General features: G+C 45.9%; 1 long non-coding RNA gene across 1 annotated transcript; it reads left to right on the top strand.

The window, feature by feature from the left end:
• Positions 1-18,243: 18,243 nt before the first annotated feature.
• Positions 18,244-69,982, top strand: LOC144782805 (uncharacterized). The gene is made up of 3 exons (XR_013601269.1): positions 18,244-18,406; positions 67,181-67,324; positions 69,128-69,982. It is a non-coding gene; the product is annotated as an uncharacterized LOC144782805 (long non-coding RNA).
• The last annotated feature ends 2,107 nt before the right edge of the window (positions 69,983-72,089 follow it).

The raw sequence follows: 72,089 nt of genomic DNA, 5'->3' as shown, positions 1-72,089 counted from the left end.
GAAACAATCATTTAAAATGTTAAGTGCAGATTTATGATGGCCGTGTGCCTCTTTTGCGCCGCTGTTTCGTCACTTTTGTGACGCAGCAGCAGTGTAAAAGATGCACCATGTTGCAAGATAGGCCTCAGTTCATCTCCAGCAAGATACCGTCAGTTTAAAATATATATAATTAGGACTGTGTAGGGGGCATGCAGAAGCTAAGGCTTCAGTAAGTGTCAAAGTTGCTGCATGCAGTGCTGCACTTCTGGGTACTGTTTCATATGCTGGACTACATCTGCACAATGAGATACCTAAGCAAAGGAAACACAAGTGATGTGATTGTGAAATGAGCAAAAGAAATTGCACGTTTTTCAATTACATCACCTGTGTTTCCTAACATTACACATCACATTGTGCAGATCAAGTTTAGGCCTGTCCAGGGAAACAGAGGAGGTCTGGCCTTTGTTCAAGAGTGCAGTGGACATGACTCACTTCATTGGTAGGCCTGCAAACGTATTATCTCCTCTGTACTCTTCAACAACTCTAAATTTCATCTGCAACCCTGAGTAGGCCTCACCTCAAACAAACCTCTGGATAGGACACACCTTATTGGCATCCTGAAACAATCATTTAAAATGTTAGGGACAGTTTTATGATGGCTGTGCACCTCTTTTGCGCTGCCATTGCATCACTGTTGTGAGACAGCAGCAGTGCAAAAGATGCACCATGTTGCAAGATAGGCCTCACTTCATCTGCATCAAGATACTGTTAGTTTAAAATGTATATTTTTAGGACTGTGTAGGGGCATGGAGAAGCAGAGGCTTCTGTAAGTGTCAAAGTTGTTGAAAAACTGTTTGTCCTTCAATCTTTTCCCTTGTCTTTTCTAATTTTTAAATACATGTTTTAATATTTTTCAAATGTTTGTTCTCTCTTTCACAGATTGAAAGTATAAAAATAACAAGTGACTAAGTTAACGACAATTATAAGGTAAATGTTTTGTACTCTTTTCGTTACATTTCTATCACATTTAACTTCTATTAGTTTCACTACTTCATTTCTTTAACCCTCACTTTCCTGCCTTTGCTACTTCCCTCATTCCTTTCTCTATTACTTACTTACTCTACTGCTTCCACTATTTTTCTCAGTCCCTCTCTTCTCATACTTCCTCACTCTTGTTCACTCACTCTGTCTCTATTACTCTCACTGTTTCTGACTGATCACTCTTTCACTACTTGTTCATTATGCTTTCTCTCTGTAGTTCAAGCACAGTAAGGGGCATATTATCAACACAGGCAATAAAATTATCGGTGCTTTTATCGGCAGAAAACTGCCGCAAAAGTGGCTTTAGCAGCAGTTTTCTTCCGGAAAAGCAGCTTTAGCAGCAGTTTTCTGCCAATAAAAGCAGTAATTATCGGCAGAAAACTGCCGCAAAAGCGTCTTTAGCGTCACATTTCTGCTGATAAAAGCAGCAAAATTTTTATCGCCTATGTTGATAATATGCCCCTATGTTATTTACATTTCTTTGCTGTTTCAATCATTCCTTTTCTGTTACTTCTTCTTTTCTGCATTGTGCTTTTTCTCTCTGTTATTCCAATGTTTTAATCTTAATTTGATCATTCAGTCACATTCTCTAAGAAACTCTTGTTTGTTATTCTTCTACTCTCCTTTTTTTTTCTCACTTCCTTATCTATTTTGTTTTTCACAATTATACCCTCTTAAATCTTTTCTTCAGTAAATAGATCTATTAAACAGTATCTCTAGTTTACTCCCTATAGCTGTCTTTCTTTTAACATAACTGTCTGTTTCCTTCCCTTATACTTACTATTCTTTTTTTTTTTCTTTCTTTTTGGTTCGCTCCCGGTTCGCGTACCGGAGAGCGAACCGGGAAGCGAACCAAAAGAAATAGAGGTTGGCAGAGTTCCAAATATTCTACCAATTTTTTTATAACGGGGAGGTAGTTCTGAAAAGAACTTTTTTTTAAATTGTTTTTGTTGTTTTATATTTTTTTTATTATTTTTCTGAACATTTTTTTACTTTTTTTGTATTTTCTGAACGGTTTTATATATTTTTTGGGTTTTTTTGGGGGGGGGAACAAAAACGATTCATTGTAAAGGGCTCAACAGGAGCAACAAAAAAAAAAGAATTTATTCTCTGGGGCGTTTCGGACAAACATGATTGTCGATAGCTCTGTTGATAAGATTGATGCTACTTTCTCTGTAGCAAATGAACTGATTACAACGCACGCACACTTGTTTCACTTCCCCGAACCTCATCTGTATATTTGGGACCATCTCCCTCGCCTCTGGTCCCATCACTTCCTGTACAACTGATCTTCTGGCCATAGAAGGGGGATTATCTTGCTGGTCACGTAACTGCGCAGCACTGTAGTTGATAGGATGCCACCTATCCATATGGCGATGCATAGTATAATTGCCGTAACTGTACTTCTTGTCTGTCCCTCTGGACAAATCCTTCTTACATATCAGGCAAGTTACGTACCGTGCATTGACTTTTTTTTGGCCCCGGGGATATTTAAAAAATTGCCAAATAAAGTTTTCTTTTAGATGAGACCTCCTGGGCTCCTCACGCAAAAACTGCCTCTCTTCCTGCTCTTCCTCCTCTGCCTCTTCTTCCTCCTCTTGCTGAATGATAACTTCGATACAGAAAAGGGGGTGGTGATGAACAGAGTGTCTGAATTAAGCAGACCACTCTTACCCAGTCCAAAGATCAGGGCTTGATCCATCACCGTTATTTATCTCACTGCCCCATCCCAGCTCAGAACCTGGCTATATGCAAATTAGTCTGTCCCTGGCCCAGTGCATCATGGGAACAGGGCAGACCAAACTACCAAGCCAATTCTTCACCAGAAAGGAGACAAGCTACCGGGGACCGGTTTCTGGCATTTCAGCCTCTTCGGCCCGGCTTGCTTGAATCCTGATGGAGCAGTGAGAAAGGGACTCATGTCTGAGTATACCCTGCCACACCTATAGTGGCCAAAAACGATACAGAAAAGGGGGTGGTGATGAACAGAGTGTCTGAATTAAGCAGACCACTCTTACCCAGTCCAAAGATCAGGGCTTGATCCATCACCGTTATTTATCTCACTGCCCCATCCCAGCTCAGAACCTGGCTATATGCAAATTAGTCTGTCCCTGGCCCAGTGCATCATGGGAACAGGGCAGACCAAACTACCAAGCCAATTCTTCACCAGAAAGGAGACAAGCTACCGGGGACCGGTTTCTGGCATTTCAGCCTCTTCGGCCCGGCTTGCTTGAATCCTGATGGAGCAGTGAGAAAGGGACTCATGTCTGAGTATACCCTGCCACACCTATAGTGGCCAAAAACGATACAGAAAAGGGGGTGGTGATGAACAGAGTGTCTGAATTAAGCAGACCACTCTTACCCAGTCCAAAGATCAGGGCTTGATCCATCACCGTTATTTATCTCACTGCCCCATCCCAGCTCAGAACCTGGCTATATGCAAATTAGTCTGTCCCTGGCCCAGTGCATCATGGGAACAGGGCAGACCAAACTACCAAGCCAATTCTTCACCAGAAAGGAGACAAGCTACCGGGGACCGGTTTCTGGCATTTCAGCCTCTTCGGCCCGGCTTGCTTGAATCCTGATGGAGCAGTGAGAAAGGGACTCATGTCTGAGTATACCCTGCCACACCTATAGTGGCCAAAAACGATACAGAAAAGGGGGTGGTGATGAACAGAGTGTCTGAATTAAGCAGACCACTCTTACCCAGTCCAAAGATCAGGGCTTGATCCATCACCGTTATTTATCTCACTGCCCCATCCCAGCTCAGAACCTGGCTATATGCAAATTAGTCTGTCCCTGGCCCAGTGCATCATGGGAACAGGGCAGACCAAACTACCAAGCCAATTCTTCACCAGAAAGGAGACAAGCTACCGGGGACCGGTTTCTGGCATTTCAGCCTCTTCGGCCCGGCTTGCTTGAATCCTGATGGAGCAGTGAGAAAGGGACTCATGTCTGAGTATACCCTGCCACACCTATAGTGGCCAAAAACGATACAGAAAAGGGGGTGGTGATGAACAGAGTGTCTGAATTAAGCAGACCACTCTTACCCAGTCCAAAGATCAGGGCTTGATCCATCACCGTTATTTATCTCACTGCCCCATCCCAGCTCAGAACCTGGCTATATGCAAATTAGTCTGTCCCTGGCCCAGTGCATCATGGGAACAGGGCAGACCAAACTACCAAGCCAATTCTTCACCAGAAAGGAGACAAGCTACCGGGGACCAGTTTCTGGCATTTCAGCCTCTTCGGCCCGGCTTGCTTGAATCCTGATGGAGCAGTGAGAAAGGGACTCATGTCTGAGTATACCCTGCCACACCTATAGTGGCCAAAAACGATACAGAAAAGGGGGTGGTGATGAACAGAGTGTCTGAATTAAGCAGACCACTCTTACCCAGTCCAAAGATCAGGGCTTGATCCATCACCGTTATTTATCTCACTGCCCCATCCCAGCTCAGAACCTGGCTATATGCAAATTAGTCTGTCCCTGGCCCAGTGCATCATGGGAACAGGGCAGACCAAACTACCAAGCCAATTCTTCACCAGAAAGGAGACAAGCTACCGGGGACCGGTTTCTGGCATTTCAGCCTCTTCGGCCCGGCTTGCTTGAATCCTGATGGAGCAGTGAGAAAGGGACTCATGTCTGAGTATACCCTGCCACACCTATAGTGGCCAAAAACGATACAGAAAAGGGGGTGGTGATGAACAGAGTGTCTGAATTAAGCAGACCACTCTTACCCAGTCCAAAGATCAGGGCTTGATCCATCACCGTTATTTATCTCACTGCCCCATCCCAGCTCAGAACCTGGCTATATGCAAATTAGTCTGTCCCTGGCCCAGTGCATCATGGGAACAGGGCAGACCAAACTACCAAGCCAATTCTTCACCAGAAAGGAGACAAGCTACCGGGGACCGGTTTCTGGCATTTCAGCCTCTTCGGCCCGGCTTGCTTGAATCCTGATGGAGCAGTGAGAAAGGGACTCATGTCTGAGTATACCCTGCCACACCTATAGTGGCCAAAAACGATACAGAAAAGGGGGTGGTGATGAACAGAGTGTCTGAATTAAGCAGACCACTCTTACCCAGTCCAAAGATCAGGGCTTGATCCATCACCGTTATTTATCTCACTGCCCCATCCCAGCTCAGAACCTGGCTATATGCAAATTAGTCTGTCCCTGGCCCAGTGCATCATGGGAACAGGGCAGACCAAACTACCAAGCCAATTCTTCACCAGAAAGGAGGCAAGCTACCGGGGACCGGTTTCTGGCATTTCAGCCTCTTCGGCCCAGCTTGCTTGAATCCTGATGGAGCAGTGAGAAAGGGACTCATGTCTGAGTATACCCTGCCACACCTATAGTGGCCAAAAACGATACAGAAAAGGGGGTGGTGATGAACAGAGTGTCTGAATTAAGCAGACCACTCTTACCCAGTCCAAAGATCAGGGCTTGATCCATCACCGTTATTTATCTCACTGCCCCATCCCAGCTCAGAACCTGGCTATATGCAAATTAGTCTGTCCCTGGCCCAGTGCATCATGGGAACAGGGCAGACCAAACTACCAAGCCAATTCTTCACCAGAAAGGAGACAAGCTACCGGGGACCGGTTTCTGGCATTTCAGCCTCTTCGGCCCGGCTTGCTTGAATCCTGATGGAGCAGTGAGAAAGGGACTCATGTCTGAGTATACCCTGCCACACCTATAGTGGCCAAAAACGATACAGAAAAGGGGGTGGTGATGAACAGAGTGTCTGAATTAAGCAGACCACTCTTACTCAGTCCAAAGATCAGGGCTTGATCCATCACCGTTATTTATCTCACTGCCCCATCCCAGCTCAGAACCTGGCTATATGCAAATTAGTCTGTCCCTGGCCCAGTGCATCATGGGAACAGGGCAGACCAAACTACCAAGCCAATTCTTCACCAGAAAGGAGACAAGCTACCGGGGACCGGTTTCTGGCATTTCAGCCTCTACGGCCCGGCTTGCTTGAATCCTGATGGAGCAGTGAGAAAGGGACTCATGTCTGAGTATACCCTGCCACACCTATAGTGGCCAAAAACGATACAGAAAAGGGGGTGGTGATGAACAGAGTGTCTGAATTAAGCAGACCACTCTTACCCAGTCCAAAGATCAGGGCTTGATCCATCACCGTTATTTATCTCACTGCCCCATCCCAGCTCAGAACCTGGCTATATGCAAATTAGTCTGTCCCTGGCCCAGTGCATCATGGGAACAGGGCAGACCAAACTACCAAGCCAATTCTTCACCAGAAAGGAGACAAGCTACCGGGGACCGGTTTCTGGCATTTCAGCCTCTTCGGCCCGGCTTGCTTGAATCCTGATGGAGCAGTGAGAAAGGGACTCATGTCTGAGTATACCCTGCCACACCTATAGTGGCCAAAAACGATACAGAAAAGGGGGTGGTGATGAACTTCAGCAGGTGGTCCTCTCTTCCTTGGAGGTGGTGGAGGTGGTGGGGAAGCACCAATTGAAGCTATTACTAAAGCCATTGCTCACTGATCACAAAGGGTCTTTCTCTCACAAAGATGAAAGTCAGAGTGAGGAAAGAAGGAGGGGTTTTCATCATTTGGGAAAAACAATAGTTCTAAACCAATGAAAAGTGTTACTTTTATGTCACATGACCTAGTCTTACATCATTAGGAAACCAAAAGTGAAATGAACCAATGAAAAGTGTTATTAACAAGTCACATGACCTGTTGTGTTTACGTTACGCGCTCCGCGTCCCGGATCGCTTCCGGGGAGCTGCGCTTCGCGCCTCGCTTCGCGTACCGGTTCACTTCCGGGTACGCTAACGCGGCACGTCATATGACATATCACGCGACAACGCGATACGTCACGCTGACGCGACGCGTCACGATGTTGTTTTCTAACGCGGCAGTTGCGGAAACGGAACGTTTACCGGTTCGCAGACCAGGTCGCGGCACCAAATTGAGCTAACGGGAAGCTAACCGGTTCGCGGACCGGGAGCGAAACAAAAAAAATAATAAAAAAATAAATAAATTGTATTAAAAACATGTAAAATATATTTTTCGATTTAAAGAAGAATACATTTTAAAGCTTTTGATATTTGCTATTAAAAAACCATTGAAATTCACTGAAAAAACCATAGGTTATAGACCATATATAGTTAGGAATTAGCATTTACAAAACCTTATTTTACTCACACAAAACCATTGAAATTCCATATATAGTTAGTTGTACTAACTATATATCGCGCACCCGCAATCCACTGCTGATCATGTCACATATTACATCATTCATGACATGGTCAGTGACATCACTGATGACATCACTGATGACATCTCAAATGACATCACTGATGACATCACTGATGACATCTCAAATGACATCACTGATGACATCTCAAATGACATCACTGATGACATCACTGATGACAACATCCAGTGACTGTATGTTTCTGTAAAGTTAAAATATGTCTTACATATTGAAGAATGAGTGGATGTATAAGTGTCTGGATGAAGGATTTAGTAGGTGCATGACTGACTGTATGAGTGAGTGATTAAATGTGTCTTACTGAGTGCATGGGTTAGTGACTAAACTGTCTTAATTTGTGCATCATTATGTCTGTTGTTCTGTAAACTGCTGCATGTGTTGATCAGTAGCTATATGAGTAACTATATGGGTTATTGATTGGTTGCCCAAGTATTTGTATGGGAGACTGAGTGTGTTTGTGGGTGGCTGGGAGGTGTATGACTCTGTGCATAGATGTGTGAGCAGTTGATTCACTAGATGTATGGGTTCAAAAGTGCATGTGGAAACAGCTGTATGGGCGGTTGACTGTGTGCATGAGTGCATTGGTGAGTGAATGGATATCTCAGTGCTACATGTCAAAGTAAGTACATATGTAAAACACAGTACATGTGAGAATTGACATATATAAATAACTGTGCATAAGAGCCAGTGAATGTGTGAGTGGCTGTATGAATCATTGTGAACTTGTATCAGGGATTGTATAAGAGAGTAAATATGTGTTAGTATATGTTTGAATAGGTAAGGTGTGTATAACTGTATAGTTGAGGAAATGGAGGTGTGATTGATTCTTTGCATGACTGACTAGGTGTGTGAGTAACTCCATGGATGAGTGACAGTCTGTGAGTGTCTGTTTACACTGAGTGTATCTAAGTTTTTATTAGAGTCTGAAGAGATTCATCGTATTATCACATGAATAATGTCATCAGTGATCTCATCAGTGATGTCTTTTGAGATGTGATCAGTGATGTCATCAGTGATGTCATCGGTGATGTCATTTGAGATGCCATCAATGATGTCATCAGTGATGTCATCAGTGATATCATCAATGATGTCATTTGAGATGTCATCAGTGATGTCATCAGTGATGTCATTTGAGATGTCATCAGTGATGTCATCAGTGATGTCATTTGAGATGTCATCAGTGATGTCATTTGAGATGTAGCATAGAGGGTTTATGTGCTTGCTGCAAAGGACATTGTGTTACATACAGATCACAGATTTGTATTTTATGTTTATAGACAAGTTGGCACTGTTTTTGACACTGAGATCATTTTGTTCCTTTCATTTAAAACTTTCAATCCTTTTATTATAGCACAGTGATCTATTTCCTGGCATGACGGAGCTGCATACAAATGGTAAGTCATGGGTTTAGGTATTTATTCTTTTTTTCTGAATCTGTAGTTATTCCAAGATTGCAAAGAAGGGTTCCTATGGGAAATAATCACGTTTTGTGAGTATAGACAACCACAATCTCTGCGTTATGTTTTATCTCCTGACACTGTGTTTCACCTTACAATTTACTCTTAATATATAATGTCTACAAGTATTGAAAATTTGTGATTGCTATACCTTGTAACTCTTATTGTCTTATGTAACATTTCTTATACATTGATTTACACACTTGCATGATCTATTGTCTCCCTGTGTGTGATGTAAAGCGCTGTGACACTCTGCACTGGAATGAGTAGCACTATAAAAGAGCTAAATGAAAAAGTCAATGTCACTTAAATCATAATTTGTGTAATTAATCATAAACACAGAAAAATGTTGCAATCTTACATATAGTGCCTGCCTTAAATTCAATGCATTTTGAAATCTCAAGCCAGAGCAGTTCCTGGAGCAGAGGAGAGACAGGGGCATGTCTAGGTAGCCGAAAAAGTTACTGGGTGGCCGCATTCGGAATGATCTGGAGGCCTCTAATTGAGGTCTTGTCCGTGCCTAGGTACAGCCTCATTGCCATAGTCTAGTCTGAACATGATCAAAGGCTGAATTACCGTTCTCTGCGTCTCTTAGGGGATAATCCAGAGCATCTTTTCCAGCCATTTTAGGACTGAAAAACAGACAGCAGTAACCCTAGACACCTGTGGCTTCAAGGAAAATTTGTCATCAATGATAAAACCAAGATTATTGACCTCAGTAGCCAGAGAGGCTAGGGGTTTCAGGGAAGTCCACTCAGTGGCTTTATCCCCAGAGATCAGGATTGGTGCCCAGGACCAGGACCTCTGTTTTATTGCCGATGAGTTTAACTGCACTTTTATTCACCCATAAAGAAATATTGCTCAGGCTTAAGGGAAGCAATGATGGGTCCTGTTGTTGGACAGCTGGTAACAAAAAGATGATCTTAGTGTCCTCAGCATATGAAAAAAGGATGAGCCCACAGTTCTCAATCACAACAGCTAAAGGATGAACATAGAAGTTAAAGAGCAGGGTCTCAAAATAGATCCTTGAGGGACTCCAGAGGCCAGTGCAAGTGACTTCGATCTTGCATCGGCCAAAGAGACATGGAATGTGCGGTCCTTTAAGAAAGGAGATAACCCATTTCAAAGCCAAGCCTTCAATACCCAAGTACTAAAGCCTGCCAGTCAAAATAGAGTAAGACACTGTGTCAAACGCAGCACTCACGTCAAGCAGAATGAGAGCGGCCATGCCTCCGGAGTCAAGATGCTGTTTAAGACATTCAGTAACCCCAAGAAGAGAGGACTCAGTGCTGTGCATCACCCTAAAACCAGACTGTGAAAGATGGAGAAGCAGTAGGTTCTCAATGAACGTGAAAAGTTGTGAATTAAAATGCTTTTCCAAAATGTTGGAAAAGACAGGAAGTAGGGAAAAAGGACAAAAGCTTAACCAACAGGAAGGGTCCAAGTCAACTTTTTTTAGAAGGGGGATAACCAGAACATGCTTCCAGTTCTGGAGTACAATACCAGCACTCTAAGAGGTATTAAGAAGCTTTGGTATGACAGTTAAAACAGAATCTTCTAATAGTTTGACTTTGGCAGGAGGAGTGGGTCCGACGGAGAGCCAGACATGGTGGATTCTTTAGTAATATAAGGTCCAGAAAGGGCCATGCCCTAACCCCGAAGGACTCCTCCAGCTCATTCACTGGAACAGTGACTGCCACATCAATTTCCATCGGGCTAGCAAAATGCATGTAACTCTCTGCCTTTACAGCATCAGCTGCTAATTGGTGGTGAATCTTGTCCACCTTTTCTAAATAAGAAAAATGGCTAACTCTTCACACTGGTTTTGTGAAAGAGAAGGGGAAGGCAAGATGTTACTTTCACCACTTTAAAGAGAGTCTTTTAACTGTGTTGGGAGCTTACAATCTTCTATGTGAAGTACTTTGCATGCACTGCATGTGAGGTGAACATCAGTAGTCAAATGGCTGACATATGAGTATGGACAAACAACACTGGTGCCTCTTGTTCAGAGTTAGAGGAACAGGGCCTCATGGTAGCTGCAGTCATTTCAATCTCTTTTACCCCACACCTACCCAATGGCTAACTGCATTTGCAGTGAACATCAGTAGTCACATGACTGACAAGTGAGTAGAGGCAAACAACACTGGTGCCTCTTGTTCAGAGTTATAGGTACAGGGCCTCCTGGTAGATATAGTCATTTCAATCTCTCCTACCCCTCACTTGACCAATGGAAAACTGCATGTGAGGTGCACATCAGTAGTCAAATGGCTGACAAGAAAGTATGGGCAAACAGAATTAGTACATCTTGTCAAATGTGCAAACAAGAGGTGCTCATGGTAGTTGTAGTAGTTTCAATTTCGACTTGCCACCACTAGCAAAACTGGTTTGTGTTACATAGCTGTTTGCAACATGCAGTTGTGCTGGGCCATACTATTGGACATTTTCACTTATTATGGGCCCTCCCCCAACAAATACATTGTTGACAACTATTAATATATATACAAATAATGTGTGGTAAAGGCATACGTTGTAAAGGCATATATGTTCCAAAACAATGCGGTGTAAAAAATGCATGGTAACGGCATGCAGAGTATTTTCCTGCGTTGTTCTGACATACAACCACATTCTACTCTACATCTGCATAAAGGACCACAAGGAAATGTCTCCATTAACCATTTGTGCATGGTATTATAGCTATGTGATTGTTCCTCAAGCGTTTTCATCAACAAATCTGTGATAACATGAATCCTCATCAAGAGATGACGACGAGACTACAAAGAGGTGAATCTCCAGCTAACAGGGATACCTCAGCTTTAGTTTATGAAGTATCCCCAGGAGGAATTTGTCCTCAGGGACCCCATCCAGCAGGGCCTGGCCTCTTGATGCTGAGTGCTCTGGAGCCCACCCAATGCACCCAGTCTGCAGCACTGGGAACCATAGGGGGATCCCTAATGTCCCCACGGTCCCTGCTTGCTCCCTGCCTCCAGCAGGAGCCTGCATTGCTCCCACATGCGTGGAGCAGCAAAAAACATTGCTCTCTACATGTGGAACAATTTTTTCATCTGTTTTGCTGCCCACTTGATAGCAGGCAGGAAAACAGATGAAAAGTCCACTCCCAGCATGCAGCAGCAGTTTTCCTGCTTCTGCCCTTTGGGAGTAGACTCATAGTTTGCTCTCACTTGGCAGGTGCTGTCAAAGCTGTCACCAAGCAAAAGTAAACTGCTAGTCCCCAAGGTTGAGCACCTCAGGACATAGGAAACTGGCCCTGGTGATCCCTAGGGCCATTAATAGCTCCAGGAGGGGGCCATGCGACCCCCTCCTTTTGTGTGCATAGGGCCAGCCCCGTGGAGGTGGTCCCTGTGGCAGTTCTAAATGTAGGAGGGGGTCTGCACAATCCCTATATTTTTAATGCTTACATGCCCCAGGGAGGTGGTGGTCCTGGGCCGTTAAAGCCCAAAATAGAGGGGTGGCATGGCCCCATCCCATTAGTTTGCCCAGGACCTGGCCAAACCGGAGGCTGAAATGCAATGGGGATGGGGCACATTTAAAAAACAATGCCCTTTGGCCCATGCAGGGTCCCTTGGGGACCTCAGCACCAGGCCTAGGGTGTAAGGGAATTCCTACCCTGCCAATTTCTCTTTTTTTTTTTTTACATTTTTGTTTGGGACTCGGCTAAGACTTGGCTAAGACCAAGACCCTATAGGCCCTATAAACACTATAAATTGGTCAAGTAAACAGTCAATTACACTGCTACTAAATCCTCCATCCAAATATTTATTTTTATATATCCACTCATTCTTCAATGCAAATTGCTATATATATAATGCATATTTAAATAATGAAGCAAACCACATTCACTGGATGATGTCATCAGTGATGTCATCAGTGATGTCATTTGAGATGTCATCAGTGATGTCACTGACCATTTGCAGAGAGGTGTAAAAAGGGGCGTGGCCTCAGAACACCTCTCTGCAACACAGCCCCCTAGTGCATACTGGAGGTTCCTGGTGGGCTAGTTGGCCTCCAGGGGACCTCAGGATTGTAGAGGAATTAATTCCCCATTTTCAAACGCGCCACAGGGCGGGTTTGCACATGTCACCTCAGGCCCGCCCCCTTCCTTTACCATTGAGCAAACGTGCCCTGTGGTGCGTTTTAAGTTGAGGAATTAATTCCTCTTCAATCTTGAGGGTCCCTGGGGGCCAACTATCCCACCAGGTACCTCCAGTATGTCCCAGGGAGCAGTGTTGTAGAGAGGTGTTCAGAGGCCACGCCCCTTTTTACACCTCTCTGCAATGCAGCTCTGTGGTGCTTACTGGAGGTACCTGGTGGGCTAGTTGGAACCTAGGGACCCTCAGGATTCAAGGGGACTTAATCTCCCAAATTAAAACGGACTAAAGGCGTGTTTACACAGGGGCGAAGGGAGGGGACGGGGCCTGAGGTGACGTGCAAACACGCCCTGTGGCATGTTTTAATTTGGGGAAATTATTCCTCTTCAATCCTGAGGGCCCCTGTGGGCTAACTAGCCCACCAGGTGCTTCCAGTAAGTGCCACTGCGCTTAATTGCAGAGAGGTGGCCCAGGCCGTCCCCCTTTTTACACCCCTCTGCACTGCAAATCTGTTGCGCTTACTGGAGGTACCTAGTGGGCTACTTGGACCCCATGGGACCCTAAGGATTCAAGGGGATTTAATGTCCCAAATTTAAACGGACACAGGGCGCGTTTAGACAGTGGTGAAGGGAGGGGATGGTGTAGGAAAGTGGTTCTATATATAGTGGACCAAAGTAAAATCAGCCAAACTACGAATTCCAATTTACTCACCTGTTATCAGGAGAGACTTCGGTGCTGCATCTTTGAGCCCAGTACTGATCCTGAAAAGTAATTCTAACCATACTTACCAGTAACTTGAATTTCCTTCCATAGGATATCATTGCCTGCTTTTTGCTGCAAAAGTTTCTAAGTGTCAATTTTTTAAACTTACAAATATTCCTCTAAAATCAGCTGAACTACGAATTCAGATTTACTCACCTGTTATCAGGAGAGACATCAGTGCTGCATCTTTGAGCCCAGTACTGATCCTGAAAAGTAATTTTAACCATACTTATCAGTAACTTGAATTTCCTTTCATAGGCTAACATTGACTGGTTTCGCTTGGAAATTCTTGGAAAGTGTGGAATTTTGGAACTTTAAAATATTCACCTAAAATCATGTGAACAACAAATACCGATTACCTCACCTGTTATCAGGAGAGAACCCAGTGCTGCATCTTTTTGCCCAGCACTGACCCTGAAAAGTAATTGTAACCATACTTACCAGTAACTTGTATTTCCTTCCATAGGAATCCATTGTCTGATTTTCACCAGAAGTTTCTAAGTGTCTATTTTCACAAACTAAAAATATTCCTTAAAAATTGCCTGTATGATGTAAATGCATTCTTTCAACTGTTTACAGGAGATGCACCAGTGCTGGATCCAGGATCCACCACTGAATAAGAAAAAGTAACGATAACACTATTTACCTGCTAAGTGAATTTTCTCTCATAGGATTACATTGGTGATTCTATGTGAAAAAAATGTAAGCGTCAACCTTTAAAATACAATAATATTCCTTAAAAATCACTACTGTAACCAAAACGCTACACTCAACTGTTTACAGGAGATGTCCGAGGACTGAAGCTAGGATCCAGTCCTGTTGTAAGAAAAGTAATCCATAAAATAACTAATTGCATTTAACTAGAAATTCACATTGAGCTCAATGTTGCATTGTGTTTGAAATTGTGTTGCCCAATGCAACAACTGTAACTACTGTACTTAAAAGTCTATTGCCTATTTGCAAAGTATTTAAACTAAAATAATTCATTCTGAGAAAGTATATTTTGTACTGTATTGTATAATGTAATTATAATGTAATTTAAAAAATGAAATATCTAAAAATAAATAGTTTTAAAAAATGTAGTAAATCAGTATCAAAAAATTAAATGTAACAATTAATACATTTAAAAATTGTCATTCACAACACCTTTGAAATTTACTGAAACATAGGTTTCAGACATGTTATAGTTAGGATTTAGCATTTAAAAAACCTTTGAAATTCACTGAAAAAACCATAGGTTTCAGGCCTGATATAGTTAGGAATTAGCATTTAAAAAACCTTTGAAATTCACCGAAAAAACCATAGGTTTTAGGGGTGTTATAGTTCCCTGGACCTTTCACTCGTGCAAAACCATTGAAATTCCTCAGATATAGTTAGTTGTACTAACTATAACTTGTTCGCCCGCAATCCACTGCTGATGATGTCACATATTACATCATTCATGACATGGTCAGTGACCTCACTGATGACATCACTGATGACATCTCAAATGACTGCTGCAGTCCATGCAGGTACTGGGGTGCATGCACACAGGGGGGCCAACATGTCCTTCTCTGCATGCATCCCCAGACCCAGAGGCAACAGGGGGTCCTGTAGGGCCCCCTTTGATTCCATTCCGCTACGGTTTTCATTGGAGGTGGAACCGCCATGAAAATCGTGACAGAGTGGAAACTTGTGTATGCTGGGTGGGACCGCAGCAGTCCTGCCAAGCATATTGCGGCCTCAAGACTGCCCCGCCACCACCTGGGATCTCATGATCCCTGGTGGTTGTGGGGGTGCCAGGGCAGCCCGACCGCCCTAGTTGTAATAGGGCTTTAAAAGACTACCCCGCCCCCGCGAATCAGGGGGTCCATGTACCATCAGACTCGTAATTAGCCCCTATGCCTCTTAGTATTGTTTTTGTGCAGCAAACTGCCCCTTCTTGCACAAAACAGTTCTGCCCATAACATAGGCACCCTTTCATTATGGTGCAAGGGTGCCTGCATTGGTGCTAGGCAGCACACAGTGCACCAGCACAAGGAAAGAGCAGAAACGCTCCATATTTTTGTAAATATGGAGTAGTTCTACTCTTTCTCTTTCACGCAAATCAGTGCAGCAACTTTTCTTGCTGCCCTGTTTTATATGGAAAATTTGTAACATGAGTAATTATGCCCACCACCTATATGTATTTATTGTTGACTTAGCTACACATCCAAACCATACATTTACTCATGTAGACACGCACGCTCCTTCATTGATCCATCCACCCACACAGTTATCCATCTATTGGCACCCTAAAGCCAATACCCATCCTAAACGCTAAAATTACCCTTGCCACCCCAAAACCCATACCCACCATGAACCCTAAAATTACCCTTGTCACCACGAAACCCATACCCACCCTGAATCCTAAAATATCCCATGGCACCCCAAAGCCCATACCCACCCTGAATCCTAATATTACCCTTGGCACACCAAAACCCATGCCCACTCTAAACCCTCAATTTCCCCTTGTCATCCCAAAACCCAAAACCCCAATCCACCCTGAACCCTAAAATTACCCTTGTCACCCCAAAACTCAAATCCACGCTGAACCCTAAAATTACCCTCCACACCCCAAAACCCATACCCACATTGAAACCTAAAATTACCATTGTCTCCCCAAAGCCCAAATTCACCCAGAACCCTAAAATTATCCTTGGCGTCCCAAAACCATACCCACTCTGAACCCTAAAATTACCCCTACACTGCAGAACCCACACCCACAATGAACCCTACAATTACCACCACACTCCAAAACCCAAACCCACCCTTAACCCATATTCTTACCTTATACTTACATGTAAAAAACATATGCCTTTACCATTCATGCCTTTACAACGAAATTGGGGGCACATTATCAAGGGCGACGTTAAAATTATCGCCGGCTTAGCGGCAGGAAACTGCCGCTAAAGCGGCGATAATGGGCTTGATAATATGCCCCAGAGAATTCCAATAGAAGCCCATGTTCACATCACAACATGGACTCCAATTGGAATTCTCAAGAGCATATTATCAAGCCCATTATAGCAGCGTTAGCGGCAGTATTCTGCCGCTAAACGGGCGATAATTTTTAACGCAGTTCTTGATAATATGCCCCTTAGTTGTAAAGAAGTGTGGTAAAGGCATATGCGTTGTAATGCCATGCGTTGTAATGTGTGCATTGTTGCCTTTTGGTCTGCATGCAAAGGCTGCCTGTTTTGGTTTGTGTGTCTTTGCATGTATGTGTGCGTGTGTGTGTGTGCACGCATAAATAAGTTGTTTTGTATGGTAGTATGCATGCATCTGATGTATATATCTGTGTATGAATCTCTAAGTTTATTATTGCTTTATTCAAACGATGTGCAAACGCCAACGCTGTTGGATATTTCGCTTCTTGTTCTAGTCGGAAATCTCATTAAAAGGAACATTCAATGGAAATACTGTCCCTAAATGGTCTCTCTTGTTTCAAATTTTGTAAAGCTGTATGTGGCTTTCACTCAAGGATGCGCTTTTGTTAGCGATGTAGAACTAACGTAAAATAATATGTTCTAAAATGTTCCACTCTAATGAATAGATTATTTGAAAAGTTAATAACTGTGTTTGTAAACGCAGAAGGAATGTAAAAAAAAAGACAGAGGAGGCTCTAATGTCAGTAATGAATCCACTTTTTTCAACGCAATGAGAGAACGTATCAGCATCATTCTCTTTGATAAACCAGATTGAAAATAACAATGTGACTTATTAAGATATAAACAGGTATGACCACAGTGCTTCAGCGCCACCTTTTGTAAGTGTTTGGAAAATGCATCACTCTCTCGCATTTGTAAGATTGTAAGAATGATGTGTCAGATTGCGAAGGATGTACAAAGACACAGAAAGGCTACTGGGAGAGAATTATTTAATTGAAACAGTACTTAATAAATATTGGCAGTTCACGTATATTTACCCTACACAAAGTCATATTTCAGACACAATGGGGCAAATTTACAACAAAGTAACGCAGCACGGTGCAGCAAGTAATTTTGCTGCACCATGCTGTGTTAGTTTGGAAAGCACAGAGATGCGACATATTTACAAGAAACCCCCAACCGAACAACCAGCCAACCAATAGGCCTGGAGGACAAAGGACATCACCCAGGAACTACCTCAAATGAGTCCCAACACCAGCTGCAGAAGGTCCAAGACAAAGCCCCATGCCAGCCCCAGAGCAATTGGGGATGCAGACGCCAATGGCCGCAGAGCCCCAGGTCAAAAATGGGCAAGAAAACAAGCACCATGCCAGGACCCCAAAGGACAGGGGAGACAAGCAGGAGCCAGGGACTCCATTGCCCACTATATCTCACAGTCCTGGTTTCACAGTAGCAAATAGCAAAAAGGAAATGGAAACCGCTACGTGGTACGCACCCCTGGGGCGGCAGACTCCTGACTCCAGCCCAGGCATGCACCAAATCTCAGAGCGCCTTGGCATAAGTCACCTTCCCACCGGCAGCCAGGCAGACCAGGGGCACCATCAGCACAGCTCCCACGCCACCAACCAGCCTCCATAGTGCACCCTCCAACCAACCCAGCCATCAGGAAGATGCTCCCCCACAACCCGGAAGTGTCCGAGAGGGACTGCGCACCAGCCGCAAAGGGCCAGCCGGCAACATCCAGGACTGCAAGCTCAGCAGGCGGAGAGGCACACCAGAAAACTCATGTCCAGACAACCCAGCAGCCAGACGGAGTCTCCAAAGATCGCTACTCACTCCAGAAGGAGCAGCACCCAGCACCTTGTCCCATTCGTGTCGGCAAAAGAACATGCAGAATGCTGGGTAAGTACTGGCTTTGTACTGCAAGTGGGAGGGGGTGGGGTGAGGGCCCCAACATTTCTCTGTTCTTTTGTCTGTCAGGGAGATGGTTATCTCCATAAGTAATGAATGGGACAAGGACAACGGACCTGGGGCTAATGCCATTTACCGGTTTCGGCTCTTTCACTTTGGTCACCTAGATCTCCACTGTCTAACAGAATCTGAGGGCACTGAGAGCTATGTCTGCCTTTTTCGAAGACTAGTTTGTAGAACTGAATCTCATATACACTGTAATATAGTGTTCAAAGTCATTTATCTAGTGATTTCTACAGGCAAGCCTCACTTCTAAGATTGTCAGATGGCACCAGATCACATGGGACAACACGGTTTCCTGCTGGTCTTCCTTGCAACTTCATAAACAAACTTGGTTCGCTTAAATTGAACAAATCAGACTTAAATACAATATATATGTATTTTGTTTTGAAAGGTAAGTTCAGAGCTGGGACCTGATGTCCTAGTGCCACGTAGTTATCAGATAGTATCAAGCTGCCGATTGCTAGCTTAGCATAAATGTAGTTTCTGTGTAGTACAGTAGTATACCTTACTTGAAACAAAAACTAAAATGGGGACTAACTCAATTTTTGATAGTTCAAGAGGGGTATGGAAAGGCGGGTGTTCAGATGTTTAAGTAGGCTGTTGGTAGGTTGTGCACGCATGGATTGCAAATGCATCCCTGTAGGACGAGGCACTCCTTAGGGTTCATAAAGGGACTCCAACATTGTTCATACATTTTTTTCTTTATTCATAGTGTTTTTGTAAGTTCATGATATTTATGGCATATCACAGGTAAATGATTTCAAATTCAATTAATATCAATTTCCATTCCATTCAAAAAAAGACTCCAATGCATTTCGGACTAGAACAGTCCTTTGTCAAGGAGTTCTGAAACGAAGAAGATACAGCAGACTATCAGACTGATGGGAATAGGCATAGCGGTGAAGTTGCAGCGTGTCCGTGTTTAAAGATGTTTAATACAACAGATACCCATGTTTAAAGATGGTTGAGAAAACCCATAGTGAGGGGGATTACGGCTGTGTCGGGTGAGTGCATTAGTAATAGGTTGAACTGTGTTGAAAGGGTAATACGGTACGGGTGAGGGGATATTGGTGGTGACATAAGCCTCGTACTTACGGAATAGAGGTACAGGCTGGGTTGGAACTGGAAGGCTGAAAAAAGCAAAATGAGGGGATAGCTTAAGTATAAAGTTAATCGGAGAGTGATTGGAAGCATAAATCGTCAAAAAGTGTGGAGAACTTACTTAAAGGTGCGAGCGCCGGATGAGTGGAGTAACGCCGGTGTGCAGAAAATGAAGTAACTTACAATGCAAGAGCAGGGAGTAAAAATTGAGGTTGAGAAATAAATAATAATATGTCATCCAACGACATCCCGCCCTCGCAAGATCTGTGCGACTCACTAGCCACCTTCTTCCATCGCAAGATCGCTGACATCCACGACAGCTTCAACACCTCTACTACCCAGAGGACAGCAGACCCCACCCCGATCGCCACCTGCACCAACCAGCTGACCTCCTGGTCCCACATGAATGACAAAGAAACACGCAAAGTCATGAACTCCATCCACTGAGGATCACCATCAGACCCCTGCCCACACCACATATTCAACAAAGCAGACACGACCATCGCACCCCAACTTCGGAAGGTCATCAAGATCTCCTTCGACACAGCGACATTCCCGGAAAGCTGGAAGCACGCCGAAATCAACGCCCTCCTCAAGAAGCCCAAGGCGGACCCCAAGGACCTCAAGAACTTCCGGCCCATCTCCCTGCTCCCGTTCCCGGCTAAGGTCATCGAGAAAATCGCCAACATACAACTGACCCGCCACCTTGAGGACAACAACATCTTAGACCCATCCAAGTCCGGATTCAGACGAAACCACAGCACCGATACAGCACTCATCGCCGCCACAGACGACATCAGGCACCAACTCTACAACGGTGAAACTTCAGTCCTCCTGGACCTGTCAGCCGCCTTCGACACGGTCAGCCACCGCACACGTAGGACACGCCTCCAAGAAGCCGGAATCCTGGAGAAGGCCCTGGCCTGGACCACGTCCTTCCTCTCCGGCAGAACCTAGAGAGTCCGCCTCCCACCCTTCCGATCCGAAGCCACCAACATCATCTGCGGCGTACCCTAGGGCTCATCCCGACCCTTTTCAACATCTACATGGCCCCCCTCGCACAAGTGGCCTGCCAACACGACCTGAGCATCATCTTCTATGCCAACGACACCCAGCTCATCCTCTCCCTCACCAAAGATCCACACACTGCCAAAACCAAACTCCACGAGGGAATGAAGGCTGTCGCTGAGTGGATGAGGAGCAGCCACCTGAAACTGAACTTGGACAAGACGGAGGTCCTCATCCTCGGCCCCACCCCCTCCGCCTGGGATGACTCCTGGTGGCCGAGCACACTGGGAACAGCACCCACACCCACCGACCACGCGCGCAACCTAGGATTCATCCTCGACTCCTACCTCTCCATGTCAAAGCAGGTCAACTCCATCTCCTCCTCCTGCTACAACACCCTCCGCATGCTTCGCAGGAGCTACAAGTGGATCCCGACCGAAACCAGAAGAACAGTGACCCAGGCCCTCGTCAGCAGCAGGCTGGATTACGGCACCGCACTCTACACAGGAATCTCGGCCAAACACCTACGACTTCTACAAAGCATCCAAAACGCCTCCGCCCGCCTGATCATCAACATCCCACGGCGCAGCCACATCACCCCCCACTTAAGAGACCTGCACTGGCTCCCCGTCAACAAGAGGATCACCTTCAAGCTCCTCACCCACGCACACAAAGCACTCCACAACACCAGACCAGCCTACCTGAACAGCAGGCTCAACTTCCACACTCCCGCCAGCTCCGCTCCGCAAGCCTCGCCCTCGCCGCCATCCCGCGCATCCAACGAACGACCTCCAGTGGCAGATCCTTCTCCTTCCTTGCCGCCAAGACCTGGAACACCCTTCCCACCCATCTACGGCAGACCCAAGACCTGCTCAGCTTCAGAAGACTCCTCAAGACCTGGCTCTTCGAGCAGTAGCTGCACCCTCCTCCCCTCAGCGCCTTGAGACCCTCACGGGTATGTAGTGCGCTTTACAAGTTACTGATTGATTGATTGATTGATTGATTGATTGATTCACATACGCATCTTATTTAATATGCTGAGAATCATGAGTTAAACCTTGTATATGAGCATTCTGACGAATCCAGGACAATAAGAGTTCTAACAACAAATTGAAGAGGAATGGGGAAAGGGGGCAACCCTGGCGAACTCCTCTGTGTAAATTGAAATAAGAAGATATTAATCCATTTCTACAAATGGCCACCTTACGGAAAGTATAAAGAAGAGATATTAAAGCCACGATTTTTGGGCCAAAACCAAACCAGGCTAAAGTATGAAATACATAAATCCAAATAACACGGTCAAAAGCCTTCTCGGCATCCAGGGCAATGGCAGCCATAGGATACCTATGGATCTAGAAATTACATTGCAGAATAAGCAAGTGTTATCAGAAAGATATCTACCAAACCAGATTGCTCTTTTCCCCCTGGAGATCAGGAAGGAACGATTCAAGTCAGAGAGCTATTGCTTTGGAAAAGATCACATAATTCTGGTTAACTAAATATATAGGCCAAAAAAGTATACGAAATTGTGGGCCGTTGCCTTCTTTCGGAATGAGGCATATATAAGTATCTAAAAAGGAGCCAGGTGAGGCTGAAGAGTTAACAAGAGATTGAGTTAACAAAGCTAATCTGGGGAGATGTACTTTGGAAAAGTCTGATTACGAAGAAAAAAGTCACGAACAATGGATTAAAGGAACAAATAAAAGTAGTATCCAATAGTAATGAATTATTGAATCGCCACCATTTAGGGAAGATGTAAGCGGGTAAGATATCTAAATGCATGAGCAGAGATTAATATACAACCAATATCCGCTGAATGTAAGGATTGAGGTAAATGATGTGAAATAAAAACAGGCGATTCGGGATTGGGTGTGATTTACTGGGGAAAAAAACTTATAGTCCCGTAAAGTCGGGTTACACAATCAATATCAAGGCAATGTGATAATTATTGCTCAGTCCTCTTAGCGCGAGGATAATTATCGCCGGTCAACTCTGAATGTTATAGCAGAGATAGCGTGCTATCAGCAACGCTTATCTCCAAAGCGATAAAATTCAGCGCGCAGGCTGCCAATTGTGCGATTATTGTTGGAAACACAGCGATAATCGCACAAGGTTTGACGAAAGCTTGCTGATAGGGCAAGGCATAATTAGCCATGATATCCACCTTACATAGGATATCATGGCTAAGTTAGTTTTGAAGCAGGCGCAAGGAAAGTAGCAATAACATAGGTTAACGCTACTTTGCTTGTCACTCTGCAGGTTAGCATGCCCATTGATAGTTGGAGAAATGTTGCTTAGCGACATTTCTCCAGTTATGTCAGGGCAGGAACTCCCACTTTGCATCTCATTAGAGATGCAAAGATGGGCGTTGGGGGAAAGGGCAATAATGCAAGGATTCACACGATAGCGTGACCTTGCTGATTAGGCGATATAATTATCGCAGCTTTCCGTCTGGAAACGGACGCTAAAGCGGCAATAATTTTATCTCCGGGGCTTGATGATATGCCCCTTAGTGTTTTGTTTGGTACGTTAGGCAAAAAGGAATTTCTATCTAGGGAAGGATGAGCAGGTAATTTGCAATCACCTGCAAGGGCTAGGTGTCATCTGGAAGTTGTGAAAGCTTCTTTGAAATCAGGGACCATAATTGACAGTCAGGTGCATTAGGACCCTGAATATTAAAAAGGCAATATGCACTTTATCAATGCATACTTTAAGTAAAATCAACTGAGATTTGTGGCACGGTATTACAAGTCTATGTTTTTTCCCTATAGTAGGTGAGAAGAAAACTTTCCCCACCCATTCCCTCTTTAATTTTTTGGATTCGTTGTCAGATAAATGAGATTCTTGGAAGAAAGCAAGGTGTGTACCAAGCTTTGACAAGTGAGCACAAGCTTGTTGTCTGTTGATTGGAGAGTTTAAACCCCTGACATTCCAGGAGACCATTGTAAAAACCATTTGAGTAAGTCAAATTGAAGATAATAATCAGACCACATTGGAAAGATAATATAATAGAGCCATACAAATACTAAAGAAAATAACAGCTTGAAAAGAAAGAGAACATTTTGAAAAACTACAGGGAGGAAGGAAAAAGGGAGAATAGTGGACACCAGAATGAGAATGAAACAGAGAGATACTCGAAAATAGAATCCAATATCATCTTGTAGACAACATACAACACAAGCAACAAAAAGGGGGGGACCACAAGGAGAAGACATTGTGTCCGAATCACAAGGGGCAACAACGGATAGGGGCAGTGCGACAAAAACGATAATGAAGATAGGCTGCAAGAAAAAAGAGAATAATATAAAGATGTTAAGCCTAAAAAAATAAAAAATATTCTCCTACAAAAATCAATATCTACAGGTCAGCTATGACATTAGAGAAAAATAATTATATATGCAAGATGAGGACAAAAACATACACTACAATATAATATAATCTGTAAATAACGGTTTTGCAAAGTCATCCTGTGCCCTGGGCACCCCCAACTTTTTGCTTACTGATACTGGTGGTAACTGATTTTGACTGACTCTGGGCTCTGCCTAACCAGGCCCAGGGCCAGTGCTAAGCTGAAAGAGAAACATTAGGATATAGTTAAAACACCTAACATACACTAGGGTACACTATGGTTTGGTGGGGGTACCCCTGTAATTGGCATGATTTACCCCATAATCCACTGGTATATAATAGGGGAGGGGATTGAAACTACCTAGAAGTCCCCAGTACCCTGGGGCATGGTAGTTTAGAGGCCAGCAGTTTGTTCTGCACTTGCATGTGTGCGCTGCTGAAGCCTGAGGTCAGTTTAAAAGCAGCACTGGGTGCCATGACTGCTTTTAAAAAGTAAATTGGGCCCACACTCGACTTTGGTGGTAGGGGCACTTACAAATGGATAACCTACAATGTTTTGGCATATTAGGGACCCCTAGGTATCCCAGGGGTGGGGGGGAGGTCAGGTATTTATAAGGTACACCCTTATAAAAGGAGTTTTTATATGCCTGGGTAAAGTGAGATTTCACATTTCATTCCCCACATTGTGGTAAAGTGCTGCTCAAATTCGACTTTGATGCTAGGAGCACTGTGGAAAGAGGATGTGCAATATTTCTGCAGAATCAGAAGCCCTAAAGTCTCTCCTAGTTGCACATGGGGTGGGTGTCCTGTAGAAATGAGGGAACAACTTATAAAATATGTTTTTATAAGCCCTGGTTCTAGAAAACTGGCCCAAGTCATTTTCCCCATTGCAAATCCCAGGCCGTATAGGTTAACATTGCAGGAAGTTAATAAACAATAACTCCTGAAAGGAAGGAGATAGAGCTACCGTTCAAAGACTTCTCAGAATAGTATTGCTGAATCCTACAGTATCACATTGTTGAATATCTCCGAAAGTGTACATACAATAAGTTATAAGACTTTCTTGTTTGTAAGTCCAAATTCAGCCTTCCAGTGGTCTTCCCTGAGTGTTCAGAGTTAAGTGGATTAGCCAGGCTGCTTTAAAGAGGTAGAAAAAATCTTTATTTGGATAAAAGAAAAATATCCTTAAAAGCATTACAAATTGAATCCACAAATCGGTACATTGTAATTAAAAAATTTCAAAACATATTTTACCACAGTTGAACAGTAAAAATCTATCGACACCAGTTACTCGATTTATATTGCACCTTAAAAATTAAAACAATTGTGTAATAGACAGCGATAACACTTAGTAAAAGAGCAGGGGGAATTGATGTACTGACGTTTGACAACTAAAACTCATAATTTTATTATTTTCTTTTTTTAACTTAAAACTAAGGGCTGAAAAGCAGCTTAGGTAGGGCCACTGGACAGGACAGGGCGGGAGATTACTGCTCCTTCCGCCTTTGCTGTAAAGATGCGATGTGCATCCCGAATATATGTTGTAAAGGCGATATTCAGAGCTATGTTTTCTGGACAAAGAGAGGTGATAATTGCCTGTCTACAGGTCCGAACACCCAACCCGTTCCACTCTGCTCTGTGTTTACGTCTACGTTGGAACGTAAGTGCGGGGCATAAGCAAACCACGTGCTCTAGCGTTTCAGTTGTCATGCCGCACCCTCTGCAGGTTAGATCTTCCGTGGTACGCTGCCATGTGGACAGATCTTTTAAAAAACGCCAAACCCCCAATCTGATGGCCAAAAAACTCCGCTTTAAGTGCAGTGAATAAGTACAGGAGAGGTAAGTAGCCGGAGATATGCGCCCATAAGAGTTCATGACTGACCATGCATGGCTGCGTCTGCGGAGTTGCGCTTTGTCCATAATGAGTGAGCACATCCTGACGCTTTTTTTGATACATGTTTCAAATGCTGTTATGCTGGGGTTGAGGGCCCATAGATCACCCGCCGCCATTTCGCGGATAGAGTCTGTAAAAAGGCGGCCATACGAGCCCCCAGGGTTCTTCTGACTGATCTCCAACCAAACTAGAGACTCTAAAGTACCTATAGCTGCTTTTCTAAGTTTGTGACAAAAGTTTAGATATGTGCCGGTGTTGAAAGCCTCATGATTTAATAAGCCCAGTTCTAGCCTGATCTCGGCAGCAGAGGCAGATTTGGGCAAATGTAGTACTTTTTTGTAAATCTTGGTCACGAGTTGGTTCAGAGTTGTGTTTAGCTTACCCCTAAATATTTTGTTACCATACGTTAGGGAGGGTCCGACTTTTGCTCTCAAAATTTCCAGTAGGAATGAGAGGGTTGGACCGGACAGCTCTTTAGCAAGCTTAGATAAAGTAACCTGTAGGATCGTGGCTTTTACTGCAATTTCATCACGCTGTTTGGAGAAGTTACCCCTGGAATCAAAATGGACCCCTAAGTATTTATATGAGCGTCCTATTGTTAGATTATTATTGTTATATGACCACACAACGCTGCCATTGCGTTTCCTTCCAAAGGACACAACTTGGGTTTTCTTTAAGTTTACCTCAAGTTGGTTCTTAATTGTGTAACTGTGTAGCCTGTCCAAAAGCCTTTGAAGCCCGACCCGAGTAAGGCTGAAAAGAACCAGATCGTCGGCGTAAAGAAGATTACTTATTGCTACGCCTCCAACCTTAGGGGGGTGACTGTTTATTTCATCAAGTGTGACCAGCAAATCTGTAATGAACAGGTTAAAAAGGAGGGGGCCAGCACGCACCCCTGTTTGACTCCTCTGGTTGTCATGATTTTCCGTGAGAGGTGCGTGCTGGACCCCAGCTTCACCCGAAAACCCAGGTGTGTGAGTGAAGTCGGATTATCGCATCCAGAAGTTTTTCAGAAATCCCCCATTTTTTCTTTGAAGAGGTGATAAAGAGCCCCTGGGGTTACTGTTGTAAAAACATCGAGTTGCTTATCTAAGCCATTGTGTCAGCCATTGTGTCAGTATAATGTTCCCCCCTAAAAGATGTGCTTCTTTAATTTGTGCGTTTCATTGTTATCATCAGTATGTTTCCCACTAAAAAGATGTGCTTCTTTAATTTGTGCGTTTCATTGTTACAATCAGAATTAGTGGATTAAAGGGCACAGTATCATAAAGCTTGACTTGTAGTGTTCAATGTTTGTTGCTTGAGTCAGACGACTTGTTTAATCAAAAGGACTCGTGACTTTTGCTTTGTTACAACGTGTATGCAAATCACACGTTTTGAGCTCATGCAAACCGCCTACTCAAACGCGTGCAAACCGCCTTCCCAAACACGTGCAGAGAAGCCTATTTAAACCCCACCCGTCCTAAGCTCAGTGCTTCACTTTGTGCCATCAAAGCGTCTCTTACCTGCTTCTGTATTTCCTCGGTCCTGCGTCTTCAGGAGCAGGCATCCGGCTGGAACCATTTCTCACCCAGCGGTCTTCTCCTCACTCCGGTGGACTTCCTGATTCCGGTGCTCTTCCCCTGCTGGACTTCCGGTTGTTTTTTTCTTGTTCCTGCGAAAAGTCAAAAAAGAAAAGCAAACAGTAGAGGTTGCCAGGTAACGCAGCGCTAATCATGCCCTGCAATCTCCCCTCCTGAGATCTCCGGTAAGGTTTTTTGAGCCAGGGTTGAGCATAGGAATAATTTTCTAAGACCTATGCTGAGTCCTACCATGTGTTAGTGGCCTTATTGCCAGTGGCAGACCTACAATTGCCCCTACCAATAACCCACTTTCCAACAGCTGGAGCTCAGTTTAGGTGGCTGCATGCTGCCAAGAAGACGAAGAAGGCAGGGTTGCTTGAGTCCCTAAAGGCCTAGGCCAGGGCAGCTGAGGAGAACCCAGGGGGATGGGAGGATGTTCCCCCCAACCTCACCCAAGAGAGGGGTGGGGATGAGACCTCTTCCATTGTGACTAGTGTTAGCCATGTGAATCAAGGTGGTAGTGGGAGTGGGGAAGGGTCCCTTACTCCAGAACCACTACCGTCCCTTGCAGAGAGACAGCTTCAGGATCATTTAACTTTGATAGCTTTAGAGCAAAGGAAACTGGACTTGGATGAGAAGAGATGGGAGAGGGAGGAGGAGAAAAGGAATGGTGGCAGCGAAAGTGAAGAAGATGCTGAAATGTCCAGGGGTGGTAGATTTGAACCTAAACTTCCCAAGGGCATAGTACCCAAGTACACTGAGGGGGATGACATGACAGGTGGCTAGCAGCTTTTGAGAGGGCCCTTAAAATGAGTAGGGTCCAATCTAGGTATTGGGGTGCACTCATGTGGGAGTAGATCCCAGTAGCTGGGAGGGATAGGCTCCTGACCACCAGGGAGAGAATGCAGAATCGTACTAGCAGATGAAGGCATGCTTTGTCAAGAAATGTGGTCTGACTCCAAAGCAGTACAGGGTGAAGTTTAGAGGCACCCAGAAATTGAGTTCAAAGTCTTGAGTAGACTTTGTGGATGTTTCAGTGAAGGCACAGGAAGGCTGGATTGTTGGTAACAAAGTTAACACATATGAGGGATTGTATAATTTGTTTTTGAAGGAACATATTTTGACTCATTGTGCAGAAGAGAAGTTACACAAGTATCTGGTGGAGTCTAAGCTGACAGACCCCAGAGAGTTGGGTCAAAAACCTAAGGAGTCCTCCAAAGACCCACAAAAACATGCACAAGAATGGGGGCCCGAGCCAACCCAAATTCAAAGGGAAGGGGTTTCAGGGAAAGCCTGGAAGATTCTTTGATCCCTCAAAGGTGGTTCAGTGCTTTGACTGTAACCAGCCAGGGCATTAGCAGGGAGATTCTGTCTGCGCCAAGAAGCTCCCCCCTAAGGGGCCATCCACAGGGATTGCCAGTGTCAGTGTAGGGGTGGAGAGTGGTACCCCAGAGAGGGGTAGTGAGGTGGTAGAAGCAATCTTAGTGTCCCTGGGAGGGGTGAATATTGCCACCCTTGCTGCCTTACCTCCACACATGGACAAGTACAGGCAGAGGCCTAAAGTGAATGAGACTGAGGTTGAGGTCATCAGAGACAGTGGGGCTAGTGTAACTATGGTCCTGGGTGAACTGGTGCCTCCAGAGAGGTTGTTACCTGGTGAGTTTCACCAGGTGACATATGCAGATTACACTACCAAACTCCATCCTATGGCTGTGGCGGATTTGGAATGGGGAGGTGTGACAGGCCCAATGAAGGTAGCTGTGTCAAGGGTGCTCCCTGTCCAGTGTTTACGGGGCAATGATCTTGAATCATCTGTGTGATTAGAGGTGGAGAGAAGACTCCATATGACAATATTGGAGCTCCCTGAGTGGGTATGTGCTGTGACTAGGTCACAGACTACTAGCCAGAAGGGAGGGGCGGGACACTTGGACCCTGGAACAAAGGACACAGCATCCAAGTACATGGGCACTTGGCCTGGTGAGCCAGCCCAGGGAAATCCAGAGGTGCAGGAAACATCTAACCCTGATGGGGAGGATCTGGTCTCTGAGGGAGGGACTCCATCCCTGCTAGAGCTGTCAGCTTTGGCAGAACTGACAGGAGCAAGTGGACCCTCCAGAGAGGAGTTCAGTCAGGGACAGCGTGACTGTCCCACCCTTGAGAGCTTGAGGTGGATTGCTTCTAAGCAAGAGGAGGGGGATGCCAGTGGGTTTCACAAACTCTACTGGGAAGATGGACTGCTTTATACTGAGGCCAGAAACTTCAAGGAGGGGGCCACCAGGAGGTTGGTGGTGCCCCAGAAGTAGAGAGAGGTCATCCTGACTTTGGGTCATGATATCCCTTGGCAGGACATTTGGGACAGACAAAGACATGGAACCGGTTGGTGAACCATTTCTACTGGCCCTATATATCTGAAAAAGTAAAGGAGTTTTGCAGCTCCTGTGTCACCTGTCAGGCCAGTGGCAAGGCAAGGGGCAAGACAAATGCTCCCCTAACACCACTGCCTGTGGTTGGGGTTCCTATTGAAAGGGTGGGGATGGACATCTTAGTGGTAGTTGACCATGCTAATAGGTACCCTGAAGCCATACCTCTTAGAACCATTGATGCTCCTGCGGTGGCTAGAGCACTGCTTGGTGTGTTCACCAGAGTGGGTTTTCCAGAAAGAGGAGGTGTCAGATGGGGGCACAAACTACTTGTCCAACTATCTGACTGCTATGTGGGATGAGTGTGGCGTTAACTTCAAGTTCTATCACCCACAAACAAATGGTCTTGTTGAGAGATTCAACAAAACCCCTAAGGGCATGATAAAAGGGTTGTCAGAGAAACTCAGGAGGAAATTCTCCTCCCATGCTTATTGTTTGCCTACAGGGGGGTACCACAGAAAAGGGTTGGTTTCAGTCCATTTGAGTTGTTGTTTGGGCACCCTGTGAGGGGACCATTGAGCATGCTAAGATAGTCTTTAGAGACGCCTCATAAAGAATCAAAGGACAATGTGCTTGACTATGTGCTAGGCCTGAGATCTAGAATGGCAGAGTACATGTACAAGGCAAACAGGAAACTGGAGGCAAGCCATGAGCTCATGAAGCACTGGTATGATCAAAAGGCTACTATGTCTGAGTATACTACAGGACAATTTGTGTGGGTGTTGGAGCCTTCGGCTCCCAGGGCCCTCCATGACAATCAATCAATCAGGAGTTTGTTAAAGCGCGACTACTCACCCGTAAGGGTCTCAAGGCGCTAGGGGTGGGGGGGAGTTGGGTGGGTGCAGGTTCCATTCCATCAAGGAGGGGTCTGTCGAAGAGCCAGGTTTTGAGGTTTCTTGCGAAGATGGGGAGCGATGTTGTCTGTCTGAGGTGGAGCGGAAGGGCGTTCCATGCTTTGGCCGCGAGGAATGAGAAGGAGCGGCCTCCCGATCTGGTCTTTCTGGTGCGGGGGACCACAGCGTAGGAAAGCTGGGCTGATTGTAGGGTACTTTGGGGTGCGTGGAATTTGAGTCGGCTGTTCAGGTATGCTGGTCCGGTGCCGTGGAGGGCCTTGTGTGCGTGGGTGAGCATCTTAAAGGTGATTCTCGCCTCGACGGGGAGCCAGTGGAGTGTGCGCAGGTGCTGGGAGATGTGGCAGTGTTTTGGCAGGTTGAGGACCAGTCTTGCGGCGGCGTTCTGGATGTTCTGTAGCTTGCGGATGAGGTTTTTGTTTATTCCGGCGTAGAGTGCGTTGCCGTAGTCGAGTCTGCTGGTGACCAGGGCGTGAGTGACTGTCTTTCGGTGTTCGAGGGAGATCTATTTGAAGGTCTTACGAAGGAGGCGGAGGGTGTGGAAGCAGGAAGATGAGACAGAGTTGATCTGACGGTCCATTTTGAGCTTGGAGTCCAGGATGATTCCCAGGTTGCGTGCGTGGTCTGTGGGGGTTGGCGGGTTTCCGAGGGCGGTGGGCCACCAGGTGTCACTCCAGGCGTCGGGGTTTGGGCCCATGATGAGTACTTCTGTTTTGTTGGTGTTTAGTTGTAGGCAGCTGTTTTTCATCCATTTGGCGACGGCTTCCATGGCTTCTCGAAAGTTGCGTCTGGCGGTGTTGGGCTCGTTGGATAGGGAGAGGATGAGCTGGGTGTCGTCTGCATATGACACGATGTTGAGTCCGTAGGTTCTGATGATGGGGGCAAGTGGAGCCATGTAGACGTTGAAGAGCGTCGGGCTGAGGGAGGAGCCCTGGGGGACTCCGCAGGTGATAGGTGTGGGGTCCGAGAGGAAAGGGGGGAGTCTGACCCGCTGCGTCCTGCTGGAGAGGAAGGAGCAGATCCAGTCGAGGGCCTTGTCCTGGATTCCTGCATCGTAGAGTCTGCGTATTAGGGTGCGGTGGGAGACTGTGTCGAACGCCGCTGATAGGTCGAGGAGGATGAGGGCTACTGTTTCTCCTTTGTCCAGTAAGGTGCGGATGTCGTCTGTTGCGGCGAGGAGGGCGGTCTCCGTACTGTGGTTTTTTCTGAAGCCGGATTGGGAGGAGTCGAGGATGTTGTGTTCTTCAATGAATGTGGCGAGTTGGCCGTTGATGGCTTTCTCGATGACTTTCGCTGGGAACGGGAGCAGGGAGATGGGTCTGTAGTTTTTGAGGTCGGTGGGGTCCGCTGAGGGTTTCTTTAGGAGGGGGTTGACCTCGGCGTGTTTCCAGTCGTCGGGGAATGAGGCGGTTGCCAGGGAGCGGTTGATGGTTTGGCGGAGCATGGGTGCGAGGGTGTTGGCGGCTCTGTTGAAGATGTGGTGGGGGCAGGGGTCCGTGGGGGCCCCTGAGTGGATTGACTTCATTGTCTTCAGTGTGTCTTCGATGGTGAGGGCTGTCCAGTCATCAATCGCTGGTTTCCGGGTGTCGGGGGTGGTTGGTGAGGGTTCAGTGTGTTGGTTGTCTTCGTCGAAGTTGTCGTAGATGCTCTTGATTTTGTGGTGGAAAAAGATGCTGAGTTTGTCGCAGAGGTCTTGTGAGGGAGGGATGTCGGTAGACTCGCTGGTGGGTTGGGCGAACTCCTTGATGATGCTGAAGAGTTCCTTGCTGTTGTGTGCGTGGGTGGAGATTCTGTCTTCAATCGCTTTTTTCCTCGTTTCTCTGATGAGTTGATGGTGGGCGTTGGTGGCGGCTCTGAAGTTGTTGTGGGCTTCTGTGGATTTGGTGTTTCTCCAGGCCTTTTCGAGGCGGCGGCATGTGCGCCTGTACTCTCGAAGTTCGGTGGTAAACCATCTGGCTTTCTTGGCACGGGTATTGTTGTTTTTCTTGAGGGGGGCTATGGTGTTGGTGCTGTCCGAGATCCATCTATGCAGGGTTCGGGTTGCGGTGTTGGGGTCGTCGTTTGCCGCGATGGGTGGGGTGGAGTTGTTGAGTGAGGAGGTGAGCTGGTCATCTGTGATTTTGGTCCAGTTTCTTTGTGGAAGCAGGTGCTGGTGTCTGTGGATGGTGGGTGTTCTGAAGGTGAAGTGTACGCAACGATGGTCGGTCCATGGGAGTTCGGTGGTGTGGCTGAAGGTGATGGAGTTTCCTGTAGTGAAGAGGGGGTCGAGGGTGTGTCCTGCTGAGTGCGTGGGCTCGGTCACGATCTGGCAGAGTCCAATGTTGTGGAGGTTGTCCAGGAGGGATGTGGTGTTGGGGTCCAGTTGATTGTCGAGGTGGAAGTTGAGGTCTCCCAGCAGGGTGTAGTTGGTGGATGCAATGGCCTGCGGGGAGATAATGTCCGTGATGGAGTTGGCGAAGGGTCCGTGGGGTCCAGGGGGTCGGTATATGAGGGTTCCTCGGAGGGCTGCGGTGGGGCTGGCCAGTATCTTGAAGTGAAGGTGTTCCATCAGTTCTGTGGACTCGTCGGGGAGTGTGCTCAGGCGGAGGCTGGATTTGTGGACGATGGCGATTCCTCCTCCTGGGTGGATGGGGCGGTCCTTCCTGGACAGGTGGAGTCCAATCTTAGAGAAGAAGGGTGAGGTTACCTATTTGGTTGACCTTGGCACCCCCAGGAACCCTCATAGGGTCCTGCATGTGAATAGATTGAAACCCCATCATGACAGGGCAGACATGGCCATGTTACTGGTCACTGATGAGGGTGTGGAGGTGGAAACTGAGCCTGTGCCCGACCTCCTCTCCACTAATGTTCAAGATTGGTCAGTGGAGTTAGTGGTACTCTCTTCCAAATTGACAGACCAGCAGCGCAGAGACTGTAAGCAGGTGCTGGAGCAGTTTGCTGGCCTGTTTTCTTTGACCCCAGACTTCACTGAGCGGTGTGTGCACCACATTGACACTGGTGCCAGCCTTCCTGTCAAAAATAAACTGTACAGGTTGTCCGACCATGTCAGAGCCAGCATTAAAGCTAAGGTTGCTAAGATGCTGGAACTGGGGGTAATTGAACCGTCTGAGAGTCCATGGGCCAGTCCAGTGGTGCTGGTACCTAAACCTAATCCTCAGGGGGGATCCAAGGAGTTACAGTTCTGTGTGGACTTCAGAGGATTGAATGCGGTTGCAAAGACTGATGCTCACCCTATACCTAGAGCTGATGAGCTCATTTATAGGTATGGGGCTGCTAAGTACCTGAGTACTTTTGATTCGACTTCAGGTTACTGGCAGATTGCCCTCACAGATGGAGCAAAGGAGAGGTCAGCATTCTCCATACCAGAGGGACATTATCAGTTCAAGGTAATGCCCTTTGGATTAAAGAATGCATTTGCCACCTTCCAAAGATTGGTGAACAGGGTCTTGTCTGGGTTGGAACAGTTTAGTGCAACTTACCTGGATGATATAGCTGTTTACAGTTCTACCTGGGGGATCACTTAAACCACCTAAATGAAGTGTGTCAGGCCATGCAGCAAGCAGGCCTGACTATTAAGACAAGCAAGTGCCAAATAGGGCAGAGTTCTGTGGTGTACCTGGGCCATCTGGTAGGTGGGGGCCAAGTACAACCTCTCCAACACAAAATCCAAACTATTTTGGATTGGACAGCTCCTGTTACCCAGACTCAGGTCAGGTCGTTCCTTGGACTGACAGGGTGTTAGGGGCCCCACAATGGTTCCATAATTTTGAACACACCTCTAAAAAGAGCCTAAGGAAGGTGATTTGGACCCCAGAGTGTCTGAAGGCTTTAGACACTCTGAAAGCTGCTATGTGTTCAACACCTTTACTACTGGCCCCTGACAACACAAAGGAATTTATGGTTCAGACAGATGCTTCAGAGCAAGGGATTGGGGCAGTATTGGCACAGCTAAATGGAGAGTGCCTTGATCATCCAGTTGCCTTTATTAGCAGGAGGCTTCTTCCCAGAAAGCAGAGGTGGAGTGCCATTGAGAGAGAGGCTTTTGCTGTGGTGTGGTGTAGTCCCTGAAAAAGCTGAGGCCATATTTGTTTGGGACTCACTTTTGTGTTCAAACTGACCACAGGCCTCTCAGGTGGCTCATGCAGATGAGAGGGGAGAATCCCCAGCTGTTAAGGTGGTCCCTTTCCCTACAGGGAATAGACTTTACAGTGGAACATAGACCTGGGGTTGCCCATGCAAATGCAGATGGACTTTCCAGGTTTTACCACTTAGCTGATGAGGATTACCAGGGTGTAGGTTAGTAACCCATCACCTTTATTTGGGGAGGGGGCTATGTTGCAAAGTCATCCTGTGCCGTGGGCACCGCCCAACTTTTTGCTGACTGATACAGGTGGTAACTGATTTTGACTGACCCTGGGCTCTGCCTAACCAGGTCCAGGGCCAGTGCTAAGCTGAAAGAGACACATTAGGATACAGTTAAAATACCTAACATACATTAGGGTACACTATGGTATGGTGGGGTCCCCCCTGTAATTGGCATGACCTACCGCATAATCGCATGTATGATGGTACATTGCAAATGTTTACATCATATGCCTTCACATCGCCGTTTTTACATCGCATGTTCCTTTACATTGTAAGTAATCACAATGCACCAATTAAGTCGCATTTCTATAGAAAAGCATGCAAATACCTTCACACCGCATACAAGCACCCCGCATGGTTCTAAATCGCGATTTTTACCTCTATGAGCATTCCCCCTGACCCTAAGGCCTAAACTACACTGTAAGCATCGTACTAAACACACTACGACCCCCTAAAGCCTAAAACACTGCCATATACTATTAACCCTGAGCCCTAAAGTCTAAGCCCTAAATTCTATCATATACGACCCTTAACCCTTAACCCTTAACCCTAAGCCCTAACCCTAAAGCTTAAAACACTACCATATTCGCCACTTAACCCTAAGGCCTAACCCTAAAGCCTAAAACACTACCATATACGACCCTTAACCCTAAGCCCTAAAAGCCCTAACCCTAAACTCTAAAACACTACCATATCCGACCCTTAACCCTACGCCCTAAAAGCCCTAACCCTAAAGCCTAAAACACTACCATATACTACTATTAACCCTAAGCCCTAAAGCCTGAAACCCTACCCCTCCGCTACACTCCCCATCAACTACCCTAAAGCCTAAATGACTACGAGTACATCGTTGTCCTTACTTGTCTCTCGTGGTTCCAGAAGCATTGTCTCCCTGCTGTCCATGTCTGTTGTGAGCGCCCGTGATGTAATGGTGCCTGTGATGTAATGGCGTGCGTAGTGAACGCATGCGTCGTAACGTTGTGTGCGTTATGAAGGCACGCGACATAGACGCATGCGATGTGACACATGCGTTGCGATGGTCATTCACCCCATAATCCCCTAGTATATAATAGGGCAGGGGATTGAAACTACCTAGAAGTCCCCAGTACCCTGGGACATGGCAGTTTAGAGGCCACCAGCTTTTTCTGCACTTGCATGTGTGCACTGCTGAAGCCTGAGGTCAGTTTAAAAGCAGTACTGGGCGCAAGGACTGCTTTTAAAAAGTAAATTGTGCCCAAACTTGACTTTGGTGGTAGAGGTACTTAATAATGGATAACCTTCAATGTTTTGGCATATTAGGGACCCCCATGGTCTCCCCTAGGTATCCCAGGATAGATCAGGCGACAAAGACTTCAGGACAGGAATCAGGACGGGATAGATGAACTCTCTAGAACACTGACGACTGCGTCGCACCCCTCTCTGACACTCTCTTCCTCCTCGAGATTCTTCAGCGATCTTCTGTCTAATCCTAATTAATTTAGGATAGAAGGCTCTGCATTTGATTCTTCATCAGCATCTCACAGCGTCTCTCCCAGCATCAGCATCTCCCGCTACTCTGACAGCATCCACGGCTCAATAACTAACTAACTAACTAAAGCTATCTCAATTATACCTTTTGTTCTGCATGTACCACCCATTAATGTTTCAATATCATAAAAATACTAACTCTGATTCGTCAGGCAAGGGGGAGAGATCATCACACCATGCTTACATGTCACTTTGTTCTGCTAGATTGTTGTTCACTTTTAGAACTGGGGGTCTAGTTGGCAATGGTATACACCTTTGACCAAATAGGGACCCTTGCTTCTAAGTCAGGGAAAGGGGATTACACTTCTGGATAACCCATGCTCACCCCCTTGGTAGCTTGGCACTAGCTGACAGGCTTATCTCAGAGGCAGGGTGTTAAGCATTTGTGAACACATACAGTAATACAGTGAAAACACTACAGATGGACACCACGCAGGTTTAATGAAAATAAGTATTCTTTATATAAACTTAACACAAGACTCTAAACGGCAAAAATACACAATTCTGTTCTCAAAATAGAGCTTAGTTCAAGTTGATGATAAATGCAACACATTTCTCACAACAGTACCTTTGATGCGTAACACAAAACAAACAAAAGGTCCGCAGGGAGGGTGATGCGTTGGTTCCTTGTTTTGGGGGAGTTGATGCATCGCGCCGCAATGCTTGCGCAGAGTAGGCAATGCGTCTGTTCCTTACTGGAGAAGAGGTGATGTGTTGATTTTCGTACTGGGTTCCGGTTGTGATGCGGCAAGATGGTGCCTCAATGCAATGCGAAAATCCGGTGCGATGCAATAAGATGGCGCCCTTGATGTGATGCGATGGCGTGAAGATGATGCGTGCACGCCCGACGGCCGTGCGGTGAACTCTGTAACTTTGGAGCCGCAACATGCCCTGCGACAAGCTTCTCCGGTGATGCGACAGCGACCCTTGCAGTGGTGACATGCTTCTCCGGTGATGCAACGGCAAACAGCTGCGACGAAGACATGCTTCTCTTGTGATGCGGCGGCGGCCTCTGAGGCGACACGCTTCTTCTTGTTGAGTCACGCTCCCAGCGACACACAGGCTTCTGCAGACAGAATTCCTAGCAAGGAAATTCAGAAGGGAGCTGGTGGTGAAGTCTTGTAGCCCTGAAACCTCAGTAGGAGGCAAGTACAAGTTCAAGCCCTTGGAGAAATATTCTGAAAGATGATGCCAGTTCCTTAAAAGTTCCTTCTCCTTTCCTTGGCAATGAAGACCCCACTGCAGGCCAACCCAGCAAAGTCCAAACTCCTGCAGCTTCCTTGGTTCTTCTCCTTGGCAAAGGTTTGTCTTGTTGTTCCAGAAGTGATCTAAAGTCTTGGGTTCAGGGTCCTAATATTTATAAAATATCCTACAAAATCCTTTGTCCTCTGAAGGCAGAGGGTACTGCACCTAGTCCTACCCAGTTCTGTGCAGTCCTGGAGCACTTTGTTTACAGGACTCCTACTTTCCTTTGGCATGGTGGGCCAGGGTCCTCAGACACACCACTGGAGGTGGAGCCGGCATTGAGGAAGGCAGGCACAGTCCTATTCAGGCCCAGGTGCTACTCCTCCCACCACTCTACATGCAGATAGATCTATTCAGCCCTGTGCTGACTCACTCGGTCTCCTGGAGCCTCCTAGCCCCTGTCACTCACAAACCAGACATGCAGTACACCAGCTAGCAGAGGCAGGCTGGATGGTTAGGTAAGAAAATACCCACTTTCAAACACAGAATGTTAAAACCAACTGTACTAAAAGATGTATTATATCATTCTGAGTCCAGGCATACTAAACTCGAATTTCTACCATGTTCGCTGGGTCAGTTAGGATTATAAGATGGTATAATCAAACTGTCCATTCTGGCCTAAGGGGACAGGTAGCCTTGCAATAGTGAAAAACGAAATAGGCTGTCATTCACTATCAGGTCATGCCACACACATCAGGGCAAGACCTACATTTTACATACAATGCACCCTGCCCAAGGGCCCACCTTAGGGGAGTCTGATATGCAGTAAAGGGAAGGTTTAGGTACTTGCAAGTGGGTGTACTTGCCAAGTCGACATGGCAGTACTAGACTGCACACAGGCTCTGCAATGACTGGCCTGAGACACACTTTACAAGCTGGTCCTGTGGGTGGCACAACCAGTGCTGCAAGCCTACCTGCAGCATTTGATTTACAGGCCCGGGGCACACATGGTGAACTGTACTAGGGTCTGACAAGTAAATCAAATGAGCCAATCATGGAGTCACAATCCATTACAGCAATTTAACATAGGGAGCACTTGCACTGTGGCACTGAATAGCAGTGGCACAGTGCCCAAAGCATCTAACCAGTTAAACATATCAAAAACAGATGAGGCAATCAGTGAAAAATGGAAGGGAGACTCACACCAATGGTACCAGGTCAAACATTCACAAACCCACCCCCTTAAGTTTTATTCATGATCTTTATTTCCCACCTGCATTCACATTTTATCTGCAACATTTGTATTATTCTATCTTGTAGATCCATTCAGCTTGAACTTTTTGCCCTTCGTTCTCAAGCTCGGGCATTCTGCGACCTTGTCCTCTTCCCAACCTTTTGTTTCATCATTCCGGATTAGCTTTCAGTACCCATGCACGAATATCATATGGCTCAGCCCACTCCAGTCATACATGCGGGACCTCTATGGGCCATCCCTCTCACAAGTCATGATCGTTGAAAGGGCTCACCGCTCCTTGAGTCCTAAACCCCCGCCTAGAGCACCGCCGCGCCCTATAATCGCTCACCTTTTGAATTATAGGCACAGAGACGCCATCCTTATAGCTGCCTGAGATAAAAGCCCTATAACTCACCAATGCAGCTCCCTCTCCTCTCCTGACTATACACCTGCAGTTCAGGCGGCATGGAGAGGGTTCACACCGGTGAAACAGATCCTTCGGAATGCTTCTATCCCATATGCGATGCTATATCCTGCCAGGTTGAAAAGTACTTGCGACAGAAACTCGCAATTCTTCACGGACACTAAATCAGCACTCAAGTATGCTAAACACATCGGGACGAGGAAATCACCTTCGCTGACTTCACAACTGGCAGCCGCAGAGCAGAATTCAAGTGACAATGATTAGTATAGAATTATGTCACTCCCCACTATGTTTCATTAATGTGTGCCTACTCATGGTAATTACTGCACTGTCGTTAGACACTTTGATAGCAGCAGAGTTGGGGTTGTAACGTAGGCGCCTACTACAATGGTTATTTTTTTACCTGCCAGATTGGGTCTTACATATTATAGCCTGGTCACCCTGCCCGATGCAGGTAGTCGCCGGCGTCCCTAGCCCCACAGGGATATTTCCCTTTATATCAATTCAGTTATGGGATTTGTTGGGGAGGGGCTGGGCGGCTATGAGTCACAACCTAATTGGGAGGTTGATGTGGGTTGGGGGTGGGGTAGAGGAAGCGGGGTACACTCAGGCGCTTGGTCCTTAATGTCACAGTTTATGATTGTAACACAAAATGTCTTAGCTGTGTCCAAAGACCACTTGGTACTTTTTCTTTCACTTCCTGCAGAGTGTGATATTGGGGGTTGTTTTTTAACGCATGTTGTTCTAATACGAGCATACGCCACGTATATTATTATCATACTACTCATTTCTAAGCAATGACTGAGACTAAATTCCTAACTTGGAATGTCCACGGGCTTAATGACTTTAGGAAAGCAAGATTGATACACATATACCTGAGCAGACACAGTATAGACGTCTGTTTCTGTCAAGAAACTCATCTAAAAACTGACTCTGAAATTAAAAACATATACGGGGGTGAAATACACTGCCCCATACTCCAATTATGCCAGAGGCGTCTCGATATTGACCAGCCGTGGCCTTGACTGGTAAACAACGCATGTACAGACGGACCCTGAGGGACGGTTTCTTATTTTGATGGGCTCCCTTATGACCACTAAGATTACCTCGGTGGCAATTTATGGCCTGAATGTGGATGGCCCACAATTCTTTCTCACTGTCTCGGCCAAGATAGCGGTACTGAGGTGCGACACAATCATTTGGGGTGGAGACTTCAATATTACTCTTAATAATGAGCTTGATAGGGATGGTGCAAATCGCAACCCGCACCTGAAAGCTCCACTGCAATTGCATAATATAATTCTTGAACACGACCTTACAGATATCTGGTGCTGCAGGAACCCCACTATAAGGGAGGGGACATATGTAACTTCATGCCATAATACCTGGTCCAGGTTGGACTACTGGTTAGTCACAGGTGATATAGAGTCTTGGACCAGGAGACCCAACACCTCGCGCGCATGCTGTCGGACCATGCCCCAGTGGTTTTACGTTGGAAGATACCACAGACTTTACCTTGCGCGTTCAGCTGGCGTTTACCGCTGCACACACTCCTTGACTTGATCTTTAGAGAAGAGATCAGAGCTGACATAGAGCAGTATTTCTCTGCCAATGAAGGTTCAGTAGACTCCTCCTCAATGCTCTGGGAGGCATTCAAGGTGGTGATCAGGGGCACCTGCATTTCTAAACAGGCAGGGGTGCTTCATTCCATCTGATCTACTATAGTTAAAATCGAGCAGGACATCAAGTTGGTCATCATCAGAGGGAAAATCTCTGAATTTGAAGAAGAGGCAGATAGGGAGAACTGTTTTTTGGGAAAGCACTCCAGAGCTTGCAGCTATGTGGAGGCCGATAGGCCTGGTAAAACCCTGGCCATTGAACTAAGACATCGCACTTCCCCGGCCTCTATAGCCGATGATTCACCTGTTAGGGGTCAAGAAGCGATGCACGCACTTCTCACTGATTGTTACTTATCGCTCTATACAGCTACGCAGAGTATATCCCATCCTGATCTTGCTGACTATTTCAATTCAGCTGAATTATTCTGGTTAAGCGACGGCCATAGGGAATATCTAGATGAGCCCTTCACTATAGAGGACATCACACAGGTTAAAGCGCCAGGGTTGGACGGCCTAACCACTCAATCAATCAATCTATCAATCAATCAGGCGTTTGTTAAGCACAATTACTCACCCGTAAGGTTCTCAAGGTGCTGGGGGAGGGGGGGCAGGTTCCAGTCTATCGAGGAGGGGGTCTGTCGAAGAGCCAGGTTTTGAGGTTTCTTGTGAAGATGAGGAGCGATGTTGTCTGTCTGAGGTGGAGCGGAAGGGAGTTCCAGGCACTGGCCACGAGGAAGGAGAAGGAGCGGCCCCTTGATTAGGGGTGGGCAGAATTTGCGTAATCGCCTTACGCAAATCTCCGCGAAACTGTAAAAAATCTCCGCGAACGCGCAGAAATTCTGCAAACACGCGGAATTGCTTGTTCGCAATGCTTTTTTCCTGTTCGCAATTGCTGTTTTCGTGCTCGAGGGGAAATATCTTGTGAACAAGCATTTTGAGAATGCGAATAAGCAAAAAATTTCGTGAAGTTGAGGAACGCAGAATTTTGGTCAATTTTGCGTTCTCCGTGGGACGCGAAATTACCCAAATTCCGCGAACGGAACAGAATTTACCGCCCAGGCCTACTCCTGATCTGGTCTTTCTAGTGCGGGGTCCACAGCGTAGGAGAGCTGGGCTGATCATAGGGTCCTTTGGGGTGCAGGGAATTTGAGTCGGCTGTTCAGGTATGCTGGTCCGGTGTAGTGGAGGGCCTAGTGTGCGTGGGTGAGCCTCTTGAAGGTGACTCTAGCCTCGATTGGGAGCCAGTGGAGTGTGCACAGGTGCTGGAAGATGTGGCAGTCTCTTGGCAGGTTAAGAATCAGTCTTTCGGTGGCCTTTTGGATGTTCTGTAGCTTGCGGGTGGGGTTTTTGTTTATTCTGGCGTAGAGTGCGTTGCCGTAGCCAAGTCTGCTGGTGACCAGGGCATGCATGACGGTCTTTCTGTGTTCGAGGGGGATCCATTTGAAGGTCTTACGTAGGAGGCGGAGGGTGTGGAAGCAGGAGGAGGAGACAGAGTTGATTTGGCAATCCATTTTGAGCTCAGAGTCCAGGATGATTCCCAGGTTGCGTGCATGGTCCGTGGGGGTGGGCAGGTTTCCGAGGGCGGGGGGCCACCAGGTGTCCTTCCAGGCATCGGGGTTTGGGCCCATGATGAGTACTTCTGTTTTGTTGGCATTTAGTTGTAGAGAGCTGTTTTTCATCCATTTGGTGATGACTTCCATGCCTTCTCGATACGGAATAACACTGGACAAGAATCTAAATATGAAAGCTCACATCAGTGCGACCACACGCAGTGCGACATTTCAACTCAGAACACTGAAGAAATTGAAACCATTTCTACCACCTTCAGACTTCAAACAAGCAGTACAAGCACTGGTGGTCTCCAGACTAAAATACGGCTCGGTGACCCTGGCAGGGCTACCCAAAGCGAGAACAGCTCCACTCAAAACAACTCTTAATGCGGCAGCGAGACTGGTAACAGGAACTAGACGCTTTGACCACATCACCCCCTTGCTTAGGTATCTAAACTGTCTTCCCCTTGAGGCAAGAACTCAACTGAAAATTGCCGACCTCACACACAAAGCATTACACTTCTAAGAACCAAGTTACCTGAAAAGATTTGAATATCAGGTGGCAGCAGCTATCTAAGAAGTGCTAACTCTCTCAGGCTTGAACCTCCTAGATTCACCAAAAAAAAACGTACACACAATCCTTCTCTGGGGCAGCACCAAGGATCTGGAACTCATTACAACCCAAGTTATGCTCTAACCCATCGATTCTCTTGTTCAAAAAAGAGGTAAAAAAGATACTAATGAATAGATTCCTTCCATAATCTTCGAAGTCCTAAGATACAAGGATGGTATCAAGTACAGCAACTTTTGGATGGATCAGAGACACATCGTTAGCTCTGCTCCTCGGGGTACCTGGATCCAAAGAGTCTCAGAGCAGCAGCAAATACCCACCATGGAGTGGATAGAACAATGAAGACTAATGGAATATTAATGGACCGACTGTTGTATAATTGTGCTAATTGTTGCAACAACCCATTGTGACTCTTTTACTCTGATCATCTGTCAATACCTTTCATCTTGCTCTTTCAACCCTATGTACAGCACTCTGATACCCATGGGTCATGTGTGTGCTTTATAAAACACTCTGAAAAAAACCCAATAGGCTTTCCCCTCCTAGCTTCCTACAACTCAGTATCTTAGGCATCTGTTCCGTAGAGCTGGCAACAATGACCCATATTGACGGGCGCCATGTCAGCCATATGTTAGGTGCTACCAAGCAGCTCATAGCACTTCACTGGAAGAAACCCTGCACCACACCTATGGCCCGGCGGCTCACACGACTGTGGCATGTGATGGCCATGGAGATCCTATCCTACAAGATAGCCCACACTTACACTAAACTTGCCTGCAGATGTCAACCACTGCTCAACCATTTACCAGCCTGAAACATTCCTGCTTTACACCTCCCAGGCTCAAGGCACTCCAACTCTTCACTTAGATGCTCACCTGCGAAGTGATCTGTGCCCCACAGCAGCGACCCCCTGACCCCAAGCACCCTGTCAGCCCCCTTCCTCTCCCTCTTTCTCTAGACCTCCTGTACTCTCTCCCTTTACAAAGCTTGAGGGCACCCCTGTATTTGGGTGGCCTCATAGGGTGCATTCCAACTCTTAATGTTTCTTTATCGTTCATCTGTAACTACTGTTTTCTTTCCCGAGGACACTTGAATAGAAGTTGCACCCAATTCTCCCTCTTGACCATTGAGTGGGGCTTGGGTGATACTGACCGGTCTATGTGTATGGCAATATACTACCTATTACTGTTGTGTAAATGCACTCATGGTGATGCAGATGATGCACTCCTACACTAATAATGTCTTATGTTACCCATTGTTTTGATTTGTGACAACTTTCACTAAAAAGATTCTTTGAAAAAATAAGTTAGCAATCAAGTTAAGGTACACGAATCTCAGCACCATGCTATAAAGGTACAGAATAACAACTGGGAAATCCAGCCTCCCAAAGAAGTATAGGCATACCAATATTAGACGAACAGGAACTTCAGTCACAACAATACAAAAGATTAATAGCAAGATCTGGTGCTCAGTGAAGAGTTTCTGGTGCTCTGTTCTATACATGAGTATATAATCATCTCATTTAAAGTTCAAACTAAGAAGGATGGTTGGGGGCTTGTCTTCACTGGTCTGCAAGATGGCCACTCTTTAGAGGGCTCTGCTGACCGAACATCCAATCCGGCAATTATTTGGCAAAAGAAGGGCCACCCAGAGCTGATAAATACCTGTGCAGAGTTAACTTATGCCCAGGATCCTGTCAACATGATTTGGGAACCAACACTCGCTCCTGGAGCCTGAGGGCACCCAGGTGCGGCCTATCCTGTGGAGTGTGGTCGGACATGGTGAATTGCTATGAGCTGGCCTAACCTGCCCAAGCTTGGAGTGGGACAGCAGCTGCCTGCTGCTGCCGACCGCCAACTGTCGCCTGCCCTTGACCACATTTCCTTGGTCCCTGCCATGCCATCACCACGAGCTTGGCAGCTGCCCCCTGGGATTGGAGGTCATGCTGGAGGAGTGTGGCAGCAACCATCCTAGATGCTATGGAACTGCGGCCGGCATGAGGCTGTTGAGGCACTCTTGTGGCCCGAGGAGTGTTGCATGCAGCTGCATTGGTGGCCGGGACTAGCGCTGGCAGAAGTCGGCTTGCATGCCTGAGCCTACCTGCTGACAGCCAGTGAGTGTGCCTGGTTTGGAGGCAGCTGACTATATGCCCTGCCGGCTGCTGTCCCCCTTAGGTGCGTGTCTTTCCGGGCCCCAGAGAGAGGTGCTCACCTAATCATTGGGCCAAGAACTATGCCGGCCTTGCCCCGTGGGCCCTGCTGCATGGCTTGTGACCCTTGCAGTGAGGCAGTTACCAATGTCTGTTTCTGCTCATTATCATGAGCGGAATCTGCCACCCTGGGCGCGCTGTCCTGCTTGGGCCCCTCTGCATCTGTTGAGCTGGAACATTACCCTGCTGTCGCCCTTACAGCTGGTGGCCTACCCAGGTGCTGTACTACATCACAGACCCCCAACCTGGTTATCTTCATTTTGTGACACTTCCCCACTGCTGTCCTTTTACTGCTTTGCAGGCCTGAGGGTAAGGGGACTTTTCTGGTTCCATGTATTTGAGGGCTCCGCAGAGATCCCGGTGATAATTACCTTGCCTGCATCTTTTCGTGCTACCACCTGACTACCACTGTTATCGCCGTGGGACCTAGACGGTAGCCCTGTTGCCGAGGCTGCTCATGCCCCCTGGTGTGACGAGACTCTGCAGTCCCTCTGTTCAGGGCCTTAATAACATACTATTACTCATCTACCACAGAGGGCTGATGACCAGATGTACCCACTGCCCTGACTAGCAACACGTACCATGTTGCATTCCCTATCCCTTGCTGAGAATCTGCTCATTGGACACCCACACCGGCTGTACTGACAGTCATTGCTATGGACAAGCACGATGCCAAGCACTCTAAACACTCCATCGAGAATTGGTGCCTCACTCACCAAGCAGAGCAAGGCCAATGCTCTGAACCCATTGCGGTCCACCAAGAGGATGATGATCTGCAAGATATTGACCTTAGAGAGCTACTTGTGGATGTGAAGACAAGTCTGAAAACTATGGATGCTAAGCTAGATCTACTCCCTAGCCAACTGGACCACATCAGACAACACGTCAATAAACATGAAACCAGACTGGATCAGCTGGAAACCTGAGTTTCTAATGCAGACAACCTTCAAGCAGTCCCCAAGGAACACTTGCTACCTTCAGGTAGTCTTCAAGGAACACTTGCTACACATGGACAAGGTTCTTAACCTCCTAAAAGTCAAAGGGGCCCATGCATCAAACTCCTCACTTGTGATTAGCAAATACCGATTTTTAAGGAATAGCTATTTGTAATCGCAAATGACCATGCATGTAGGAATCGCAAAAAACATTGCGATTCCTTAACGTTAGCTAATAGCTATTCTGAAATCGCGAATCACTATTAGATTAAGTGACTCAATTCATTCCAATGGGCCTACAAGAACATTACCAAATTGGTAATCGCAAATTGCAAATGCAAATTAAAGGGTGCCGAGGGGCCTAAGGCCCCCTGATGCACCCCCAAATAAAGGTAATTGTGCACGTGTGAAGCACACACATGCCCCGCTACATGGCTCTTTGAAAAATGCATTTTTGTGCATTTTTCAAAGCATGCACGAATTACGGTCAACTTGAAGTTGATGGTAATTAGCATTTCCTAAATGCACAGTTTGCATTTAGGAAATGCTACATGCATCGGCAAAAAGGGATTTGCAAATTGAGATTCCCTAAATGCATTGCAATTTAGGTAATCACAAAAAATTGCGATGACCTAATTTGCAAATGACAAAAGGTACTTGCATCTGAAAAGGCCTTTTTACATTCGTAAAAGGGCTGATTCTGTGAATCGGCACATTGGCGAATGGAAAAATGCTTGATGTACGTGCCCCAAAAACCAGTAGCGGACCGTGTCGGGAGTTCTGTGGGGCAGTGAGGTGGGGTGGGGGAGGGGCAGTGATGCAGCACGCGCAACAAAATTTGTTTTATTTATTTAAATGTTTACTTACCTCTGTTCATCCATATTCCGGTGTTTACTACCCCCCACCCTGCCCCTGCCCCTCCCCTGCCCCGCCTCACCGCCCCACGGAACTCTCTCCATGGGCCGCTACTGCCAAAAACTCGAATTTGGAGGCGAGGTCAAGACCTAAGAAGCACCGCATCACCAGAATCGCAGAATCAACCGCAATTTCCCAAATGGAGGACTCTGGCAAGGTCTTGTTGCAAGATCATTTTGGTGAGGGCTGGTCAGCAGTTTTCATTCACCTCTCTCTTGGCCATTGGCCACAATGGCTGTGCCGGCTCACCCCCTTGTTGCCAACTTATTTAACTGCTAGGACCGTGATGCGGTTCAAAAACTGGTGTGGGAGGGTGACTCGATCCAATACCAAGGTAATAACATTTCATTATATATTCAGACTTCACATTGCCAGTACAGGCGGCCCACTGAGGCTCCTTACCCGCTAAGAAGCTTTTTCAAAAAGCTAAAATATCATATGCACTGCTATACCAGGCTAACCTGCAGGTTTCCTTTGAGGGAAAGATTTAAACATTTTTACGAATGCGAAATCCTCTCTCAAGTTTGCTAAGCATGTCGCCAAGGGATCACGGTCCCTAGGGAGCTCGCCTAACACCTCTGCAGAGGCCCAGCTTAGTAACAATCATTGAGCATTTCCCACAGAAGGTTGCCCTCAACACCTGACCCTCTTTGTAGGTTCTAGGGGGTCCAGATGCTGCCTCTGTTTGACTGTGCTGTGCAGGATGTCCACCACCACCACCTACTTCACATGGACATGGGCGGTTGCAAAGACCACAGAAAGGCACACCTAGTCCACACCTACCTCAACAGACAAAACATAGAGATCAGCTTTTTGCAGGAGAGAATCGCGCAGGGCCCATTGGCCCCCGGGTTAAGCACTTGGTGTAGGGGGGAAGACCTTCTCATCAGCTTATTCAAATTACGCTATGGGCATGGAGGTGCTGTTGCACAAGGGGCCCTAATGGCAGCTGGCTCACTCTCTTGTCAACCAGGACACCCTACACATTGGCACTGGCTGCTATGTATGGACCTAAAACGGATGACCCCGATTCCTTCTCTGGGATCTGGACAAAAGTATTTATTTATTTATTTGAAGGTTTTATATAGCGCAATCAAGACCCTTGCGGGTATCAGAGCGCTTTACATCTCATACATTAGAAGCAAGAGTAAACAGGAAAAAGAAAAACATTTTGCATAAAAGAATCCAATTATAGGTGATTTAGATATAAGGTGCTCAATAGTACAGAACTAGCAAATAAGATACGGTGCTCAATAATACAGACTAATAATTGACATCTAGTAAAACATAAGTATTTCACGTGAATTTGGCCATGAAAATCACTTTCACTTCTTTTTTGAAGGTGGTATTAGATGGGTTTGTTCTTGTTTCTGTGAACAAAGCATTCCAGATCCTGGGAGCTATTCTAGAAAAGGCCCGGTTGTAAGTTCTTTTCTTGGCAAATCGTTGTGGTTTCAGTAAAAGATTCTTGGAGCTTCTGGAACATGTATTACCAGCAGATAGTACCAGTTTCTGAGCTAGGTAGCTCTGGGAATTGTGGTGTATGGCCTTGTGCGTCATACATGCTATTTTTAGGTTAATTCTAGCCTCAAACAGTAGCCAGTTGCTGGTTCTAAGGTCTGGTGATATGTGAGAGTATTTCTTTGATCCTGTGATGAGTATCGCCGCTGAACTAATAGCGGCTCTTAACAGGGCTGTCGACGTCCTAGGGAGGCTGCATAAGGTTACTGCCCCGTATTCCACTCTTGGGATTACTAGGGCCTGAACTGCTTGCTTAAAGTCGTTTGCTGGCAAGAAGGGTTTTAGTTTTTGCAGTGTTTTCAGGTGGAAATTTGCTCCTTTTGTGGAGGCGCTAATATTCTTCTGCATTTTTCGGCTTCTGTCCAGTGTCACCTCTAGCGATTTCGCTGACTCGACAATGAGCGGTTGCCCTTGGAGTGCTGTTAGGTGCTTCATCCATTCCAGGATGGTGGATGATTTGTTGGAGGGGGCGATTAGGAGGAACTCGGTTTTGAGGGCGTCTAGTTTCAAATGTATTTCGGCTAGCCATATTTGAGGTTTTTGTAGTGTTGTGTTGAGAGCTTTGATGTCCTCAAGTGAATGGATCTTGATGTAGAGTTGAGTGTCGTCTGCATACATATGGAAATGGACCTTTGAGAGACTGAGAAGTTTGGTGAGAGGCTCCATGAAAAGGTTGAATAGTGTGGGTAAAAGGGAAGATCCTTGCGGTACTCCTAGCGTGATTGGCACAGGGTTGGACAAGGTTTGATTGACCTTGAATCTTTGAGATCTATTTTGGAGGAAAGAGGTAAACCAGGTAAGCACGGATCCGGATATTACCATTCTGAGTTTCAGTAGTTCTAGCAAGTTGTCGTGTTTGAGGGTGTCAAATGCCAATGACAAGTCGAGTAAGATTAGTAAGCAGGCTTTGTTTTGGTCAAGGATTTTTAGAGTGTTGTCAATTATGTGTGTCATGGCTGATTCAGTAGTGTGGCCTCCACGGAAGCCAGATTGGTATTGGTTAAGCAGGTTGAATTGATCAATGTGGTTGCTAAGCTGAGTGTGAACACATTTTTCCAGGAGCTTGGCTAGAGTGGGGATGTTGGATATCGGGCGATAATTATTTAGGTCTGATGGGTCAGCTGTTGGTTTCTTTAGAATACGGGATACCTGCCCTGTTTTCAGGATATCTGGGATGGTACCTTAACGGAGGGAGGAATTTATAATCTTGGTCCAGAGAGGTAGTAACAATGGTATGAAGTCTTTTAGATAGTTAGCTGGAAGTGGGTCTGTGAAGTGGTTGGAGGGATTCAGGGCGTTTAGTGTCTTCAGTAGAGAATTTTCACTATAGGTATTGAAGTAGGACCAGGATGCATTGTTTTTCAGGTTGAATTTTGTGGAGTATTTGACTGAGGCACCTGTCAGGGTGGTGCAGAGTTATTTTGCATGACCTTCAGGGATAAAAGATCATTGAGTAATTCAGTTTTTATGGCATCCAATTTTGTATTGCAATATGAAGAAAATTCCTCACAATTAGGTTGGGTGTCAGGGGTAGCCTTGGGGTGAATGGGAGCTCTCTTGTTTTGGGCTTTGATTAGATCGAATAGTTTTTGGGGCGGTTTTTGGCTTGATCTAGTTGATTCTTGAAAAAGTGGGTTTTAGATCTTCTGATCTTTTTGAAGTAGGCGTTTCTGGTTATTCTTAGTAGTTTGAGGTGTTCGGCTGATGGAGCTGATCTCCATCATCCTTCAATCAATCTAAGTAAGTGTCTGTCATCATTTAGCCTACCATCATACCAGGGTTTTGAGTCTTTTGTGGTGGTTCTTTTCCATTGTAGATGGGCTATTTTGTCTAGTAGGCTATTCATGTATTGGAAGTAGTGGTCAGTTAGGCCTTGTACATCTGTAAGGTGTTCCGGGGGACATAGATTGTTTGGAATTGCGAATGTTAGTAGGTCAGAGCCGACATTTTTCAGATTTCTCTTCCATATCTTTGTTCTCACCGGTTGTGTTGGAGGCCTTATGGCTGATACAATGACTTGAAATTAAATGATGTGATGGTCGGACCAATCAAATGGGAGGATCGAGTCGAGCTGAATGGAGTCAACTTTGGAGATGACTAGGTTGAAGGTTGCTCCTTTGTCATGTGTGGGGCTGTTACAGAATTGGTTAAGATTAAGGTCTCATAGGAAGGCTCTGAGGCTATTGACCTCTGGGTCTTTTAGGTCATCCCAGTGGAGGTTGTAGTCACCCAGGTATATTTGCATATTGTGTAGGCCGTCGTTTGTAGCAGGATTATCCATGAAGTGTTCTATGAAAGTGATGTTATCACCTGGAGGGTGGTAGAATGTGTGAAATGCGCAAATTTGTTTATTATTTCTAAAGATGTTTAAACAAAGGTATTCACAGGAGGATGGTGCTAGGGCATCGGAGTTGATCACCATTAGGTTGCTCTGATGTATGCACGCGATCCCACCACCCGGTCTTTCAAATCTGTCAAGTCTGGTGTTGTCATGGTTAGGGGGTACAAGTATGTCCAGGGTGGGTGTAGATGATTCATTTAGCCATGTTTCCGTCAGGATTAGGATGTCTGGTTTGTTTGTGAGAAGAAGATCAGCTATATCAGCTGCGTGTTTAGACGCGGACCTACAGTTTAGGAGTATACATTTTAACTGCGTCCTGTTGGGTAATATGGTGGGTTCAGATGTGAGAGAGATTCGTGTGAGGTTGCTTTCAATTATGCCTCTGTAGTTGGATCTTGTATATCTGTTTGTGTTGATAGGGATAGACTGGATTAGGGAGTGTATTTGTAAGTTATCTGTGTGCCCAGAGTTATGTGGGAGGAAGGACTGTTCATAGGAGCAAAGTAAGGCACCTAATTCTTTAGACGATAAGGAATTTTTCAACCTGGATGGGCGGGATAAGGCATTATGGTAAGGCACTGTACGCCATTTTGGGGGCATCTGCTTTTGGGAGATTTCTTTTAGATAATGGGTGCGATTAGAATTTTTGCTGTGTGGTCTCTGGTCTCAGTCCCTGCATTATCCTAAGGGGTTGTGACTTCAATGCTATAATGTACAACCAGTTGGACCGATCTGGTCTCTCCAAGAGCCTGCACCCACATGCTGCAAGAAGCCTGAAAATGTTAGCCCATGATAACTGTTTACTGGATGATTGGTGACAAGCACACCCCCATACATGTGAAGACACTTGCCTTTCAGCATTTTACAATGCATGGTCTAGACTGGACTATTGGCTGGTTTCCAAGGATGTCCAAACCTGGACCTCCACAGTGGCTCACCTGCCACACAACCATTCTGACCACACCCCAGTCTTGCTGGTGTTGCAGATCCCACAGGTGACTCCCAACACCTTCACTTGGAACCTGCCAGTGGGAAGGCTGCACAATGCAGCATTTCAGGAGGAGATCCGAAGTGAAATAACAGAGTACACAACATGGGCTCTGTGCAATCACCATCTAACTCTGGGAGGCATTCAAAGTTATGATACATGGTGCCTGTATCTCAAAACATTCTGGGGTCTTAAAAGCTATTCGGGGAACGCTGGCCTGGCTTGAAATAGATGTTCAGACTCAGGAGCTACCATACTTCCATTCCAAGGACACTGCTATCCTGGTCTGTATCCGGGATAAAATTTCGTAATTCCAAGAGGAAGCCCTCTGCGAGACTCGCTATCTACATTTTGATGCACAAGTCCAACACTATGATGAGGGTGACCGCCTGAGCAACTTCCTTGCAGGTTTGCTATGCACTCCTCATGCATCCAGCTATGTCGCCACGTTTCTAGACTCTGAGTCCAATATTGTGTTGTCCTCACTGAAGCTACTAAATGTTCTGTCTTCCTTCTATGCCCAGATACATGCAGCTACTCTGACCCTCGACTCGACCACACTAACTGAATACTTTGACACTATGCAACTGCTTTGGTTAGACCCTGCTCACCGCACCAATTTAGACTCGCACACCACTGAAACCACTGAGCATGTAATTAGGAGCCTGTCAGGGACAACGTACCTGGTCTTGATGGGCTCACCACTACGTTTTATAAAAAGTTTGCCCCACTTCTGGCCCCACACCTTCTAACCAAGTACCAAGACTCCCTAGACACGGACGTTCTACCGCCCTTGCTTAGGGATGAGGTTATTATCACCCTCCTCGAACCTAATAAAATGCCCAACTGCTATGATTCATATCAACCCCTTCCACTAATACATTTTAATAATAAAATGTATGCCAATGTTCTCGCAAATTGTTTGCTGCCCCTCCTGCCCCTGATTTTAAGACCTGATCAGTCGGACTTCATTCCTAGCCGCTCTACTTCACAAAACCTTCACAAAATGTTTGCGGTAATTCACCACCTTGATTCCCAAGTCCCTGCAGTCACTGCCTTACTTGACACCACTAAGGTGTTTGACTTTCTGGAGTGGGCATGCCTCTTTCCACTCCTGGCGCTTCTTCTCTTAAGCCTGAGTTTCATCAAGCAAGTACGGCTCCTTTACACTCTTCACACTGCTCAAGTGTGCTTAAATGGCCTAATTTCTCATCCCTTCCCAGGCACTCAGGGCACACGGCAAGGGTGCCCACTATCAACGCTACTTTTCACCATCACGATTGGTGTTGAGGTTCCGGCAGCATCACACGAACTGGGGCATACGTTTCACCACCAGGGCATTGGTGGTCTTGATTTCACTTTATACGCACGGACCCACAGGAAAACCTGGCACATCTGACATGTGAGGTCGTGCGATTTGGTGGCTATTCCGGTATTCAAGTTAATTGGGCTAAATGTATTAAATTCCCTCTCACTGACAGTACACAGGCATTTTCAACTGAGTATCCTTTGAAATGGGCAGGAGACCTGGTTAGATACCTGGGCTTATGCCTCAGTCATGATCCAAGAAGAACTATGGTGAGAAAATTAGGGCCAGTCCATGGCCTGATTGGAGGACCCTATCCCTTGCTGGCCATATTGCAATAGCGTAGATGATCATCCTTCCCAAATACCTCTTACTTAACATCACCCTCCCACTCATGGCTCACTTCCTCAAACGCTTGAAATCTAATATGGTTATTCTCATATGGTCGGGTAAACAACCACTCCTGGGAGCTCCTCACTCTACCACTCACACAAGGTGGCTTGGACACACCAGACATGACATTATATGCTTACTGTGCCCAAGCTCAATTCCTTCATTTCTGGCGATACCGAACTCCATTCCAACCACTTATGGCCATACAGACAGACCATGTGCCCCCTGTCTGTTATTTCTCCCTTTTAGAGTTCCATGAAATTGACATGGTCAATTGCTTGTGCTGGGCACGGTAGGTACTGAGGAAAAGAGCAGGACTATCACTCCTATACGCCCCCTCCATCTCACTCACCAACAATGCCTTGATAGCACCGCTTCTAGATAGGGGTGCCATTACACTCGCACATAAGCATAATATTAGACTGTTTTCAGACCTTTACCTTGACGGATGGTTCCTTCCACTCTTTAAGGCTGCGGCATCCCCACCCCTGACTCTAGTGCACATACTGCTATACTATCAATATAAAGCTACCTGCCATGAGCTACATGACACATTACCATACTCGCCGCCGGCCCTCCAAGAGCTGTAACATATCCGCAACTTCCCCTCCCCATATAAATTGATAACACGCCTCTACAATACTATGCAGAGTTCCTCACCAGTCACTCTCCTGGAGGACATAGACCAGGCCTATCTGCTGTTCAGTGGTCCTTTTGCTGCAGACAATTGGAGCTACTCTCCCCAAATTATAGACTACATCTCATTCACTTCAACTTTCTGCATCGTCTCTATCACACCCCTCTACAGCTTTTCAAAATGGGGCTAGTTCCAGACCCCCACTGTCTACGCTGCAGCTCACCACTAGCTTCGTTTATCCACCGCACTTGGCAGTGCCTGAAGGTATCATCCTTCTGAAAGGAGGTCTCCGAGCATAGACATACGATCAGCGGACACTCATTCCCCCTGGGGGGTCTGCTAGGCTATGTGAAAGATACACCCAACACGTGCTGTTGCCTCGCTGCCATGAAACTCCTGTTGGCTAAGCATAGAGTGACCATACACTGGGGTAGGAAACCCACTCCTAACATCAAAGCATGGCTATGTGATGTAGCATACTGCCAAGATCAGTTAAGCAACTTTTGGGAACTAATGCCAATCCAATCCCACCCCAGAGATATCTGAGAGCCATTTGCCTTTTTCCTTCGCCAGAGGGATTTCAGCTCACCCTTGGTGGGTGCTGTAGGTAAGAGCAGTGGGGCCGAATGGGGATGGATTTTGACAGACGACGAAGATGGAAAATTAAATATTTATTTAATTTTCATTCCTGTTCATCTGTCAAATTCCCCCCCCCCCCCCAATCCGGCCCCACCGCTCTCTCCTGCACTTGCGTGGCTGCCACCGAGGGGGATGCCCAGAAGGGGACAGCCCATTGCCACTCGCTTTAATGCCCTGAACATCATGTCAAGGTATGGTTTTCCCCTTTTGTCCCTGGTCCTGTAGATGTGACCCCTGGCAGACTTGAAAACTCATCTGCATTAAGACCATGAGTTCTTTCAATGGGATGTTATAGCCATTATAATGTTATCCTAAACTCTGTATTTGCACTAGTGTCTACATATGACAGTTTGAGCGCATCATGTGCACTGTGTTCTGATCAAGATTGTTTACTTTGTGCTTCTCCCTGCCACCTTCCACTCATCCTTCCCTTCCGCTCCCCTTGCTTTCCTACCTTCTGTTCCTCTGACTTTGTTGTCTTGTTCATAATGACAAATACCAATAAAAACAATTTTTAAAAAATGAGGATGGTTCAAAACCTAAAAGATCTCAAACTTCAGGGAAATGCATTAAAATGGGAGAATCCAGGAAAATGTGGCAAGTGAGAGAAGGTGTCACATTGCAGAAGCTTGGTCAAGAGTCTTCTTGGGTCAGGGGAATTTTTAGTATTAGCTTAAACCACACTCAGCATGAGTCAAATGGAATAAGTGTAGAGGTCTAAACCTCTCAAAGTCCAAGGAAAAGTGGCCGTCAGCTTAGACAGTGTAGACTCCAACCACTTGCACCAAAATCACTCATGTACCACCCCTCGGTTCATATTATCAAGGGTGCCATTGTGCTTTTCCATTCTCACATTGTAAGCTGCAACATTTACAAAATGACCCACATTGAATATGGGAATGACATTGTCCTTGCTCAACCTAGCCATGTTGTAACTGTTGTAACATTGCTGAATAGGGCTCTTCAATTAACGCTCTGGCTCTCCATGTTCCTTTCTTAAGGTATTCTTCTCAGGCTCTCTCTATCGCTAATACAGTGTTGTATCTATTCTCAAACTAGCAATGTATGTGATCGCACCTACAGGTGAAAAGTCATGCAAGCAGAACTGCAAAACAGTATTTTATGTAGAATGGACAACCGCCCTAGTAAGGGCAATTTTAGAATAATAAATCAATTGTGCACATGTAATATGTGTATGCACTTTTAAATACAAATGAATATAACTTATCAGTACATTGAATGAAATATGTGAAACATTAGTGCACTCATTACATAAATTCACTGTCCTTTCTAGAGTAGACACATTATAAAGAAGTGAGGATGGTTTATTCATCAAATCTCCAAAGATTATCTCATATAAGGCCAGATGTAGGTAATCCCAGATTACCGATTCTTAAATACCGAATCATACCGATTCGATATTTAAGAACTGGCAATCGGGATGTAGGTAATTTTACCGATTTAATTACCGAATCGGTATGATTAGGTAATTACCGAATCGGTATTTCCCGATTCGGTAATTGCCATTCAATTCCTATGGGCCTGGGGGCCCATAGGAATGAATGTCAATTACCGAATCGGTAAATACCGATTCGGTAATTGGGGGAAACATTGAAGGGTGGCAGGGTGTCACTTTGACACCCTGTTGCACCCCTCAATTGTGCATGGGTGCACATGTTGCAGACATACATGCCCTTAGGGCATGTATGACTGCAACATGGCACTGTTTAAAAAGCAAAAGAAATGCTTTTTATAGGGTTTTCATAATTTACCACCAACTTCTAGTTGGTGGTAAATTAAGAATTCTTAAACCCCTGTAGCACTGATTACAGTGCTACCTACATGTCAAAATACAGATTCGGTAATTATACCGATTCGGTATTTTACCGATTCGGTAAAATTACCGAATCTGTATTTTAACATGCCCCTACATCCCAAACTCCAAATACCGGTCGGTAACGGCCGAAATCGGCTGTTACCGACCGGTATTTGCCTTCCTACATCTGGCCCTTAATATGTTGATGTCACACAGTGTTATGTATGCATGCATGCACTTCAATAATGATGTCAAATGCAACACCTTTAATATTAATGTTGTTAGGCCCCACAGGAAAAATGTGCTAAATGCACATTTATTTTATGTATTTGTGACATGTAAAAGTGGGCCTACAATTACACTGCTTCAAACCCAATGTTATCCTATGGGACAGGTAGGCCTCACAGTAGTGAAAAGCAAATGTAGGAGTTTTTCACTACCAGGACATGTAAAACCTAAACGTACACGTCCAACCTTTCAATAACAATGAATCCTGCTTCATGGGCTACCTAGGGCCCACCTTAGGATTGACGTATGTGCGATAAAAGGGGTGTTTAAGGTTTGGTTAGGGGTATATACTGCCAGGTCAACTTGGCAGTGTAAAACTGCATCCAGGCTGCAGTGGCAGGCCTAGGGTATGTTTTAAGATGCTACTTAAGTGGGCGGCACAATAAGGTCTGACGGCCTACTAGTAGCAGTTACATTTACAGGCCCTGGGTATATGGTAGACCACACTACATGAGACTTACAAGTACATTAAATATGCCAATCAGGTGTAAGCCAATTAAACCTTCTTTAGGGGAGTGAGCACAAACACTTTAGCACAGGTCAGCATTGGTAAAGTGCACAGAGTCCTAAGACCAACAAAATGGAATTTCAGCAAACAAAATCGAAGTAAGTAGGAAAAACGTTTGGGGGGAAACCTACCCTAAGGCTGACAGGTCTAAAAGTATCACTCATAACAGTGCCCGCTTCCCATCTATGTTTCCATAACTATGCAGGATGAGGACAACTACTGTAATGGCTTGCTTCTAAATCTCAATAAAATTAGAATGATGCAATTCCCACATATCTGAATTTTCTAATTTCATTAATTTCGTCTTTTGTAAATAATACGTAAAGTACCCTGCACTTGCAAGGCCGGAGCACTTTGTTAGCGGTGTGTTAATGTGTTTTTTTTCTGAATCTGAATAAATCCTTTTCAGAAAGGTCAAGGTGCACATTGACTATACAGCTGTATGAAATCTACATCTGCACGTTAATAGGATGATCTTCTCTGCCCCCGCCCTACTTGTTAGGTGATCGGGGGAAGTCTTTTTGAATGTAATGGCCCTGGAAAACGTACCAGGGACATTCGTCACTTAACATCTTTTGAAAAAGATGCTGCTTTTGACCTTGTTTACATCAATCGGCAAGAAAACACATGTGAGAAAAGAAATCAAAAACTGGTCCAGGTAAACCTTGACTCCTCTTTGATGAAGTCTTAGAACACTAAGTACAAATATTTTCAAAGCAGTCTTCGTGACTGCCAGAAAAGCAACCGTTCCTGAAGCCTCAAAGAAGTTTAGGCTCCCATTTTGTTATAGACATATCAATTCTATTCTGGAATATCGAGTAGGGAATATTGTATTCAAAATATTGAGGACAAAAATATCGAAAGGTATGTGCATATAGGGAAGTATAGATGTATTATTCTTAACTCTATATCCACGTACCTTGAAAATATATATAGGTGTAGTTAGTTATAAAAAATGTATACATCTTTCTATAATATTGTCCTAAATATTATGGCTACGATATTAACGTATAACAGTATTCCCTACTAGATATTTACGACCCACAGCGATGATGCATACTGATGATTGTGTAATTAAATATTGTGTCTATTTCTCCCTCATTCAGACTCAACGTTACTATTAAATTTTGTTGTTGCCAGTGAAGTTGCCTTTAGTCAGGTAGAAAGTGGGCCTAGTCATACCTGTGTTTAGTAGTGACCGTTTTTGTATTTTTCATTGCACTTTAACCATTGGTATGTTTTTATTGGCAAAAGTGGAAACAAACTCATCCAGTTTTGGTAAAAATATATAAAGTGGTACTGAAGCCCTCCACTTTGAGGAGCAGATATACTAAGATGAGGGGCTTCATTAAATAAAAGGGAGAGCAGAACAGGCCATATCTGCTAAGAAATTGTGCCGTTGCTCTTTTACCAAGCACTTGCCCGCTTTAGGCTCTTGCAACATCTCTCATACACTTGCGCCATAGTGCAAGGGTGTTTGCGTGATGCCAAGCTATGTTTTTGAATTAGAAGGATACCCTTTCACTAAAAATACAATGCTTTGACAAAGTTTAAAACACTTCTTACTTTGTATGTGTGCTGTGCAGCATAGCAGACATACAAAAATGCAATCGTTTAGAGAAAAGAAAGCTTTTCTCCAACTTATACCTGTCTCAAGGAGTTGGCTTTTTTATTCAAATCCCTGTCTACCAATGTTAGTATATAGGGATTTGCGTAAAAACCCCTGGGTGGCTGCATGGGAATTCAAATGTACCACCGACGGTACGCCTTTTTGAGGCAAAGTAGTGCATAGAGCTACTTTACATTTCTTTAGAGCTACTTTCCAAGGCAACTTAGGATCTGCATTGGAAAGTAAATCCCCATACTTCACTTTATGCTGGATTTGCCTCCCTTTTGTTAGAAAACGTTAGTATAAGTGTTAGTAAATTTCTCTGAGTTAATGCAAGAACTAGTCAAAAATGGTGAGTAGAGATTGTCCCTCTCTCTGTTTCTGACTTGTTCTGTCTAAAATGAATGCATTAACTCAGACAAAATTCTGAGCCATATGTATGAACTTTAGATGCCTCAAGCGCATTGAAAGGTGCTCAGCACTGCGCTGAGTCAGTGCACCTTATCGCAGCACGGCTCCAGGTTACTGCGCATCCCCTGGCTGATTGCATTTGCACTTACTAGCCTAATACACCCTGGGGAATTGACAAGTGTCCCTTTAAACTACATAGCCTGGGTTTTAAAGTTTGCTTATTGTTTTGTTGCTAGTCCATTTGTAGTACCTTAACTAGGGAAGCTACCAAGGCATGTGGAAATATGTTGCTTGTGGACTCCTAAAAAATACTGCATTAAAAAGGGTCACTACACTATATTTTCCTTGACACCCTCCAAACAACAATGGCATGAATTGGAATATGCAATGTGTAAAAAAAACTAATTGCATTCCATGTCTTCCAAAGAAAAAGCTAACAACACCTTGTACTGGGAGAAACTTTATTCCAGGAATTCTATAGTGAGTTAATGCATATCTCTAAAAAATAGCCCTCACTACGAGTATGGCACTTTCTGGTGCAGGAATATCAGAGGGGTGAAATCTCTGATTACTGCTGGGTTCTCTAACAAATAGGAAATAGTTGGAAATACTCTGTAAAAATTGGGGTTGGGAGCTCTGCAAAGGCGGGATGCAAACAAGTTTTGCTCCACCATGCCGCTGTAGGGGTTGGGTTGGGTCCAGGCCGTGTTTCTGCTCATATCCCCTGCAGCCTAGAAAAGGATCTTGAATCTCGGACTTAGAATGATCAGATCCAGAGTTTGCAGACCTGAGAATTCTTGGCCCAAAGACACTTGGAATTGCAAATGGTAGAATTTAACACAGAGTTATGGCTTAGGGTGAAATTACACCACATGTAATGAGGGTCTACATGAGCATATAACCTTATTAATATGGAAACGCCCTCTACGCAGGAACGTTGGGCAAGATCCTGAGACGACTGCAATGCATCCTGAATGCCTCAGCATGTCTGATCCTCGACATCCCCCGCCGCAGCCACATCACACCCCACCTGAGAGACCTGCACTGGCTCCCCGTCAATAAGAGGATAACCTTCAAGCTCCTGATCCACGAACACAAAGCTCTCCACAACACGGGCCCAGCATACCTCAACAGACGACTCAGCTTCTACACCCCAACATGGCAGCTCCACTCCGCTGGCCTCGCCATCGCCACAGACCCCGCATCCGAAGAACTACCACCGGCAGCAGATCCTTCTCCCGCCTCGCCCCCAAGACCTGGAACACCCTCCCCACCAACCTACGGCAGACCCAAGACCTACTGGCCTTCAGAAGACTCCTCAAGGCCCGGATCTTTGATCAGTAGCAGCACCCCACCCCGAGCGCCTTGAGACCCTCACGGGTATGTTGTGCACTTTACAAGTGTCCTGATTGATTGATTGATTGATTAATACCCACAACAAGAAGAGGGAACAGTAGATGACAAGGTATACTCTAGCAACGCCAAAGTAAGAGTTCCCTCTAAATTGGGTACCATATCAGAATTGTCCATTAGCCAGTGTACTATTAGCAGGGAGATGGGCGATTGGGGCATAATGGCACACATAAACACACACTCATGCATTCACACATGCACACACGCACACACGCACACACACACACACACACACATCCATTCACAACACTCACTCCTATATATTCATGCACGCACCAACCATTAAAAATAAAATCATACCTGCGCAGCTCTGCCTTGAATATCTTATAAGGGTTGGGACTTCTGCTTTCCTGCTCTGACTTACCATTGATCAGCAATGAGGAAGGCAGCAGTTCCTCATTAGTCACATAGTGGGATAGGGTCAGTGACAGTGCTGACCCCATCCCACTCTTTGGTGAGGTGTCAATGATTGACAATCAGCCTGGCCAGGTGGGAGGCAATCAGTGACGCTCCCCCTCATCACAAGTATGAGGGCCTCGAGGTGATTTGTAAGGCTGAAGATGTCACACCCACAGGAACTGTGACATCTTCAGCCCAGCAAAGTTCAGCTCAGGCAGCCAGGAGCCTGTGCATTTAGCACATGTTTAGCTCCTAGCTGCCTGACCTGTAAATAAAGTGACTGTCGGGTTGGCATTTGGTCAATCTGACAGACATTTTCTATAGTGGCCAAAAGGTGAGGGACATGGCCCTTCAGCCCATTAGGATGAGCCGTGGCTGCTATTAGCACCGGAAAATGGACGAAAGTTCAGAACACCACAACATATAAATACCTCTAGGTAACGCAGTCTTCAAAATCAGCCCCATAAAATATTGATGCAAATACCAAATTGATCTAATCATTCATTCTAGAGTGTGCTGAAGTTTTTTTTAAATTTTTATTAAAGTTTTGTATAGCGCTAGCTAGACCCGTAGGTATCAGAGCGCTTCACATACATAGTGTGCAAAGCCGAAGGGCCTTACATTACCTAGAAGGCTGACAGTAAGTAAGCAAACCACGGATAAAGAATACAGTATGAACAAAAAGTAACTGTGCAGCGGAGGGGGAGGGGAAGAAAAAAAGAAAAACAGGGAGGTGGCATTATGTTATGCATCATTTCAAAGAGAAATCAAAAGACCTATGTCCATGAAATTGGAATGACAGCTGAGTTAATTGATTTGCCGGTGAGAGTAATCCATGCAAACATGTTTGGGAGGGGGGGGACAGCTCAAGAAGGAGGATTCTTCACAGTGCCACGTGTAGCACAAATGACATAATTATCTCTTTGACAACCTCTGTATGCTAAGGCATAGGATTTATATAAGTCCAGTTCAGTCTCCTACATGCTACCTCCTCCTGTGCTTGGCTATTGGCGTAGGTGCACAGTTGTAGCCTCTTAAGCACATGCATAGGCTTATATGCCAACCCACTCAAGCGTTAATGTATAGTTTTGTATTGCAGCATCAGAAGCTTGGGTACATCCTTATGTGCTCAGGGCAATTCTCATATGCACTGTGAAACCTCAGCAGTCCAAGCAAAGCAACATATGCACAGGTATAGCCCCATAAGCAGAAGTATAGCCTTCTATTTCAGCTATAGTTTATATGCTCAATGCAGCCTCGCCTTTGAAGGTATAGTTTCAGATGCTTCATAATAGTCAATTAAGCATAGGTATAGCCTCTCATGCTTGTGTATAGTCTTATATACTGATGCAGAAGTTTATAAGCATGGGCATCAGCATGAGGCTGACGCAGCCACAAATGTACATCTGCAACCTGTCATGTTCAGGCCTCATGTGCCCAGCATAGAATCATAGGTACCAGTATAGCCATATCATACATGGCACTAGATCAGATTCAGTCAGGAGACTCCGGATTTTCAAGCCAAAAATTACTACATTTGGCTGTCTCCCAACTGAAATTCCCTCTGCAGCAAAAGAAGTCAACAGGGGAAATACATTCTCCTGATTATTTTCTTAAAACCTCCCACTTTCCTCTTTTAAAATGTTTACATGTACGCCCAATGCACATATATTGTCTCATCAGCTAGCATACATCTTCATATCTTCTGGACAGACTTAAAAGCACAGTGCTACCTCGTATGCACAGATTTAGTCTAATGTGTCAAATGTAACCTCGTGTATCAATCAAGTTTTGCAACTTGTGTGACAAGGGGGTTTGAGGTGTAGCTGACCAATGAGAAGTCTGCCCCCCGGATAGATTGGGAGGGTGATACAGTCCTAGAATGACCATTTTGTATTGGGCTGCTTGCGTAGTCCAATCATATATAAGGAATTAATTTGGGCTCCGCGCCACTATTTTAAGTTTAGGTAACCTGGTGGTTGATGGAGGGAGTGTCTTGGTGATTTTTTGTGGTTTGGTGCTTTGCGGTGTCGCAGTTTGGTAGTGATTGTGCTAGTGTAGCTTATAATGCGCCTACCTGGTAATGTCAAGGCAGGGCCGGTCTTAGGAATTGTGGGGCCCTGGGCGAAATGGAAGATGCGAGGCCCCTCTAATTTTCATGTGACATCACATCCGGGGCCGGCGGCGGGGCCCCCCTGAGAAACACACACACTCTCGATATTATTAGACGGACGGAAGAATGCACTGTGCTGTGCTCACCACTGCGCAGCGCTTTTCCCCAGGCCATCATCATTTATTATTCCCGCAACTGCGGGGCCGGCTGCGGGGCCCCCCTGAGAGCGAGGCCCTGGGCAGCTGCCCATACCGCCCATGGCTAGGACCGGCCCTGTGTCAAGGGATGCTCGTGTCGAGGAGGCGATGAGGCTGCTGCAGGATCCAGAAGGCTTGACCTCATGGCGGGTGGTGGGGCCGCATTGTTGGGAGTCCTGCCCGTCCAGCATGGTGGGTGTCAGAGGGAAAGTGGCGTGTAGTGGAGCCTCACATGATGGGGTAAGTGAAAGGGACCGGACCCCAAACCTTGCTTGAGAGGAGGTACAGGAGGAAAGTGAGCGGGTACGGATCATTGGAGACGTGACCTAGGTGCCAGCGTTGCCACGGCAACATCCGTGAAGGCGCTGAACATAGTGGAGGGAAGCACAGTGGCCCCATATCATACTCTCCATGTCTACAGGGCAGCTAGGGAGAAGGCTGGTCAGGAGCGGTAGGTATCAGCAGAGTCACCCACCAGATATGCAGCACGAGTGTTTGCGGGGAAATATGCGTGCAGATTCAGCTGAACTGCTTGCAGTATTTGCTGAGGAGGAAGGAGAGTGGCAAGGGGGTTGACAGGGGTCTGGGAGCTAGGGTAACCAACTGGCATGGGTGCAAATTCAGGACGGTCAGCGTAAAAATTCAGGACAAAAATTCAGGACAGAAGGTCAAAATTCAGGACAAAAATTTGGGACAAAATATAAGTTTTACAGACATATCAGAGGAGGTGGCACAATCATATATATATAAGTAAATAGACAACCAAAATAAATACAAGTCAAAATAAGTTTATATAAGGTTGCGCCAACCGTGCACTTCACAGTTTTTCAGTATGCGTGCAGCTTTGCAAAGCGACATCGGGCCCTTTCGCCAATCAAGATTTGTGCTAGTAACAATAAACATTAATAAATAGTATTTTTGTATTTGTATGTTGAAATCTGTCTTTTAAATGTACAGTGAAAACGCTGTTAGTTATTCTATTTTCTCCAGCATGGTGCCAAGACAAAAGCAGAATGCTTTGCCCTAGTCCCATGCAGGAGAAGGCACACCACATGCTGTCACTACATTTGGGCTCATTGTAATTCTAAAGTGCTAATCAGCTGCAGTCTCAGAATGACAATCGGCCAGTCCACAGTCTGCGCCAGGTCCGGGAGGGGTCTCTGCAAGCAGCCTCTACAGATTAAAAGTTAAGAGTGAGAGGCTCCGAGTGAAATCTTTTAAACTCACGGGGCCTCTCGCACGGGAAACAACATTCCTTACTGAAATTTCCTATTTCGATTTTAGTATGATGCCTGTAATGCATCCGTAATTTGAGATCCCCAAATTACGGACGCCTTACAGACATCATACTGAAATGACGGATGGTCCGTGAAATTTACGGACGGTTGGTCACCCTACTGGGAGCTTGGGTCCGATTTGAGGGAAGCCTCATGCTTGGTCAGTAAGCAGAGTGAGGCACTACGCCTGATTAGTGGGCTTGGGCGGAGTTCGCAGAGTTCCGCGAAGTATCTGAAAAACTCCATTGCTCTGCAGGCAGCAGAGTGCATTTGTTCACACACTTGACTTGATGCTAGTGAGCGCGAGCAAGGAAAAACTCTGCTTTGTGGAGCGGAGATTTTCAGAACTCTGCAAAACTCTGCAAACTCCGAAAACGGAGCAGAATTCACCGCCCAGGCCTACTGATGAGTGGGCCAAAGTGACAGGGAGGTGGTGAGGTCTCCGTGCCCTGAGAGTGACATAGCAGACTGGGGGAGATCAGATATCTTTGATCACAGGGAGAAGGAGGTGAGGGAAGGGGGATACAGGGTTGCACACTTGGATGCGTATTTTGGGAAAGGGGATCCTTGCAGTGGGACACATTGGGGCCACGGCCCAAGGAAACTGATGATGGTCTTTTGGGGAGGGGGAACTCATCCCGGGTGAGAGGAAGGGGGTGGCTGCAGGGGAAAGCTAGGGTACTGCCTCTTAATTGGTAGCGACCATGTTGGAATGATGCGGGGAGAATAACGACCGGGATGAGCAGTTATTGGAGGATGAGAATTTAATTGAAATGCATCTGCAGCAGCCAAAGGGGGGTTGTGGGGGGAAGGGGGAAGTGTATGTGTTATGCGGAACGATAAGAGACTCCAGGAGATGGTGCAGAGCCTGGCGGGTGAGGGGGATGTCAGGGCAGGCATAGGGTACCAGCGCACCAGTCCTTTTGTCTTTTTTACAGGTGCCAGAGTGGCAGATGTTTGGACTCGGTAGAGCTGGAGGCAGCTTGTCAATACCAAGGAGTAGAGAGGGCTTGACCCAGGGCGGTTTACCTGACGTCAATCCCTTCATGGCCAACACACGAAGGTCCAGGATGACCTTGTTCGCCCACCAGCTAGTAGATCTAGGACAGCCTCTGGTACACGCTCCTTAACGGACAGGCGAGAGGCATCGGCAGAGCAGCCGGGGCAGGTTAATCCAACCCTGTCCCTGGTGCTGCATGTCGCACTTTGGCTGTGACTTCTAAGTTGGTATCCAAGCGTGATATGAGTGTGGGCCCCAGTTAGGGCAAAATGGAGGACCCAATAGGGGTCACAGTACTGGACTATGAGGAGGATAGCCTGAAGGGAGGCAAAGTGCGGGATGAGGAGGCAGAGTCGGTTACATGTTATCACAGAGTGGGCGGCTAGGTTGGCAGAGCTAGAAAGGCTCTGGCAAGGCAACAGCATGGGCACTGACCTTGGCATCAGGTAAGTATAAGGACACTGCAGGAGCACCAAAGATGGTTTCTACAGGCGTGGATGATTGTGGCCTGGTAAGAGGGGAGGGGGAGCAATTCAAGCTACCTAGCTGATGAGGGGTGATGCCCCAAAACCGGTCCCAGGATGCTTGTTTCTGGTCCGTGGAGGAGTTGGCTTGGCAGCTCAGGCTGGACTGTTCCCGTGAGGCACAGGGTCCAGACTGACTTGCATATAGCTGGGCCTAAACTGGGGTGGCATGTGAGCAAAGGAAAAATGGATTTAACCGAGATTTTTTGGCTGAGGGGAATGTTTGATTTGCTCTGAAGTCAGTCCATCATCTGTGTGTCTTTTGCTTTCTCGCTCTAAGCGTGCCGGGTATGCCCAGACGTGGGTCCCAGGCTCACTGTGCCACTGGATTCGAGCTAGCCTAGCTGATTAGGCGTGATCCCCTCAAACCAGCCAAGATATGCTTGTTTCCGGTCCAGGGAGGACCTGGCTTGGCAGCTTGGGCATGACTGTTCCCATGAGGCACAGGGTCGAGACTGATTTGCATATGGCTGGGTCTAAACAGGGGTGGCATGGTCAGCAAAAGGATGATGGATTTAACCCAGATCTTTTGACTCGGGGTGAATGTTTGATTTGCTGTGCATTCTATCCATCATCTGTGTGTCTTTTACTTTCTCGCCCTAAGCTCACCGGGTGTGCCCAGATGTGGTTCCTAGGCTCACTGTGACACTGGATTCAAGCTAGCCAGGTTGATGAGGGGTGATGTTCCGAAACCAGTCCCAGACTGCTTGTTGCTGCTTCAGGGAGGACTGTTCCATGAGGCACAGGGGTAAGACTGATTTGCATATGGCTGGGTCTGCACTCTGTCCATCTTCTGTGTGTCTTTTGACAAGAAACTGGGACTAGATGTCAAGGAACTCAAAATGAAGCTGTAACCGTACATGGGCATTACTGAACTGTTGGGGGCTTATCTCATGATAGCTATGAAGGAGCGTATTTCGAAGAGCGAATATTTGGAGATGTTAAAGCTCTTACATAGAGAGGTTCGCTGCAAGGAAGGTTTGAAGAAGGAAGAATATGAGTTGGCAAAGAAGTCAAAGGTACCCCTCACAATAGAGAATTGGACCTCGGCATTTTTAATTTACACCAGCATATATTGCAAAAAATATCTGGAGCGGTGCATGGCCATGTTTAAGTCCCCGAGTGTAATGCAGAAGGCTCAACTCACAGGGGTTTATGCTTGGGCCCAATACGATGAAGAATTTAGGGTGCCCTTGGCCAAGTGGGGGGGATCGGAATCAGATTTACAGCAGCACACCATGGGTGCCGCAAAGTTGGGTAAGACTATTTTTACAGCAAGTGGCCTGCTGATTATATGTCAAGGTCGTCCTACCCGGGGCAGGATGGTGGTAGCTACAACACAGCCAGGGTCTGAGGGTACCTGCTTGTATTTCAACAAGGGAATGTGCACACAGTACTGTAAATTTCACCATACATGCTCAAAATGCGGTGGATGGCACCCCCAGGTTAACTATTTTGGAGCAGGTGGGCGTATCAGACTAAGGCAGCAAGGCTGTGGCAGCAGTATGGGGAGGTCATGGGGCACCAGAAGCAGCAATTCACAGGTTCCAGAGGTGGGAGGGGGCCCCAAAATCGGATGCAAAGTAATCATGCTCCTGTTAAACTCAAAAGGTTAGAGTATTTGGCTGGGGTTTTATAGGTGACCAGAAGATGCACAGCTGTTACGGGAGGAGTTTTGTTGGGTGTTCCAGTTGGGTTACGGTGCTCAATTGGAGTGGTGCTCAAGAAGGAGTAGGGTCAATTCCGTTTGATACAGCATCTGTCCTGACTTTTTCTCGCTCACAGTGGGGGCGATTCTGGGGTCTGGCCAAGGACGCAGACAGAAACCAGACGCCCATGCTGGTCCATAGGCAATGCCCAGTGGTACGACTGGTGATAAGGTCCATCACAGAGTTGACATGGATAACATATAGCCAGGCATGGACGGAATTCTTAGCATCAGGACCGCGGTGACGGTAGGAAGCTTGGTTGTGGGCGGAATATGCAATTCAATATATTTTGGAACCAAAGAACAGGGGCTTATCTCAGGTTACCATTGCAGGAAAATTGGCTGGAATTGCCTTTATGGGAAAGTTGTTATGGGGTTACCCTCTGAATGTGGGGGAATTGGGCCGTAGAATGCTGGAGGGCTGGGTGCGGGAGCATGGTCAGGTGGGCCCGGCACACATTCTGTAATCTTCTAACTTACTTTGCAAAGTTCTGCGCCAGTTCCCAGAGGTGTTCAAGGACGTGTTAAAGAATTGCCCATTCTCTACCCTGATGGTGTGGATTTTTTTAGGGCTTTCTGGGTTTCTGAATTTCTGGGGAGTGGGGGTGTGTATCAAGTCAAGTGGGAAGACATTTTCAGGATATCAGGCTGTTTAGAAATTTGGCTCTGTTGCTCCAAAACCAAACAAAGAGTGAATGGGAAGAGCGTCATATTGCACACATTTGATTCATCACGGCCCTGCCATGTAGAGTGGGGTGAGCACTGGGCAATTTGTTTTGCATCAGACTCAGTTTTTTTGTTTCATCATTGTGAATTTCTTACTGCTTGTCTGTTTCCTCCTAGGTGGTGGTGAAACCAGAAGCTGAGGAGATGGCCATCTGGGTGGTGGGCCACACATTTATTAAGTGGACAGCTATACAGGCTCAACAGAGTGGTCTGGGATCCAATCTACGCTTCAATAACTGTTTGTTTTCTATTACTTGGAAGGGGAATGAGGGCATGTCCGAGAGAGATTTATTGTTGACATTGAGTGGCATGATGGAAGATGGGAAATGACAGGACTTGTTGATTCTTCACCTAGGGGAAAACATTTAGTCAAAGAGAAAGGGGTAGTTCTGATGAGGAATATGTAAAGGAACTAATTGTTTTGTTCTGTGGACAGAGTTTGTGCTACGAAGGACTTAGAGAGGGATGAGCAAGCCAGCAGCCATAAAAAGGGCAAGGAAGAAACTGAATAGGGAAATGTCACTTTTTTTAAGGTGGATCGGTTTTGGATGAAATTGCAAATTAGACATAACATTTTCCCATTCAGACAAAAAATTTGAAGCCATGGAGTTTTTCAGGGGAGACAGGGTGCATCTGTAGTGGATAGGAATGGATCTGCATTTGTTGGAGCTTAGAGAAGCGTTGGTCAGGACTTGTCATATTGGGCGTTAGGGGCTCAGGTTAGTAACACACTTGTGGGTGGGCAGAAAAGGGGCAGGTTCCTAACCACCTTTTCTCAGTGGCAGAGGACTAGAAAGTTTGCCAGGGGTTGGCAGAAGTTTGGTTGATGTTGCCAGTTGATGAACTGTGTGCAAAGGGAGGGTAGCCAGGCAGTTTAACGTTCAGTTTAGGATAGGCGGTTACTTACAGGTTCATACATACAGTCATAGGATGTAGGGGGAATAGAAGTTGGACATTTTGAAATGCACTACATTTAAATGAGTTAGTTGCGGGGGTGAGTATGTTGTGGGGACCTTAGGGTGGGGATGGGGGTTGGTTCCCTTGATGTTTAGCTAAGTTTTAGTTGTGTAAGGAAGTTGGCCTGGAAATTTTCTGATGTGCACCTGTTTCAATAAATTAGCATTTTTCAGGTTTTTTTGCTGAACCCCTCAATCCCAAGGTGTTGATGGTGGCTGCCTGCACTGACTCATCGCTAGCATAGGCCACTCGGAGCATGGAAGAGATAACTGTGATGGCGGAGTGATGCAGTGCTGGGGAACAGGGGGACTGGCAATCGCTGATCCGAGCTGTGGGTAAAGCCTTTCCCTGGGTGCAGCTTGTCGGGTTATGTGAATATGGGGCAGTCTACTGGATGTGTGATATGGCCCTGTGATTTGATGACTGCTTTGACAACACTGACAAACTCTCAGAAATATGCAGGACTCATCGTTTCATATAAAGATGTTTTACAGCCCCACAACTCCCTCTGCAAAAATAAGCAACTATCTGACTTCTTGGCTACAAAACAAGTCGCGGTTCTGTCCAGTCATATTAAATCCTACCAAACTACAGCTTCCAATAGATTGGCCACTAAAAAAAAAACTTCAAAACAGGTGCTGCTTCTATACACAGATTCTATTAATTAGGGAGGACCAATTAGTTAGGAATCTCCTCTGCAATATTGTGGTATTGAAATTTCCCAGGCCAAAGGAGAACTAAATATAAGTCACTCAGGCAACCTAGTGGCACATGACCTAAGTGAAGGCTTGAAACGGGAGCAGGAGGTTACAGCAGAAAGGTCTCAACCGTATCCTCTTTTTCAAATATCTAAGTGGATAGATCAACCAAAGAGGTGCCCCCCCCACCCCAGTTTACATACTTAAGAACACGCTGGTCTCCTTTCTCTCACAAGGTTATGTACCTATTGTAACCGTGTGCGTCGGTTTCGCCCAGTGCTAGAGGGAAGTACAATCTGTCCAATTAATGCCCTGTGCACAATGCAATAGTTTTTCAGATTTGAGTGGACCATGATGTCCTTGTCTTCTCTCACAGTGACAATAAATTGTATAATACCTGGAGTTAAGTTCTTGCTACGAGAAATAAATCATACTGAATAGTATTTGCTACTATTTGAAGGCTTGTGCTTCCTTGTAAAGGCATTGTCGTGTGCATTCTATGAGAGAGTAACCTTTGATTTCTCATGTCATTTACTATGTTCTGTTCTATGATGACACCATGAAATGTGTCCTTTGCACTATAGTATACCTGGTCTGGTGTTATTGGGCCACATTTCCTTTACTTAGCATAGCTCAATTATTTATGCCATGCCAGGGAAAATAAATGTGGCTGTGTTTATCCTTACAGTGCATACCTAAAATGCCTTATATTGAGAGAGTGCAGTGTAACTGAGTTGCCCCCTTGTGCTCTGCATATGGTTATATATTCTTGATATGGGTATATACTTCTGGAATTTACACTTTCATGCCAAGCTTGGTGTAATTTCATTCAGAAAAAAATCCTATGGAAATTATCTACGCCTGCGTGAAAGATGTGCATGAAATTTATCATGCTGAACTCAAATTGGGTAACCTAGTTTGTTTGGCAGTTTCCTGCAGATTTTTTTAACAGAACCAAAGTTATTAAAACAACAAAAGAAATCCATTTGCAATAGAAACTCTGACCTAAGCATTACACACACTGGCTTTTCGTAATTATACATAAGTCTGAGTTTCCGTAGGAAGAGCACTTTTCGTTTTGCCAATAACTTTGGAGCCATTTGACGATTTTTTATGAAACTTTAAAGAAAGGTTTAGCCACCTCAGCTCCTTCCTGGAAATAATCAGGGTGATCCGTCAAGCGAGGTCAAGAAAAAGGGGGGGGGGTCTCAAAGCATTTTTCCCCTTGCAATTTCTGTATGGAAAATTAGATGATACAGAAAATAATGCTGGACCGAATTACCACCTTTGGCACAAAGCTAGACATTTACTCAGAAAGCGTGCTTTCTATGATTTGGTGTAAATCCTTTTAGCCGTTTTAGAGAAACTAAGGTAAACAAAATAGCATAACTAGTGCTTCAGTACAAAACAGCACAATAAACCAT

Source organism: Lissotriton helveticus, chromosome 9, assembly GCF_964261635.1.
Source record: "Lissotriton helveticus chromosome 9, aLisHel1.1, whole genome shotgun sequence".
Lineage (NCBI taxonomy): Eukaryota > Metazoa > Chordata > Amphibia > Caudata > Salamandridae > Lissotriton > Lissotriton helveticus.
Note: the sequence above shows the minus strand (reverse complement) of the source record. Positions and strands in the feature narration are given on the sequence as shown.